The 72089-nt window shown below is 41.0% G+C and overlaps 3 protein-coding genes across 5 annotated transcripts; 2 read left to right on the top strand and 1 right to left on the bottom strand.

Annotated features, from left to right (window-relative positions):
• Positions 1-2691: 2691 nt before the first annotated feature.
• LOC147346979 (HLA class II histocompatibility antigen, DQ alpha 2 chain-like) lies at positions 2692-9732 on the top strand. 2 transcript variants are annotated; one of them, XM_086370781.1, is made up of 5 exons: positions 2692-2848; positions 6252-6500; positions 8556-8837; positions 9075-9249; positions 9421-9732. In XM_086370781.1, exons 1-4 carry the CDS (start codon positions 2767-2769, stop codon positions 9227-9229), a joined length of 768 nt encoding a protein of 255 aa, XP_086226907.1. In that variant the 5' UTR covers positions 2692-2766; the 3' UTR covers positions 9230-9249; positions 9421-9732. The 2 variants fall into 2 exon arrangements, with proteins under 2 accessions (XP_086226907.1, XP_086226908.1); XM_086370782.1 differs by lacking the exon at positions 6252-6500 and having other exon boundaries at positions 2708-2848.
• A 17317-nt stretch (positions 9733-27049) lies between these two features.
• Positions 27050-40425, bottom strand: LOC147346978 (boLa class II histocompatibility antigen, DQB*0101 beta chain-like). 2 transcript variants are annotated; one of them, XM_086370777.1, is made up of 5 exons: positions 40217-40425; positions 38251-38520; positions 30606-30887; positions 30125-30235; positions 27050-27581 (listed from the first exon to the last, which is right to left on the bottom strand). In XM_086370777.1, the coding sequence occupies exons 1-5, from the start codon at positions 40323-40325 to the stop codon at positions 27568-27570; spliced, it is 786 nt and encodes a 261-aa protein (XP_086226903.1). In that variant the 5' UTR covers positions 40326-40425; the 3' UTR covers positions 27050-27567. The 2 variants fall into 2 exon arrangements, with proteins under 2 accessions (XP_086226903.1, XP_086226904.1); XM_086370778.1 differs by having other exon boundaries at positions 27234-27502; positions 40217-40418.
• Positions 40426-58640: 18215 nt separating this feature from the next.
• On the top strand, positions 58641-64827 carry LOC147346977 (SLA class II histocompatibility antigen, DQ haplotype D alpha chain-like). Its single transcript, XM_086370783.1, is given in 5 exon segments — positions 58641-58791; positions 62947-63195; positions 63637-63915; positions 64179-64353; positions 64520-64827. Coding segments are annotated over 4 exon segments (765 nt in total). The 5' UTR covers positions 58641-58709; the 3' UTR covers positions 64334-64353; positions 64520-64827.
• Positions 64828-72089: the final 7262 nt, after the last annotated feature.

Below are 72089 nucleotides of genomic sequence, written 5' to 3'. Positions count from 1 at the left end.
CACTTTCACAGCATCATCTTTCAGGATTTGAAATAGCTCAACTGGAATTCCATCACCTCCACTAGCTTTGTTCGTAGTGATGCTTTCTAAGGTCCACTTGACTTCACATTCCAGGATGTCTGGCTCTAGGTCAGTGATCACACCATTGTGATTATCTGGGTCATGAAGATATTTTTTGTACAGTTCTTCTGTGTATTCTTGCCATCTCTTCTTAATATCTTCTGTTTCTGTTAGGTCCATACCCTTTCTGTCCTTTATCAAGCCCATCATTGCATGAAATGTTCCCTTGGTATCTCTAATTTTCTTGAAGAGATCTCTAGTCTTTCCCATTCTGTTGTTTTCCTCTATTTCTTTGCATTGATCACTGAGGAAGGCTTTCTTACCTCTTCTTGCTATTCTTTGGAACTCTGCATTCAGATGCTTATATCTTTCCTTTTCTCCTTTGCTTTTGGCTTCTCTTCTTTTCACAGCTATTTGTAAGGCCTCCCCAGACAGCCATTTTGGTTTTTTGCATTTCTTTTCCATGGGGATGGTCTTGATCCCTGTCTCCTGTACAATGTCACGAACCTCAGTCCATAAGTCATCAGGCACTCTATCTATCAGATCTAGTCCCTTAAATCTATTTCTCACTTCCACTGTATAATCATAAGGGATTTGAATTAGGTCATACCTGAATGGTCTAGTGGTTTTCCTTACTTTCTTCAATTTCAGTCTGAATTTGGCAATAAGGAGTTCTTGATCTGAGCCACAGTCAGCTCCTGGTCTTGTTTTTGTTGACTGTATAGAGCTTCTTCATCTTTGGCTGCAAAGAATATAATCAATGTGATTTCGGTGTTGACCATCTGGTGATGTCCATGTGTAGAGTCTTCTCTTGTGTTGTTGAAAGAGGGTGTTTGCTATGACCAGTGCATTTTCTTGGCAAAACTCCATTAGTCTTTTCCCTGCTTCATTCCATATTCCAAGGCCAAATTTGCCTGTTACTCCAGGTGTTTCTTGACTTCCTACTTTTGCATTTCAGTCCCCTATAATGAAAAGGACATCTTTTTTGGGTGTTAGTTCTAAAAGGTCTTGTAGGTCTTCATAGAACCGTTCAACTTCAGCTTCTTCAGTGTTACTGGTTACATTTAGCCAGGCGGCTGCAACCAGTGTATTTAGTGCGGGCGGCTGCCCCACGTCCGAGGTCAGGGGCAGAAGCCAGGAGGACCCCATGCCTGAGAGAGGGTGGCCAAGAGGAGTTACCCCACGTCCGAGGTCAGGGGCAGCGGCCGAGAGTGCCAGGCTGCAACGGTGCAGGAACGACCGAGAGGAGCTACACGACGTCCAAGGTCGGGGGCAGCGGCCTAGAGGAGCTACCCGACGTCTGAGGTCAGGGGCGGCGGCCGGGAGGACACTGCCAAAAATTACTTCAAACTCAGCAGTTTAAAAGAAAAGAAATTTTATATTTATTATCCAGCATCCTTGGTCAGAAGTGTATGTCAGGCTCTTTGTCTTACCAGACTGAAGTCACAATCTGAGATTGCAATTCACATCAAAGGGGAAAGATCCTCTCCCAAGCTTGCTAGCTGTTGGCAGAATTCATTTCTACCCACTCAGTTTTTCCCTCCATTCTGATATTCCAGACTTTCTTGTGCTATCATTTCCTTTCCATATGAAAAAGCTCCTGTAGCCATTCTTTAAGCATTGTATTGCTACCAACATTTTCTTAGTTTTCCCTTGTCTAGAAATGTCTTTATTTCCCCTTAACTCCTGAAGGATAATTTTGCCAGATATAATCCATAATTGACAATTTTTTACTTTCAGCACTTGAAAGACATTGTGTCATTTGTGTCTGGCCTTTGTGGCTTCAAGTGACTGAGCCACAGTCATCTGTCATGTAATTTGATGCTTCCTTATCGGCTCAGGTGGTAAAGAGTCTGCCTGCAATGTGGGAGACCTGAGTTTGATCCCTGGGTCGGGAAGATCCCCTGGAGAAGGAAATGGTAACCCACACCAGTATTCTTGCCTGGAAAATCCCATGGACGGAGGAGTCTGGCAGGCAACAGTCAATGGCATCGCAAAGAGTTGGACATGACTGAGTGACTTCACTTTTATCATCATGTATCACTTTTCCCTGGCTGGCTTTAAGACATTTTTCCCCTTGCATTTCACAAGCTTAATAATCCATGTCTCTTGTTGTGAAATTCTTTTGGTTTATCCTATTTGGATTTTTCTCAGATTCTTTGAAACTGTAAGATTTTTATGTCTTTATTCAAATTTGGGAATTTTTCATCCATTATTTCTTGAAGTACTTATCAACCCTAGACTCTTTTTCCTCTCTCATGATTAAAATGTTAGATCTTTTGTTATTATTTAATAAGATTCAGGGTCTTTGTTTATATTTTTGGTCTAGTTTCTGTCTATTGTTCAAATTGAGTAAATTCTATTCATCTATTCACAAGTTCACGGATTCTGTTCTCTGTCATCTCCAGTCATACACACATGTGAGAAGACTCTGATTTAACATCTTCCTTCCTTTCATATAAAAATCCCTCACATCCACTCAGAGTGGAGGCTGCATCAGAACCAGGGGATTTCCCAGTTCCTTCAGCCCCTTAGTACAAAGTCTTCAACAGGCAACTGAGGTGTCAACATAGGGGATTTTTCTGATTGGCCAAAACCTGACCCAGCCAAGTGTGGTTTGTGTGCTTTAGAGTTCCTTCTCAGATCAGCTCTCATTATTGCTCTGCAACTCAGAACAGCAACTGCCAAGACTACCCTGAGTAGAGGATGGTCCTGAACAGAGCTCTGATTCTGGGAACCCTCGCCCTGACCACCATGATGAGCCCCAGTGGAGGTGAAGACATCGTGGGTGAGTGCACAATTGAAGGATGTGGGGACTAGAGATGTGGAACAGGGAATCAGAGGAAAAATGAGATTGGCCTAGAAATAGTAGAGACTCCTAAAGTGTTCCCAATATTAAGTAAGTCTAAAAATTATAGTCATTCCTCATTCAGGAAATCGGAGTCCAGATCCACTGTCTTTGTTATCTGTGCTGTTGCAGAGTTCACCAAGGTCATTACTCAGTTTCTGATATTGGATCCAGTGAATATGTCCTGGAGAGTTCTAAGGCCTCCAAGACTAGAGATATTTCCATAAGTAGATGCTTTGTTATGAAAAGTTCGTGAACTGTTGCTCCTAAGTATCTCTGAACAACTTTTGAAACTTTTTATATATTTCTCCCAGAGTTTATTTGAGGTAAATAGTTTCATGAATTATGAATACTGTGCAGATACAAAGAAGGGTGACCTTTTCTTAGTCTCAGATCTACATACGTTTCCATGCTGAAATCTGGCACAGGTGGGGAGGGGTAAGCGGGGCCAGCTGAGTGCCTTTACACAAGACATTTTACCACACAGTCATCATTTAATCTTAGTTTGCATATGTCACCTCACAAATAATCAAATAAAATAGGTGTATAGAAATGATTTCTAAGTATTGAAGACACATAAATATCGATTATTCTTATTTTTAAATTGCTAGTATCACAAGTGTATCTTCATATTTTTATTTAACAAAGTAGAGAATATCTCTATTTTTATTTTAAAATTGAGAACTTTATGATGAAAACTTGGTGAATTAAATTATATTATTTTCAAATTGTCAACTCAAATTACTTATCTTTCAATTCTTCTAAGGAAGACCTGTAGGAGGGAAACTGATTAAGGACAAGTTAATTACATAGTCCCTTAGGCCCCTCTAGACAAAGCTATGGTTTTTCCATGTCATGTATGGATGTGAGAGTTAGACTATAAAGAAAGCTGAGTGCCGAATAATTGATACTTTTGAACTATAGTGTTGGAGAAGATTCTTGAGAGTCCCTTGGACTGCAAGGAGATCAAAACAGTCCATCCTAAGGGAAATCAGTCTTGAATATTCATTGGAAGGACTGATGCTGAAACTGAAACTCCAATACTTTGGCCACCTGAAACAAAGAACTGACTCTTTGGAAAAGACCCTGCTGCTGGGAAAGATTGAAGGCAAGAGGAGAAGGGGTTGACAGAGGATGAGATGGTTGGATGGCATCACCGACTCGATGGATATGAGTTTGAGCAAGCTGCGGGAGTTGGTGATGGACAGGCCGCCTGGCGTGCTGCAGTCCATGGAGTCACAAAGAGTCAGATGCGACTGAGCCACTGAACTGACTTAGACCCCTCTGCCTTTGCTGTCCGCCTCTTTCCACCCTCTCTTCTTATATTCCTTTATCCTCCTTTCTTTCCAGGATCTATCCCTGGCTCATACCTCTGTTGCTTCATAGACAGGAAGAGTGGGTTTGTGAAAGACCAAAGTAAAAAGCTAGATAATTCAAAAGGAAAATGAAATGGAGTTTAATCTTCAACAACTTTATTAATCATGGCAGCTCCCATTCTAATTTTTGTGGTCGTGAAGGTTTCACCTGCTTCTCCAGAGCACTTCCACATTTCCACAGCATCACACAAAAGTGCCCTTGTCAGACTCAACTTACACTTTAGGCACAATAGGCACAGTGCCAAGAGCCTGCGTTGCTTGTAGGGCCCCATAAATTTATTTTTCTTTTAAAATTAGAAGAAAAAGCTTTAGGCTTAGGGGAAATATTTTAGTTTTTAATCCAACCTAAATTATATTTTTCTTTGTACCAATATGGTTTTAAAACACATTTTTAGTATTTGTATAAAAGTAGGGACTTAACAAAAACAATAGTGCTTACAGCTCACAAATCATAATGCCCCTCTGGTCCCCACTGATTCTGACTTTCTTATGGTTCTGCTACTTTTATGTCTGTCAGATTTTCCCCAAATCTCTGTAATTCTTGAGAATATCATTTGACATTCAATACACATTTTTGAGCACACAGTTCAGCTCAGTTCAGTCACTCAGTCATGTCTGACTCTTTGCGACCCCATGGACTGCATGCCAGCATGCCAGGATTCCCTGTCCATCACCAACTCCCAGAGCTAGCTCAAACTAATGTCCATCGAGTCAGTGATGCTATCCAATCATCTTATCCTCTGTCATCCCCTTCTCCTCTTGCCTTCAATCTTTCCCAGCATCAGGGTCTTTTCCAATGAATCAGTTCTTCACATCAGGTGGCCAAAGTATTGGAGCTTCAGCTTCAGCATCAGTCCTTCCAATAAGTATTCAGGACTGATCTCCTTTAGGATGGACTGGTTGGATCTCCTTGCAGTCCAAGGGACTCTCAAGAGTCTTCTCCAACACCACAGTACAAAAGCATCAATTCTTCAGTGCTCAGCCTTCTTTATGGTCCTACTCTCACCTCCATACATGACTACTGGAAAAGCCATAGCACAGAGCAAACTAAATTTGGGAGATTCAAAGATAAAAGAGACTTACCTAGTGGCTCAGATGGTAAAGAATCTGCCTGCAATGCAATAGACCTGGGTTCGATCCCCGGGTCAGGAAGATTCCCTGGAGAAGAGAATAGCAACCCATTCCAGTATTCTTGCCTGGAGAACTCCATGTACAGAGGAGCCTGGTGGGCTACAGTTCATGAGGTCACAGAGAGTCGGAAAAGACTGAGCTACTTTCACTTTCAAAGATAAAAGATGTGCTTTCTGTCCCCTACAGGGTGCACAGATTAGTGATAGAAAGAAATGGTGCAGGAAGCAGAAGGACCATTGCTGAGAAGGACAGTGGATCCATCTGAGGCTGAAACTAAAACTGACTTAGTTCCAGTTGACCCAGTGATGAGATGTTCCTTAACAACAGCTGGCACCCCAGGACAAGTACCAGACAGAAAGGATATGTGCTCATGCTTAGTCGCTCAGTCATGTACAACTCTTTGCAAGCCCATGGACTTCAGCCTGCTAGGATCCTCCATCCATGGGGATTCTCCAGGCAAGAATACTGGAGTGGGTTGCCAGCCCTCCTCCAAGGGATCTTCCCAACCCATGGATTGAACCCAGGTCTCCCACATTGCAGGTGGATTCTTTACTGTCTGAGCCACCTGGGAAGCCCATATTACATATATATTACTGTCTGTCAAAGGAGTCAAGAAGGTGAATTGCAGAAATAAGGAGGGTTCATTGCAGGGCCTTTTAACTAAGTAAACAACTACCAACACCGAGCAGAGAGGAAGCAGGTGCTGGGAATTTTATCTAGAGAATGTGCCACAGATGAAGCCCACAGTGTTTGAAAGTCAATTTGTCCTGTCGCTTTGTTTAATAAGGTTTTTTTCTCTCTGTTTTTCCACTTTCCTGCTCCTCACCCCGAATCAGCTGACCATGTTGGCATCTATGGCATAAGCATATATCAGTCTTATGGTCCCTCTGGCCAGTACACCCATGAATTTGATGGAGATGAGCAGTTCTATGTGGACCTGGAGAAGAAGGAGACTGCCTGGCAGCTGCCCCTATTTAGCAGAATGTTAAGTTTTGACCCACAGTTAGCACTGAGAAACATAGCTATCATGAAACTTCATGTGGACTTCCTGACTAAATTCTCCAACTCTACTGCTGCTACCAATAGTACGTGTTCACCATTCTGCCCCTCTTTGTTGATCTACCACTTTATATCAGGCCTCACTCCCTTCTTCCTTAAGCATAGATACCCTTTACTACTTTATAAAACTCCTTTCCAAGGAGTCTCTAGATTTTCTCACAGTAATTGCTGAACCTCATCTTCTCCTATTTTGCAAATCATTAGGTTGGCCAAAAGGTTCCTTCAGTTTTTTAAGTAAAAATAAAAGACATTTATTTAATTTTTACCAAAAACTTTATTGAATAACATGTTCTCCATTTTGTTGCACTACCTTCTGCCATTTTTCAGGCAAACTTCATAATTCCATCTTCCCAAAGCTTTTTATTTTTGAGCAAAGAACTGTTTCAAGTGCCTTTAACAGTCTTCCAGGGAAATGATATTTTTCCATTAAAAGAGTTTTGTAAAAACTGAAATAAATGGACGTCTGAAGGTACAATGTCTGGTGAGTATGGCAGATGAATCAGAACTTCTAAGCCAAGCTGTAACAGTTTTTGCCTGGTCATCAAAGGAACATTCAGTCTTACATTATCCTGATGGAAGATTATGCATTTTCTGTTGACTAATTTTGGTGTCTTTTCCTCGAATGCTGACTTCAGTTGATCTAGTTGGGAGCACTACTTGTTGGGATTAATTCTCTGGTTTTCCAGAAGGAGCTCATAATAGAGAACTATCTTCCAATCCCATTATATACAAAACATCACCTTCTTTGGATGAAGACTGGCCTTTGGTGTGGTTGGTGATGGTTCATTTCACTTGTCCCACAACCTCTTCCATTCCACATTATTATACAGTACCCACTTTTCACTACCCATCACAATTTGTTTTAAAAACAGAATGTTTTCATTACATTTAGATAGAGAATCACTTGTGGAAATACGGTAAAGATTTTTTTTTGCTTATATGGAACCCAAACATGAAAAGCAACAAATGACATAACCAAGCTGGTGCAAATTATTTTCAAAGCTTGATTTGGATATTTCTAGTATATTGGTTATCTCTCAAATGGTATAATGTTGATTGTTCTCAATTAATATCTTGATTTGATCGCTATCAACTTCAACTGGTCTACCCAACTGTGGAACATTGTCTACTGAGAAATCTCCAGTACAAAACTTTGCAAACCACTTTTGACATGTTCAGTCAGTCACAGCACCTTCTGCATATGCTGCACAAATATTTCAGTTGTATTTTTTACCATTCTTGAAATAATCAAGCATAATACATTAAAAATGTTGCTTTTTCCCTTTCATCTTCATTATCAAAATGGCTACACAAAAATTCACCAATTTTGATAAGTTTTTTAAATGCACATTGATATGACAGCTCTTGAGAATCCCTTGGACAGTGAGAAGATCAAACCAGTAAATCCTAAAAGAAATCAACCCTGAATATTCATTTGAAGGATTGATGCTGAAGCTGAAGCTCCAATACTTTGGCCACCTGATGCAAAGACCTGACTCAGTGGAAAAGACCCTGATGCTGGGAAAGATTGAGGGCAGGAGGAGAAGGGGATGACAGAGGATGAGGTGGTGGGATGCCATCACCGACTCAATGGACATGGGTTTGAGCAAGCTCTGGGAGATGGTGAAGGACAGAGAAGCCTGGTGTGCTGCAGTCCACGGGATTGCAGAGTCACATACGACTTAGGGACTGGACAACAACAATGACAGCTGTCACGATACAATCTAACAAAATTGTTTTGAATGAGACAACTGAGCACTACTAGAACCATGGTACAGAAAAAAATCAAATGAACCTTTTGGCCAGTGCAATATATATTTCTATGATCTCTACTCCTGTAATGCAATCTTTGACTCTTTCAAAGAGAGGTCCCATAGAGTTTCTACCCCAGAAGCAGGTCCTCAAAAAAAAGAGGACAGGGATAAATCAGGGACAGTGCATACTGGCTCCCAGCAGAAGGGAAACAAGAACTCCTCCACTATCAGACTGGGAAACATTAGTGGGAGGGCTCCCCCAGGATGCAATACGAAATCACAGCAGAGCTATTCCTATTTCACATCTGTGCTGTTTCCTCACCATAGAGGTTCCTGAGGTGACTGTGTTTTCCAAGTCTCCCGTGATGCTGGGTCAGCCCAACACCCTCATCTGTCATGTGGACAACATCTTTCCCCCTGTGATCAACATCACATGGTTGAGGAACGGACACTCTGTCACAGAGGGAGTTTCTGAGACCAGTTTTCTTATCAGGAGTGATTATTCTTTCCTCAAGATCAAATATCTCGCCTTCCTCCCTTCTGATGATGACATTTATGACTGCAAAGTGGAGCACTGGGGCCTGGATGAGCCACTTCTGAAACACTGGGGTATGTACGAGTTCCACCCCTTTTGGTACCTTCTTTTCTCTGTCAGGTCCAGAATATCATGTTTGTTATCCCCTAATCTTCATGGCCTTAAACTTCTAGGGATTATAAAGATAGACCTCACTCTCTTCCCTAAGCTCCATGCCCCAAGTCTGTAGAACCAACCCCTCTTCACCCCATCCCATATACACACACAGAAACACTCTGTATTGTGACTTCCACAAAACTTCACTTTTGCAGAGCCTGAGATTCCAGCCCCTATGTCAGAGCTGACAGAGACTGTGGTCTGTACCTTGGGGTTGACCATGGGCCTCGTGGGCATTACGGTGGGCACCATCTTCATCATCCAAGGCCTGCGCTCAGGTGACCCTTCCAGACACCAGGGGCCCTTGTGAGTCACCCTCCAGAAGAGCAGGTAAGAATTCAGATGTATTAAGAACTGAAGACTGTACAGCAGGAAGGAAAGTGAGAGGAGGTTGTAGACACAAATGTGGTTGAAAAGTTGTAGAATAGGGAAAGGGCAAGATGATGGCACAGAAGCCACTTAGGACCCACAAATCTTGATCTCATGCCTGTCTTATTGCAGATGCACTGCCCATCTATGTGGATATGCCAGAAGACTGGATATGCCAGATGACCTAGAACTATTTTCGGGCCAAATTCATCATATACCTTCTCTCCTCCTACACTTCTCCTCCCATTTTTTTACTCTGGGAGTTAATATGCTATATCATCTCACATACCCTCAGAATTCTCTCCCTGACCTTCTAGTACTTTTTCTTTTTTCAATTATCACCTAATATGGGATCTCTGAGATATCCCACTCAGCAGCCTAATTCTCCAATGGCCTTTAGCTAATGTATCTATGGAAGCAATAAATCTCTTTATGTGGTCTTTACCGGTGGTTTTTTTTTTTTTTTTCTGTCTCTCATCTCAGGGCTGACTAGGACCATGCCTCTTATGCTTTCAGTTCAGTTCAGTCACTCAGTTGTGTCTGACTCCTTGTGACCCCATGAATTGCAGGACGCCAGGCCTCCCTGTCCATCATCAACTCCCGGAGTTCACCCAGACTCACGTCCATCGAGTCAGTGATGCCATCCAGCCATCTCATCCTCTGTCGTCCCTTCTCCTCCTGCCCCCAATCCTTCCCAGCATCAGAGTCTTTTCCAATAAGTCAACTCTTCGCATGAGGTGGCCAAAGTACTGGAGCTTCAGCTTTAGCATCATTCCTTCCAAAGAAATCCCAGGGCTGATCTCCTTCAGAATGGACTGGTTGGATCTCCTTGCAGTCCAAGGGACTCTCAAGAGTCTTCTCCAACACCACAGTTCAAAAGCAGCAATTCGGTTGCTTCATTTGCTATTATTTTCTCCCATTCTGAAGGCTGTCTTTTCACCTTGCTAATAGTTTCCTTTGATGTGCAGAAGCTTTTAAGTTTAATTAGGTCCCATTTGTTTATTTTTGCTTTTATTTCCAATATTCTGGGAGGTGGGTCATAGAGGATCCTGCTGTGATGTATGTCAGAGAGTGTTTTGCCTATGTTCTCCTCTAGGAGTTTTATAGTTTCTGGTCTTACGTTGAGATCTTTAATCCATTTTGAGTTTATTTTTGTATATGGTGTTAGAAAGTGTTCTAGTTTCATTCTTTTACAAGTGGTTGACCAGATTTCCCAGCACCACTTGTTAAAGAGATTGTCTTTAATCCATTGTATATTCTTGCCTCCTTTGTCAAAGATAAGGTGTCCATATGTGCATGGATTTATCTCTGGGCTTTCTATTCTGTTCCATTGATCTATATTTCTGTCTTTGTGCCAGTACCATACTGTCTTGATAACTGTGGCTTTGTAGTAGAGCCTGAAGTCAGGTAGGTTGATTCCTCCAGTTCCATTTTTCTTTCTCAAGATCGCTTTGGCTATTCGAGGTTTTTTGTATTTCCATACAAATTGTGAAAGTATTTGTTCTAGCTCTGTGAAGAATACTGTTGGTAGCTTGATAGGGATTGCATTGAATCTATAAATTGCTTTGGGTAGTATACTCATTTTCACTATATTGATTCTTCCAATCCATGAACATGGTATATTTCTCCATCTATTAGTGTCCTTTTTGATTTCTTTCACCAGTGTTTTATAGTTTTATATATATAGGTCTTTAGTTTCTTTAGAAACTAATCTCAAAAATATACAAGCAACTCCTACAGCTCAACTCCAGAAAAATAAATGACCCAATCAAAAAATGGGCCAAAGATCTAAATAGACATTTCTCCAAAGAAGACATACAGATGGCTAACAAACACATGAAAACATGCTCAACATCACTCATTATCAGAGAAATGCAAGTCAAAACCACTATGAGGTACCATTTCACACCAGTCAGAATGGCTGGGATCCAAAAGTCTACAAATAATAAATGCTGGAGAGGGTGTGGAGAAAAGGGAACCCTCTTACACTGTTGGTGGGAATGCAAACTAGTACAGCCACTATGGAGAACAGTGTGGAGATTCCTTAAAAAACTGGAAATAGAACTGCCTTATGATCCAGCAATCCCACTGCTGGGCATACACACTGAGGAAACCAGAAGGGAAAGAGACACGTGTACCCCAATGTTCATCGCAGCACTGTTTATAATAGCCAGGACATGGAAGCAACCTAGATGTCCATCAGCAGATGAATGGATAAGAAAGCTGTGGTACATATACACAATGGAGTATTACTCAGCCATTAAAAAGAATACATTTGAATCAGTTCTAATGAGGTGGATGAAACTGGAGCCTATTATACAGAGTGAAGTAAGCCAGAAGGAAAAACATAAATACAGTATACTAACGCATATATATGGAATTTAGAAAGATGGTAACGATAACCCTGTATACGAGACAGCAAAAGAGACACTGATGTATAGAACAGTCTTATGGACTCTGTGGGAGAGGGAGAGGGTGGGAAGATTTGGGAGAATGGCATTGAAACATGTGAAATGTCATGTATGAAACGAGATGCCAGTCCAGGTTCAATGCACGATGCTGGATGCTTGGGGCTGGTGCACTGGGACAACCCAGAGGGATGGTATGGGGAGGGAGGAGGGAGGAGGGTCCAGGATGGGGAACACATGTATACCTGTGGTGGATTCATTTTGATATTTGGCAAAACTAATACAATTATGTAAGGTTTAAAAATAAAATAAAATTAATTTAAAAATAAATAAATAAAAGTCAGAAAAAAAAAAAAGCAGCAATTCTTCGGTGCTCAGCTTTCTTCACAGTCCAACTCTCACATCCATACATGACCACTGGAAAAACCATAGCCTTGACTAGCCAGACCTTTGTTGGCAAAGTAACATCTCTGCTTTTCAATATACTATCTAGGTTGGTCAAAACTTTCCTTCCAAGGAGTAAGCATCTTTTAATTTCATGGCTGCAGTCACCATCTTCAGTGATTTTGGGGCCCAAAAACATAAAGTCTGACACTGTTTCCACTGTCCCCCCATCTATTTCCCATGAAGTGATGGGACCAGGTGCCATGATCTTCGTTTTCTGAATGTTGAGTTTTAAGTCAACTTTTTCACTCTCCTCCTTCACTTTCATCAAGAGGCTTTTGAGTTCCTCTTCACTTTCTGCCGTAAGGGTGGTGTCATCTGCCTATCTGAGGTTATTGATATTTCTCCCGGCAATCTTGATTCCAGCTTGTGCTTCTTCCAGCCCAGCATTTCTCATGATGTACTCTGCATATAAGTTAAATAAGCAGGGTGACAATACACAGCCTTGACATACTCCTTTCCCAATTTGGAGCCAGTCTGTTGTTCCATGTCCAGTTCTAACTGTTGCTTCCTGACCTGCATACAGATTTCTCAAGAGGCAGGTCAGGTGGTCTGGTGTTCTCATCTCTTTCAGAATTTTCCACATTTTATTGTGATCCACACAGTCAAAGGCTTTGGCATAGTCAATAAAGCAGAAATAGATGTTTTTCTGGAACTCTCTTGCTTTTTTGATGATCCAGCAGATGTTGGCAATTTGGTCTCTGGTTCCTCTGCCTTTTCTAAAACCAGCTTGAACAACTGGAAATTCACGGTTCACGTATTGCTGAAGCCTGGCTTGGAGAATTTTGAGCATTACCTTGCTAGCAAGTGAGATGAGTGCAATTGTGCGGTAGTTTGAGCATTCTTTGGCATTGCCCTTCTTTGGGATTGGAATAAAAATTGACCTTTTCCAATCCTGTGGCCACTGCTGAGTGTTGCAAATTTGCTGGCATATTGAGTGCAGCACTTTCACAGCATCATCTTTCAGGATTTGAAATAGCTCAACTGGAATTCCATCACCTCCACTAACTTTGTTTGTAGTGATACTTTCTAAGGCCCACTTGACTTCACATTCCAGGATGTCTGGCTCTAGGTGAGTGATCACACCATTGTGATTATCTGGGTCGTGAAGATCTTTTTTGTATAGTTCTTCTGTGTATTCTTGCCACCTCTTCTTAATATCTTCTGTTTCTGTTAGGTCCATACCATTTCTGTCCTTTATCGAGCCCATCTTTGCATGAAATCTTCCCTCTAATTTTCTTGAAGAGATCTCTAGTCTTTCCCATTCTGTTGTTTTCCTCTATTTCTTTGCATTGATCACTGAGGAAGGCTTTCTTATCTCTCCTTGCTATTCTTTGGAACTCTGCATTCAGATGCTTATATCTTTCCTTTTCTCCTTTGCTTTTCACTTCTCTTCTCTTCACAGCTATTTGTAAGGTCTCCCCAGACACCATTTTGGTTTTTTGCATTTCTTTTCCATGGGGATGGTCTTGATCCCTGTCTCCTGTACAATGTCATGAACCTCTGTCCATAGTTCATCAGGCACTCTATCTATCAGATCTAGTCCCTTAAATCTATTTCTCACTTCCACTGTATAATCATAAGGGATTTGATTTAGGTCATACCTGAATGGTCTAGTGGTTTTCCCTACTTTCTTCAATTTCAGTCTGAATTTGGCAATAAGGAGTTCATGGTCTGAGCCACAGTCAGCTCCTGGTCTTGTTTTTGCTGACTGTATAGAGCTTCTCCATCTTTGGCTGCAAAGAATATAACCAATGTGATTTCGGTGTTGACCATCTGGTGATGTCCATGTGTAGAGTCTTCTCTTGTGTTGTTGGAAGAGGGTGTTTGCTATGACCAGTGCCTTTTCTTGGCAAAACTATTAGTCTTTGCCCAAGGCCAAATTTGCCTGTTACTCCAGGTGTTTCTTGACTTCCTATTTTTGCTTTCCAGTCCCCTGTAATGAAAAGGACATCTTTTTGGGTGTTAGCTCTAAAAGGTCTTGTAGGTCTTCATAGAACCATTCAACTTCAGCTTCTTCAGCATTACTGGTTGGGGCATAGACTTGGATTACTGTGATATTGAATGGTTTGCCTTGGAAACAAACAGAGATCATTCTGTCATTTTTGAGATTGCATCCAAGTACTGCATTTCGGACTCTTTTGTTGACCATGATGGCTACTCCATTTCTTCTAAGGAATTCCTACCCACAGTAGTAGATATAATGGTCATCTGAGTTAAATTCACCCATTCCGGTCCATTTCAGTTCGCTGATTCCTAGAATGTTGACATTCACTCTTGCCATCTCCTGTTTGACCACTTCCACTTTGCCTTGATTCATGGACCTGACATTCCAGGTTCCTATGCAATATTGCTCTTTACAGCATCGGACCTTGCTTCTATCACCTGTCACAACCACAGCTGTGTATTGTTTTTGCTTTGGCTCCATCCCTTCATTCTTTCTGGAATTATTTCTCCACTGATCTCCAGTAGCATATTGGGCACCTACTGACCTGGGGAGTTCCTCTTTCAGTATCCTATCATTTTGCCTTTTCATACTGTTCATGAGGTTTTCAAGGCAAGAATACTGAAATGGTTTGCCATTCCTTTCTCCAGTGGACCACATTCTGTCAGACCTCTCCACAATGACCCGCCCGTCTTGGGTGGCCCCACGGGCATGGCTTAGTTTCATTGAGTTAGACAAGGCTGTGATCAGAAGGGGTGGTGGTGAGGAGATACCCCTTGTCCAAGGTTAAGGAGCGGCAGCTGCGCTTTGCTGGAGCAGCCGTGAAGAGATACCCCACGTCCAAGGTAAGAGAAACCCAAGTAAGACGGTCGGTGTTGCAAGAGGGCATCAGAGGGCAGACACACTGAAACCATAATCACAAAAAACTAGTCAATCTAATCACACTAGGACCACAGCCTTGTCTAACTCTTATGCTTTAAGCCTGTTTAATCTCATTTCCCAGATTATGTTGCAGACCCAGTAACAGAGGAGTGACCTGTATAGACTGATAACATTTTCCTATCTTGTTGTTGTTGTTTAGTCACTAAGTCATGTCCAAATCTTTGCAACTCTATGTACCATGCTCCTCTGTCCATGGAATTTCCCAGGCAGGAATACTAGGATGGGTTGCCATCTCCTTCTCCAGGGGATCTTCTCAATCCAGGAATTGAATTTGTGTCTTCTGCATTGGCAGGTGAATTCTTTACTACTGAACCACCAGAGAAGCCCATTTTGCTGTCTTAGCTGAGGTTAATATTTCTGTCTTCCTTTTGTTCCCATTCTTGGTCACTGCCACCCACCCCCCAATTTGGGCATCGGTGAAAGTAATATATACCCTTTGCCTTTGGTATAGATTTGTTCAAAATCAAAAACTATTAAGTTCTTTTGTACTGATTTTAATATTACTTTTAAAGTTATGATAGAAGAGTGTTAGGAGAAAGGAATCTTGAATCTCAAAAGTATCAAGAGTCAAAATTAGTTTCCAAAACTTTTAATTTTTAACTAATGAATAGTGATAGAAGAAGTTTTCTTCTCCCCTCCTCACACTTGAAAAGATAAGAATTATCTAGGCAGGCAAACAAATGCAAGTTTGTTAGGAAAACACTAGAATAAGACAATAAAGCAGGTATCTGAGAAGGACCAAATATTTTGTCCTTAGTTAGGGTTAGTAACAACAGGAAAAGGGATGGGGTAGAAACCACAGACATATTTAAGAACACAGGTATATTTTGCCTTATCTCTTACATGAATTCCTGCTAGAAAACCACATAGACTTCCTGACATGGCATGTGCAGGACAGTAGTGTGAATATGGCTGCAGAATGTTTCTAGGAAAATAAGCCTAAGCCTGGTTCACTGAATCTCTGTGCATTGCTGTGCACCTGAAGAACAACAAAACACCCAATATCCCCAGCCCCTGCCCCTCACCCCTCCTGGCTGAGGGAAGCATAAACCTACAAGGGAGAAATCCCAGGAGGCACAATACAGTTGGAGCAATGTAGCAGCAGCTATGGGCACTGCATCCTCCTCTACAGTCACTGCCTCTCAGTGAAACTCCATTCTCTGATTCTCCTGCATGTGTCCAAGACCTCACTCTTGGGAGTGTATGTGACTTGGCTTGAAGTCATTTTTGCCCTCGAAAATGTTATAGGCACTTGCCTCAGTCTTTCCACTCTGCAGTTAATAATTCTATATTTTGCATTGCAGATGGTATTGTGAAACAGCTATGAAATGTATGAGACTGTATCTACCCATGTCATCTGTATCAGTGAGCTTAAAATGTAAATGGGAACTAAAGACACAATATGAACACAGTAATTGATACAGCAGAGTTTGCTACATGCTGCATGCATACTAAGTTGCTTCAGTCATGTCCAACCCTTTGTGACCTGATAGACTGTAGTCTGCCAGGTTCATCTGTCCATGGGATTCTCAAGGCAAGAATACTGGAGTGTGTTGCCATGTTCTCCTTTAGGGGATCTTCCCGACCCAGGGCCTGAACCCAATACTCCTGTGTCTCCTGCATTGACAGGTGGGTTCTTTACCACTAGTGCCACCTGGGAAGCCCAGAGTTTGAAGCAAAGAAACCTAAATCCAAACCCAGGACTCAGTGCTTTATAGCTAGTATTTAAAAACACTGGCAAAGTATCTAACACGAGTCTTATTTTTTCATATCCATAAGGTGAGAATGATAATATTGATACTTTCTTTGCAGAGTTATTAACAGGATTTAAATAATCTTGTTGTGTAGGAAATCCTTTACACATAGTATACAAATATGTTTTTAAAATTGCTAGTTATAATTAATTTATTTAAAAGAATGGATTATATTACACAAAACACATTTTTGTTTCTCCGAGTCCTTTAATGACTTATGAGATTCAAACATGGAATTAAAGATGAATTTCTTTTCATATGTTATTGGAGAATTTTTTCCTCTCCAGAATGAGGGAGGCTGAGAGAATAGATAGTGTATAGTGAGTGGTCAGTGATATATCATTGGTCAAGGGGTTGTTAAAAGAACTCTCTTAGGGCAAGTTGTAATACTTTATTTTGAATTTTTACTCTCTAATAAAAGATATGTACTTTCCTTATGCTTATAAAGTTTTAGCCAAGCTATTTTATTTTATTATTTAGTTAAGCTATTTTATATGCTTTATAAAACAGATCTTTATCCATGCTTACTTTGAGAAGCAGGTGGAAGATTAAAAGCTTCCTGTGAGGTAGAAGCAAGAGAATAATTCAAAATACAGACCAAGAATTAGTAAACACAAGGAATGTGAACCAGAGGTCATCATGAAAATGTAGGTAAAAGAGCACAGAGGATTTTAGGACAGTGGAACTATTCTGCATGATACCACAGTGGTGGATCCATGTCATTATACATTTTTCCAAACCCATATAATGTATAATATCAAGAGTGAACCCTAATGTAAACTATAGACTCTAAGTGATAATGATGTGTCAATGTAGGTCCATCAATTGTAACAAATATACCACATTGTCTGTTAGGAGATGTTGATAAGAGGGGAAGTTATGCATAGTAAAGGCAGGGGATATGTGGGAAATCTCTGTATCGTCCATCTAATTTTGCTGTATACCTAAAACTGCTCTAAAATAAGTATATTTAAAATAATAATATAAAATATTATCAATCATGATCCTAAATGTATAAAATAAAAATTTTAAGCATGAAAAAAATGTAGGTTACCTAAAAATACATAAATTTGCTGAGAATTATTTTGGCAATAGAATTTCAAATGTTATGTAAATGGAATGACTCATGAGGTAAAAACCCATAATTTTGGAGACGGCATTGTATATTTATGTATGTGTGTTATAGTAATATAAAGTTATATTGAATATCACCAGTGTCCCAGAAATATACAAATGCTATCCTTCACAGACTCCTTCCCCAGGACATACTAAGAAAAGCAAATTTTTGGTAAGTGCATTTTATTAAATAGATTTATTCAAGAAGTCTTCATATAAGTTTTAAAATAGCAAGAAAGAAAGTGAAAGTCACTCAGCCATGTCTGACTCCTTGCAATCCCATAGACTGTAACCAATGGAATTCTCCAGGCCAGAATATTGGAATAGGTAGCCTTTCTCTTCTCCAGGGGATCTTCCCAACCCAGGGATTGAAGCAAAGTCTCTTGCATTGCAGGCAGATTCTTTACCAGCTGAGCCGCCAGGGAAGCCCAAGAATTCTGGAGTGGGCAGCTTATCCCTTCTCCAACAGATCTTTCCAACCCAGGAATCAAACTGGGGTCTCCTTCATTGAAGGCAGATTCTTTACCAACTGAGCTATCAAGGAAGCCCAAGTTTAAAATAGCAAAACTAAAACTAAGTCTAAAAAATAAGAGCAAATATTTAATTTTGTCAATCAAAAGTTAAAAGTGGTATCACCACATGACATTACTGTAAAAAAGCTTGTAATCAGTGCTCATGGTTTAAATTTGTCCTTTTTTTTTATTTTTGAACAATCATATGATTTATTTAAATTATTTCAGATTGCATGCATGAAGTATGACTATTGTTATTTAATATGCTTCTATTTTCAATTTACATAATTGAAAATTACATAAAATATCTCAGGTTTGTAGCTACTAATACAAAATAAGGATTTTGAAGGACTTAATTTTACAAATCAAGCACTTTACACACAGCCTGGCACAAAGTAAGCAGTCAGTGTGTGCATACTCAGTCGTGTTCAACTCTATGAGCCCTCAAGGACTATAGACCACCAGTCTCCTCTGTCCATAGGATTTTCCAAGCAAGAATACTGGAGTGGGTTGCCATTTCCTCTTCCAGGGGATCTTCCCAACCCAGGGACAGAACTCATGACTCCAGTGTCTCTGCATTGGCAGGTAGATTCTTTACCACTGAGCCACCTGGGAAACCCAAGTAAGCAGTCAACAGATGCTAAAAACTGGTGTTACTGCCATTTTCTAGAACCTAAACCACAAACCTCATGGTGAATTACATTACAGGGATGCAGCCCACAAAATCCTGCATAAGGGAAGTACAGCTGGACAAACAACTGCACTTCTTTAGCAAATAATTAGAAAAGAAAAATTGAGATCAGAGAAACTATACATTAAAATAATAAAATATATCAACTAAATGCTAGTTTTTTTCATATTCATATTCAAACAAAACAACTGTTAAAAAATTATTATGAAACAGTCAGAAATGTTGAATACTGAACATATTAAGGAATTATTTATCTGATTTTAGGTGCAGTGATGACATTATTATAGTTGTGTTTCTTTTTTTTTTTTTTTTACTTTTTTACTTTTTTTACTTTTTTACAGTTGTGTTTCTAAAAAGTCATTATATTTCATATTTTCATAATAAAATATTATGAATGAAATGATACAATTTTGAGATTATCTTCCAAATAATCCAGTTTGCATGTGAGATTAAGTAAATGGGTTTACAAAATTTCCCATGACTTGATAATTCTATTTATTTATTTTTGGGCTACACTGGATCTTCATTCGGAGAAGGCAATGGCACCCCACTCCAGTACTCTTGCCTGGAGAATCACATGGAGAGAGGAGTCTGGTAGGCTGCAGTCCATGGGGTCTCTAAGAGTCAGACACGACTGAGCAAGTTCACTTTCACTTTTCACTTTCCTGCATTGGAGAAGGAAATGGCAACCCACTCCAGTGTTCTTGCCTGGAGAATCGCAGGGACGGGGGAGCCTGGTGGGCTGCCGTCTATGGGAATTGCTTTGGGTGGGCCTTCAGTAGTTGCAGCAAGTGGGGGCTCCCCTTCATTGCAGTATTCAGGCTTCTCATTGTGGTGACTTCTCGCATTGCAGAGCACAGGCTCTAAATGCTTGGGCTTCGGTAGTTGCAGTGAGGACTCAGTGGTTGCAGCTCCCAGGCTCTAGAGCATGGGCTCAGTAGTTGTGGCACATGGGCTTTGCCTGGGCTTAATTGCTCCATGGCAAGTGGAATCTTCCTAGATCAGGGATTGAACCCATGTCCCCTGCACTGGCAGGCAGGGAAGGCATGTCCCACTGCACCACCAGGGAAGTTCCTTGATAATTTTAAAACTGGACTATTGACACAGGATACTTTTCTCCCTTACCACTGAACAGAGTTGAAATTTTCCATAATATAAAGTTTTTTTTAAATTATTTTGGGAAAGTTAAAAAAAAAAAAAGTAGGCCAAGAAGCACACTCTTTGAAGTTATATTGGCTTTTAAATTTTCCTCAGGTTTACAACACTGAGGAAATCTTGAGTATACAAATGCTAATCCAAACTATAGGAAACTCTCAGAAATGTAACCCTAAAGAATATGTACACAGTAAGGAATAATAGCAAAAGAAAGCAAAGTAACATTTCCTTTATTATTGGTGGGATTAATCCCCAAACTTTGTCAATATAATAATTAATTCAATAAATAATGCAAAAATGGCCAAGTACCAGTGTTGCAATACATACCCCATTATGTTCTCAGTGTATTAAAATAATGTGCTACTGCTGCTAAGTCACTTCAGTCATGTCCGACTCTGTGCGACCCCATAGACGGTGGCCCACCAGGCTCCCCCGTCCCTGGGATTCTCCAGGCAAGAACACTGGAGTGGGTTGCCATTTCCTTCTCCAATGCAGGAAAGTGAAAAGTGAAAGTTAAGTCACTCAGTCGTGTCCAACCCTCAGCGACCCCATGGACTGCAGCCTTCCAGGCTCCTCCATCCATGGGGTTTTCCAGGCAGGAGTACTGGAGTGGGGTGCCATTGCCTTCTCCGATTATGTAAAAACAGACAAATCCATTGTCTTCAAAGAATGTCCAGTCCACTGGGAGGAAATGTACACATATAAAATAATTCCAAGAAGGCATAATCACAAGCTCTGAAGAATTTACAATGGAAAATAAAAAGATAACACAAGAGAGTATTGCACAGACACCAGGTATAATTTGGTAGGGTTTAGGGAAAACTTTAAGAAATGTATCTTGAGATGAAATAAGATGGTGATGAACTATGGACGGAGGTCTGTGACACTGTACAGAAGACAGGGATCAAGACCATCCCCATGGAAAAGAAATGCAAAAAAGCAAAATGGCTGTCTCAGGAGGCCTTACAAATAGCTGTGAAAAGAAGAGAAGTGAAAAGCAAATGAGAAAAGGAAAGATATAAGCATCTGAATGCAGAGTTCCAAAGAATAGCAAGGAGAGATAAGAAAGCCTTCCTCAACAATCAATGCAAAGAAATAGAAGAAAAAAATAGATTGGGAAAGACTAGTGATCTCTTCAAGAAAATTAGAGATACCAAGGGAACATTTCATGCAAAGATGGCTTTGATAAAGGACAGAAACTGTATGGATCTAACAGAAGCAGAAGATATTAAGAAGAGGTGGCAAGAATACACAGAAGAACTGTACAAAAAGGATCTTCACAATCCAGATAATCACAATGGTGTGATCACTGACCTAGAGCCAGACATCCTGGAATGTGAAGTCAAGTGGGCCTTAGAAAGCATCACTACAAACAAAGCTAGTGGAGGTGATGGAATTCCAGTTGAGCTATTTCAAATCCTGAAAGATGATGCTGTGAAAGTGCTGCACTCAACATGCCAGCACATTTGAAACATTCAGCAGTGGCCACAGGACTGGAAAAGGTCAGTTTTCATTCCAATCCCAAAGAAAGGCAATGCCAAAGAATGCTCAAACTACCGCACAATTGCACTCATCTCACATGCTAGCAAGGTAATGCTCAAAATTTTCCAAGCCAGGCTTCAATAGTACGTGAACTGTGAATTTCCAGATATTCAAGCTGGTTTTAGAAAAGGCAGAAGAACCAGAGATCAAATTGCCAACATCTGCTGGATCATCAAAAAAGCAAGAGAGTTCTAGAAAAATATCTATTTCTGCTTTATTGACTATGCCAAAGCCTTTGACTGTGTGAATCACCACAAACTGTGGAAAATTCTTAAAGAGATGGGAATACCAGACCACCTGATCTGCCCTCCTGAGAAATCTGTATGCAGGTCAGGAAGCAACAGTTAGAACTGGACATGGAACAACAGGCTGGTTCCAAACTGGGAAAGGAGTACGTCCAGGCTGTAAATGGTCACCCTGCTTATTTAACTTATATGCAGAGTACATCATGAGAAACGCTGGGCTGGAAGAAGCACAAGCTGGAATCAAGATTGCCGGGAGAAATATCAATAACCTCAGATAGGCAGATGACACCACCCTTATGGCAGAAAGTGAAGAGGAACTCAAAAGCCTCTTGATGAAAGTGAAAGTGGAGAGTGAAAAGGTTGGCTTAAAGCTCAACATTCAGAAAACGAAGATCATGGCATCTGGTCCCATCACTTCATGAGAAATAGGTGGGGAAACAGTGGAAACAGTGTCAGACTTTATTTTGGGGGGCTCCAAAATCACTGTAGATGGTGACTGCAGCCATGAAATTAAAAGACGTTTACTCCTTGGAAGGAAAGTTTTGACCAATCTAAATAGCATATTCAAAAGCAGAGACGTTACTTTGCCAACAAAGGTCCATCTAGTCAAGGCTATGGTTTTTCCAGTGGTCATGTATGGATGTGAGAGTTGGACTGTGAAGAAAGCTGAGCACCAAAGAATTGCTGCTTTTGAACTGTGGTGTTGGAGAAGACTCTTGAGAGTCCCATGGACTGCAAGGAGATCCAACCAGTCCATTCTGAAGGAGATCAGTCCTGGGATTTCTTTGGAAGGAATGACGCTAAAGCTGAAACTCCAATACTCTGACCACCTCATGCAAAGAGTTGACTTATTGGAAAAGACTCTGATGCTGGGAGGGATTGAGGGCAGGAGGAGAAGGGGACGACAGAGGATGAGATGGCTGGATGGCATCACCGACTCAATGGACATGAGTTTAGGTGGACTCCGGGAGTTGGTGATGGACAGGGAGGCCTGGCGTGCTGTGGTTCATGGGGTCGCAATGAGTCAGACACGACTGAGTGACTGAACTGACTGAACTGAACTGATAGTATATGGAGAACGAGAGTAGGAGGGCAGAGCAAATGTTTGAGAAAATCTTGCAATATGAAAGAGAAGATGAGAATGAAATGAAAATTATCAGAGGCTTAGTAGAGGAAGTTCATGTAAGAACAAATAAACTTGTTTAAACTTTAAAGTCTTTCTAATTAGAAGTATTAGAAGGGTAAATTTATTGCATATATAAAAGCAATAATGATCGTTAAAATGAAAAATTAGTAGAAAACTTAGAAAATTAAATTATGACAATCTCTCTGAAATTCTTCTTAAAAAGTCAAAGTAATGTAATGTATGGTAGAAAAGATAAGACATAGGAAATAGACCCAGGAAATCTATTGTTGTTGTTACATCAAGTAACAAAGCTAGAGAGAGAAACAGAAAATTAAAGGGGAATATCACCAAAGCAAATAATAAGGGGTAATTTTTCAGATATAAAGGAATTAAGTCTTTACATGAAAGAGGACTGTCAGATATATAGCAAACTTAATGGGAAAAGAAAAAAAAAAAAACCTCTTTCCTAAATACATCATTAAAATTTTTTCAGAAGCTCAAGCTTTAACAGAAGACCATAAAATATCCTAGTGGAGGCAAAAAAAATAAAACAAACTGGCAACAGACAAAAATTCAGACTGCCAGATACTTCTATCATTAAGATAATGAGAAAAATCGGAAGGTTCTAACTGAAAATTATTTTCAATTAAAAATGTGTACTTTTTTCAAAATCCTAATAGGCATGAAGAAAGAATAAAAATACTGTTAGACATGAAAGGATATAAATTAACCTACCACTCATAATTTTACTGATGTTGATTAAAAATATGACTTAGTAAAGTGAAATTTTGGTTCAGGAAATAGAAAGGCGAGGAAACCAAGAAACAGTGGATTCAATCCAGGATGTTACTGAAAAGAGACCCTACTACCGCAACTCCACAGGAAACTCAATATACTAGACCACATAAATGATTATAAAGTGATTAAAAAAAAAAACTTGCAACTTTTAGGATTAAGCTAATAGCAAGGCCCAGAGACAGTCATTGTTACCGTAGAATGTCAATATTTTAGAAAGTGCAGACACCTTCATTTGACAAGTGGAAAAGTAAAGGAGGAGAAAGAAAGGATAGTTATGCCAATATCTTCATCTTTTAAGAAGGGGGATGAGAAACGTTGTCCATATTGAAGGGAAGAAGACGCAAAAAAAAATATATTTAAAATACAATAGAAACTGATAGAAGAATTACATCACTCATGATTTTAGAAGTTGGGCTGTTATACAGTCACAAAAATGTCCACAGTATAACCCACAAGGAGTTCTGACACTGCAAGAGCCCTCCAGAGTTGACCCAAGTTCTAGCAGGGCTCAGGACCTTTATAGTCCTGCAATGAGCAATCATTGAAGGTGAATTCCCCTGGGAAGTGGAATGAAACTGGATGAGACAGTTCTCCTCACCTTGAGTGAGTCAGTGTTAGTCACTCAGTCGTAGCCAACTCATTGTGACCCCATGGACTGTAGCCTGCCAGGCTCCTCTGTTCATGGAGTTCTCTAGAATACCGCAGTGGGTTGCCATTTCCCTCTCCAGGAGATCTTCCCGACCCAGGGATTGAACCCAGGTCTCCTGCATTGCAGGCAGTTTCTTTTACTATCTGAGCTACCAGGGAAGTTCTCCTTCCCTTAGGTAATTCCAAAGGAGAACGAACAACTGAGGGCTGTCAGACAGGAACATTCCCAACAACTGAAGGAACAAACTCTTCATTCCCAAAGGGAGGAGACTACGTGGGTCAGGACAGCATGCCCTGCAGAAGCACTGTTCTAGTCATTGGGAATACTTATATTGTCAGGTGGAAGAAAACAAACAAATAAATAAACATTTTTAAAAATTCATCACCTCTTAACTTCCATTAACTCCACTGACTTGTCTTTCAACTTGTGAACTCTGTTCCTTCAGTTAAACATTTCAGTATAGTCAGGAAGGACAAGGTGATGTTGCAGTAAGATCTTCAGTTCAGTTCAGTTCAGTTGCTCAGTCATGTCCGACTCTTTGTGACCCCATGAACCACAGCACACCAGGCCTCCCTGTCCATCACCAACTGCCGGACTCTACCCAAACCCATGTCCATTGAGTCAGTGATGCCATCCAACCATCTCATCTTAAACTGCAGTAAAAGTTTAATTTCAGTGGCTTAACTCACTAAAGGCAACTCAGTTCCACAGTCATTCAAGAGATTCAGTTTATGGTGTTTCTAATACCTTGCAACACCATCATCTCAACAATGGTTTCCAGGCTTGCAGTAGTAGGGAAAGCAGGCAGACCTTATATTCACTTTTAAGTTTCATTGGCTAGTGCCAGTCACATGACTCCAACTCAACTTCAGAGGAGGCTGGGAAATATACAGAAGCTTATGGAATATTGGTGTACACCACTGTCCTTGGCTGATATGATCGAAGGTAAGACCAAGTGCTCATGACAAGCAAATTGTTTTCTAGTATACCCATACACTTTAAGGTACTTGGCTACTAAGACTTGAGGGTTTTGTGAGTACACTTGTTTATAAAAGATGTACTTGTTATTTTTAACTAAATTCTCAGTAAAGGATTTTATTTCCCAGTGAAATCTGGAGGCCCTGGAAGGATGGAAAGAAGACTTTAACCTCTCATTAATAAGGAATCTTTGAGCACTGGGTCTGTGAGACAATGTTGCACTATAAGAATGTCATAGAATATGCCTGACCTTTCACTCCTATAATGTCTTATATTTCAACTAGAAAAGTCAGATCTTAACGTCTCCCTAAACTCTGAACCTGGTTAAATCACCAGTCCTGCCTCTTTGACCCTGTCTTTGCAGGGTCAAAATCAAAGAGCTACATATAGAGGCAAGGGTTCCCTGGACACCCAGCACAAACCCTCCCAATTTCCCCATGATGTCACTCTCTTTACTCCTATTGTGAGTGGCAATGCCTACCTTGAGGAAAGTGACAAAGTCAGCACAAAACCTCTGACTCCACTCAGCATCTTGCTCTGGAGAGTTTCAGACTATGACCTTGGGGAGCAAAAACTGGAGTCCTCACACTGCACCACATCCCTGGGTGATGACCTGTAGTACAGCCTGGGAGATAAAGGTCCCAAGAAAGCCTACTTCCTCAGGTTCAGTGTGTGGCTGAGAGAACAGGGAAAAGAGGATGCTTGCTCCTCAGTGGCATAGCCATTCATGACCTCAAAGATAAGCTCCCAGCCATTCATCTTAATGACAAATCCCAGAGACTGGGATGAAGACCATTTTTCTGGACTGGGTCAATGTCTAAGGAGTCACAGTGTATAGTGATGATGTCCTTAACACCTGGAAAGAGAGTGTCATCATGAATCAATAGGTCATTATGTTCACAGACGAGAGGAACTCCATCCTCTGAGAATTCCAGCTCAGTAATGCCATCAGGTGACCACGCAGGAGACAAGGGTTGGGATGGTTGTGAGATGGCACCCTCAATGAGGGACCCTTAAGCCAAAGGAACCTTTGCCATTCATCCTTGTGAGGTTCACAAGAACAAACTGCCCTTTATGCCACTCCACACTGAGGGGTTCTGGAGGCTGGGATGCTCCATGTGACATCTCCATGCTGGGAATTCATTTTCAGTAACAAGGATCTGGGAAATCCAATCCCTGTTTCCAGTAAGGGGGTTGGGCAAATGCCAGATTTCTGCATGCCATGCTCAAGATGATGTTGCTGAGAGATGTGCATGTTACCCAGGCTGAGCCACTCAGAACCTTTCCTAAAATGATTAAAACTCTGGTAGACACTCTAGAAATATACAATAGAGATGGGATCATACACACAAACACACAGATAAGCTGTGAGGTAATGAGAAAGATGCAGAAAATAGAGATGCAAAAAGAAGTGCAGAGAGATAGAGATGCAGATAAACATTGACAAAGATGCAGATAGAGAAAAATTGATTTTATTTCTCTTCTATCCATGCTTACATGGCACACCATGATGCTTCTAGTATCCTTCAGGGAATAACTTCTCCTTCTAGTTGCCAATTGTCTGGGTCACCTCAAAATGTGTTCCTTCATTCTGCAGTGGTTCCCTACCTCCATGCATTTAAGGAGCTTAAGAATACAGGTAACTCATAATCATGTTTAATCATGATAAAAAAATTCTATAGCCAGGCAAATGGTTTCAATGTGCTTCTCTCCCACAGTCTGCTCTGGAAAAATGGAAACAGAAAAACTCTTGGGGTCTGAGTAGATGCAGCTAGAAGAGGCTTCAGGGGTCAGTGCAAGAAGCAGCCAGATCCTTGAGGCAGGGGTCACAGGAATTGACCTGATGACTGCGTCAGAGTCACTGTAGGACCTGATCTCAGTGGAACAGGATGGCAGGCAGCTGAGAATTCTGGACAAGAACAGGCAGCTATTACAGAAGAGCAAAACCAATCCCCATCAAAGCATCCTCAGGAGTCAGTGCACGAGCCCTGTAGAAGAGAGAGTGATCACACACAGCACCCTGAGAGACTACCCTCCCTCACCTCCTCTCAGATCCCTGCAGTATCAGAGAAAGCTGAACTCTGGGGCATGTCATCAGCACCTCCCCTAACATCCTTGTAAAGCTGAATCTGCTCAAAAGGACATAGCACTCCAGCCTGACACAGATGCGTGGGAAGCTGTGGAGTAGCTGTTATTCTTCGGGAGATACAAAGATTTCAATCTTTTTAGTAAATTTAATGATAAATCACTTGCTTTCCACCACTAGTAGCTTATATCAGTCACTATAAATGTCCACAGGCAGTAGCCACCAACATGTGGCACAAAGTGGGTGCCTGCTGTCTACAACCAAGATGTGGTTCCAAGTTTCACAGAAAGATGCCACCAAAGCTGTGGTCCGGTTCTGGGGAACAACTTCAGGAGCTTCTGACAGAAACTGGGTAATCTCTTTCCCCTAACTCTTGATCCCATTGAGAGAGTTAATTCTTAGGTAGATTGATAAGGAGTCTGGGGCCCTAAGGAGGAGAAATGGGTCTGGGGCTCTCAAGGAGGAGAAAAGGACAGATGTTTTTTCCAACATTGCTTTGTCTTAGACACATAAGTCATTTTCTTTAAGCCCAGAGCTAATGATCACACAACAAAACAATTCCTCTTGCTCAAAGGGTTTGTCTTTCCTTAAATTCTGTACCAATGATTATATAACAACAATGTATCTTGCTCAAGGACATGTTCTGGCTAATCTTGTTATCTTAAGATAAGGACCATCTCATCCTCTGTCATCCCCTTCTCTTCCTGCCTTCAGTCTTTCCCAGCCTCAGTGTCGTTTCAAGTGAGTCAGCTCTTCCCATCCAGCAGGTGGCCACGGTACTGGAACTTCAGCATCAGTCCTTCCAATGAATATTCAGGATTGATTTCATTTAAGATTGACTGGTTTGATCTCCTTGCTGTCCAAGGGACTCTCAAGAGTCTTCTCCAGCACTGCAGTTCGAAAGCATCAGTTCTTCGGTTGTGGGAGTGGGTCTGGTAATACCTTTCTATTGTTAGTTCTGATCTTGTTAATTTAAGATATATGTTGTGGGAGCAGGTCTGGTAAAAGTATGTAAGGCCCTGATAAGACTAGTGAGGGAGGCATTCTCCATCCTCCTTCTGATGTCTATATCAGAAGCATTCTCTGTCCTTTTTCACTGTAATAAAACTGTCACACAAAAGCTCTTGAGTGATCAAGCCTGGTCCCTGATCCTGAGCTAAGTCTTCTTCGGACATCACAAATCTGACATCGTTCACCGTACGCTATCACCATAACGGGAAATAAGGCATGAATGAGGCCACTGTGGTCAGTCACACTCACTTTGCACCCCTTTTCTTTTTTACCTGTTCCCATAACCTCCAATGACACAGAGCAGAAATATAGCACCTGGTGCAGAGGCCCACTACAAAAGCTCCTACAAAAGGTCTCATAATGCAAACAGCCAGTGCCTCACTCACCCTAAAGGGAAATGGGATACACAACTTAATGGGAAATATATTTCCTCTATATGCATTGGCCACAATGCACTAACTGCTGTTCAGTCTCTCAGTCATGTCCAATTCTTTGTGACCCCATGGACTGCAGCACACCAGGCTTCCCTGTCCTTCACTATTTCCCAGAGTTAGCTCAAACTCATGCATGTCCATCAAATCAGTGATGCCATCCCACCATCTCATCCTCTCCAATCCTCTTCTCTTCCTGCCTTCAATCTTTCCCAGCATCAGTGTCATTTCCAGTGAGTCGGCTCTTCCCATCAGGTGGCCAAAGTACTGGAGCTTCAGCTTCAGCATCAGTCTTTTCAATGAATATTCAGGATTGATTTCATTGAAGATTGACTGGTTTGATTTCCTTGCTGTCCAGGGGACTCTCAAGAGTCCTCCAGTACCTCAGTTTGAAAGCATCAGCTCTTTAGTGCTCAGCCTTTTTTATGGTTCAGCTCTCACATCTGTACTACTGGAAAAACCATAGCTTTGACTTGACAGATCTTTGTTGGCAAAGTGATGTCTCTGCTTTTTAATATGCTATTTAGGTTTGCCATACCTTTTCTTCCAAGGAGCAAGCATCTTTGGAAGAAAGACTTGGCTGCAGTCACTGTCTGCAGTGATTTTAGAGCCCCAAAAAATAAAGAACTATATCTAGAGACAGAGGTCACTAACTGATCTAAGCTAAAATCCCCCCAAATGAATGAAACTGTTGCTAGAAGGAAAGGAAGAAATGCTCTGACCCTCTTAATGGAGGAAGCTCTTGGAAAGGTGCCCCTGAGACAAAGATGAATTATAAGGAACCCCTAAAATAAATTCAACCTGTCACCTCTGTGGCAGGGCTACCTTTCAACCAGTAAAATCAGACTCCAATGTCTCCCTAGATTGTTCCATTTCCTCCCACCACCAGTCTCACCTCTTTCCTTTCAATGTCAGGAGGAAAGAGCTACATCTAGAGACAGAAGCCTCCCTGAACAGAGGTCTCAGTCACAGCTCATCTTCCCATTTCCCCAGAGTTCCTTACCCTTCTGACTCCTGCGACGGACGATGAGGCCCAGACCAAGGAAGATCAGGCCCAGCACAAAGCCACCAACACCACTCAGCATCTTGCTCTGGGCAGATTCAGACTGAGCCCCTGGGGAGCAGAACCTGAGTGTTAGTGTTTGTCCCCACAAACCACAGTGTCCCTTTGAGTAGCCTGAAGTCCAGTCTGAGATACAGGAGGCGGAGGCACCAGGGAATCTGGTTATCCATTCTGACCACCCTCAGGGGAGGGACACACCAATAGGTCCTTGGACACAGTGGGCAGGTGGGAGAAGGAAAAAGTGGATCCTTGCTCCTCAGGGACATTTCTGTAACCCTAGACCTTAAGACTCTGGTCATCAGTCAATCCTAAAGAGCTACCAGGGCTGGGCTCTGGGACCATGATGTACAGAGTGAACACAGGAAGCTCTGTCTGCTCTGTCCTGTAGGGCCTGCAGTGAAAGGAAACCAAGTGCCCTTACGCCACTCCACCGAGATGGGGCTCTGGAGGCTGGGGTGCTCCACGTGGCAGGTGTAGACATCTCCTCGCTTGGGGGTCATTTCCAGCATCACGAGGATCTGGAATGTCCAGTCCCCATTCCTAATAAGAGGGGTGGACACAATGCCGGCTGTCTCTTCCTTGCCATTCTGGAACCACCGAACCTTGATCTGGCCTGGATAGAAATCCGTCACGGAGCAGACCAGCAGGTTGTGGTGGTTTAGAGCCTCTGTTCTGGACAGGGAGATGGTCACTGTAGGTTCCACTGAGGGAGGAACAGACAGGAAAAGACACAGTGAGATGTGAGACCACACAGCACATCTCCTCATAGGGAAGAGACCTTCCTTGGTTCTAGAGTGGAAAGATTCCTAGATTACAAGTCTTGGATTTATTGGCCACTTTATTTGCTTGAATAAACAAATTAGTCAGTTTACTTTTCAGAATCTCAAGAGATAATTCTAATCATTCTATGAGAGCTATTCTGTGTATATTAATTGATAAAAATGAAGTATTTAAAAATTATAAATTGCTATATTTACACTGTATAGGTACAGTCTGATGTTGTAAAAAACAATATTGCATAGGAATCTGGAATGCTAGATCCATGAATCAAGGTAAATTGGATGTGATGAAGCAGGAGATACAAGAGTGAACATCAACAGCTTCAGTTCAGTTCAGTTCAGTTCAGTCGCTCAGTCGTGTCCGACTCTTTACGACCCCATGAATCTCAGCACACCAGGCCTCCCTGTCCATCACCATCATCTTAGGAATCAGTAAACTATTTAAAAAGTAGGTAAGAACTGGTGAATTTAATTCAGATGATCATTATATGTCTACTACTGTGGGCAAGAATCCCTTAGAAGAAATAAAGTAGCCCTCATAGTCCACAAAATAGTCTGAAGTGCAGTACTTGGGTGTAATCTCAAAAATGACAGAATGATCATGGTTCATTTCCAAGACAAACCATTCAACGTCATAGTTACCCAAGTCTATGCGCCAACCACCAATGCCCAAGAAGCTGAAGTTGACCAGTTCTATGAAGACTCGTAAGACCTTCTAGAACTAACACTCCAAAAAAGATGTCTTATTCATCATAGGGGACTAGAATGCAAAAGTAGGAAGTCAAGAGATATGTGGAGTAACAGACAAGTTTGGCCTTGGAGTACAAAATGAAGCAGAGCAAAGGCTAACAGTTTTGCCAAGAGAACACACTGGTCATAGCAAACACCCTCTTCCAACAATACAAGAGACAACTCTACACATTGACATCACAAGATGGTCAATACTGAAATCAGATTGATTATATTCTTTGCAGCTAAGGATGGAGAAGCTGTGTACAGTCAGCAAAAACACCTGGAGCTGAAAGTGGCTCAGATAATTAGCTCCTATGGCAAAATTCAGGCTAAAATTGAAGAAAGTAGGGAAAATCACTAAACCATTTAGGTATGTGCTTAGTAGGTCAGTCATGTCCAACTCTTTGCAACCTCATGTTTGTAGTCTGCCAGGCCCTTCTGTCCATGGGGATTCTCCAGACAAGAATACTAGAGTGGGTTGCCATGCCCCCCTCCAGGGGATCTTCCCACCCCAGGGATCAAACTCAGGTCTTCTGCAATGTAGGTGGATTCTTTACCATCTGAGCCATCAAGGAAGTCCAATTCAGGTATGACATAAATCAAATACTTATGATTATACAGTGGAGGTGACAAATAGATTCAAGGGATTAGATCTGGTAGAAACAGTGCCTGAAAGAATTACAGATGAAGGTTCATAACACTGTATAGAAGGCAGTAACCAAAATCACACCAAAGAAAAAGAAATGCAAGAAAGTAAAGTGGTTATTTGAGGAGGCTTCACAAATAACTGAGAAAAGAAGAGAAAGTAGGGCAAGGGGGGAAAGGAAAGATATACCCAACTGAATGCAGAGTTCCAGAGAATAACAAGGAGAGATAAGAAGGTCTTCTTAAGTGAATAATGCAAAGAAATAAAGGTAAATAATGAACTGGGAAAGAAGAGAAAATTGGAGATAACGAGAGAACATTTCATGCAAGGATGGCACAATAAAAGACAGAAACAGTAAAGATCTAACAGAAGTAGAAGAGATTAAGAAGCAGGATGAATACACAGAAGAACTATACTTAAGAGGTCTTAATGACCCGGATAACCATGATGATGTGGTCACTCACCTAAAGCCAGACATACTGGAGTGTGAAGTCAAATGGGCCTTAGGAAGCATTACTGCAAACAAAGCTAGTGAAAGTGATGGAATTCCAGCTGAACTATTTCAAATCCTGAAAGATGATGCCGTTAAAGTGCTGCACTCAATATGCCAGTAAATTTGGAAAACTCAGCAGTGGCCACAGGACTGGAAAAGGTTAGTTTTCATTCCAATCCCAAATAAGGGCAATGCCAAAGAATGATCAGCCTACCAAATAATTGTGCTTATTTCACATGTTATCAAGGTTATGCTCAAAATCCTTCAAGCTAGGCTTTAGTAGTATGTGAACCAAGAACTGCCAGATGTTCAAGCTGGATTTGGAAAAGGCAGAGGAACTAGAGATCAAATTTTCAACATTCTCTGGATCATGGAGAAAGCAAGAGAACTCCAAAAAAAATCTACTTCTGCTTCATTGACTACACTAAAGCCTTTGACTGTGTGCGTGGATTACAACAAACTGTGGGAAATTCTTAAAGAGATGGAAAGATGGACAACCTTACCCATCTCCTGAGAAACCGGTATGCAAGTCAAGAAACAACAGTTAAAACCAGACATGGAACAACAGAGTATTTCAAAATTGGGAAAAGAGTATGACAAGGCTGTATATCATTACCCTGATTATTTAACTCCTATGCAGAGTACATCATGTGAAATGCTGGGCTGGATGAATCACAAGCTGAAATTAATATTGCTGAGAGAAATATAAACAATCTCAGATATGTAGATAATATCAGTCTAATGGCAGAAAGTGAAGAGGAACTAAAGAGCCTTTAATGAGGGTGAAAGAAGAGAGTAAAAAGCTTGCCTAAAGCTCAACATTCAGAAAACTAAGATAAAGGCATCTGGTGCCATCACTTCATGGCAAATAGATAGGGAAAGTGGCAACAGTGACAGATTTTATTTTTCTGGGCTCCAAAATCACTGCAGATGGTGACTGCAGCCATGAAATTAAAAGACTCTTACTCCTTGGAGGGAAAGCTACAACAAACCTAGACAGAGTATTAAAAAGCAGAGACTTCACTTTGCCGACAATGATTCATATAGTCAAAACTATGGTTTTTCCAGTAGTCATGTACGAATGTGAGAGTTGGACCGTAAAGAAGACTGAGAGCTAAAGAATTGAAGCTTTCGAACTGTGGTGTTGAAGAAGACTCTTGAGAGTCCCTTCAACTGCAAGGAGATCAAACAAATCAATCCTAAAGGAAATTATCCCTGAATATTCATTGGAATAACTGATGCTGAAGCTGAAGCTCTAGTACTTTGGCCACCTGATGGGCAGAGTCAACTCACTGGAAAAGATCCTGATGCTGGGAAAGATTGAAGGCAAGAGGAAAAGGGGGCAGCAAAGGATGAGATGGTTAGGCAGTATAACCAACTCAGTGGACATGAGTTTGGGCAAACTCTGAGAGACAGTGAAAGACAGGGAAGCTTGGTCTGCTGCTGCCCATGGAGCTGCAAGGAGTCAGATATGACTTAGCCACATAACAACAATTACCTTATACAGAGAACTTCCCTGGCAATTCAGTGGTAAAGAATCCACCTGCTAATGTGGATTGACACTAGTTCAATCCCTGGTTTGGGAAGACCCCTTGGAGAAGGAAATGGCAACCCACTCCAGTATTCTTGCCTGGGAAATCCCATGAACAGAGGAGCCTGGTGGGCTACAGTCCATGGGGTCACAAAAGAATCAGACAGGACTTAGAGACTAAAAGAACAACAAATTTCTATACAGGCCACTATTCACAAAAATTTTTTAATAAAAATATTAAGCCTGGACTTGTCCTCCCCGTACCACCCAGCTATTGATGGGAACCATCAGGATCAGCTCTGGTGACTCATGCTAGGATAGTGACACTGTTTCCAATTAGCCCCAGTTCTCCCCAAGAGAAAATCCAGCTGTTTTGATTCCCACCTGCTGGCTATAGTTATGTCAACACTAGTTATGTCCCCATGAATAGTAACATGGACTGAGAATTAAGAATGTATAGGCATTTCTATGTCCAATAAAAATAGAACAGTGACCATCCTTCCTACAAAGCCAAGTTTCTCAAACAGGCTATATCTATAATCCTCTGTAATACAGAATTATTACATACTTTTAATACAGAATTTGCTAGCAAGAGCACTCCTCACATGTTGCTAGTCAACAAAGCATCTCTCTCAGCTTTTAGCCTAACTTTAGTTCAGAAGCCATAATACAGAGAACTCGCCACAAAATTTTATATTATTAAATGCATAAATTTCTAACTCCACATTATACATGTACCTATATTTTATTTATTCATTGATTCATTTGTTCATTGATTCAGCAAATGAAAATTTGACAAGCACTGGGGATACAAAGACAAACAATAGACTGTAGCCTTGCATTTACAGCACTTGCAATCTAGTAACAGAGACAAAAAAAAAAAAAAAAGAAATGCTATTTCAAAATTTGCAATTTCTGAAGGAAAATAAAGGAAACCTTGAGAACAATACTGATAAAATATGCTTGTCTGTGCCTCAATTCCTTTATCCTCTAAGATTGCTACTCATGGTCAAATACAATACACCTCCTGACCTATTTCACACATCTTACCCTTTATCTCTGCATCCATTTTGCCACATATCCCTCATTCCCTAAGTATGAAACTATAGTAAATATTTCCTGTATATATTTTATTTGATAATATATCATTATGTATTCTCATTTTCCTTTTTCTCCTAATTTTCTTTTGACATTCAAATGAGTTTAACTACTAGTTGCTAACCCTACTTCATCCCCTTGCTATTTAGAATAATGGTTTTGTTCTGAAATAAAACATTATTATCACATTTATTCTCTATAGAAAATATTCTGAGAATCTTACAGAAGTTGGCCTGAGTTAGCGAGTGTGCCATGTGAACAAAAAGCATAACTGGGACTTGCTGAGGTCAGCAGACAGTCTTGTCACCCCAATAGCATGGCATTCATGACCCATCACCTGGAAAGAATCATGTTTTTAATTTGAACTTTTAACTATTTGTCAGGTTCTCCATAGTGTTTCCCTGGTGGCTCAGACAATAAAGAATCTGCCTGCAATGCAGGAGACCAGGTTTGATCCCTATATTGGGAAGATCCCCTGGAGAAGGGAATGGCTATCCACTCCAATATTCTTGCCTGGAGAATTTCATGAAGAGAGCAGCCTGGTGGGCTACAGTCCATGGGGTCACAAAGAATCAGACATGACTGAGCGACCAGCACTTTCACTTTCAGGTTCTCCTTCCTGGACTCTGACTGAAGTCACGGTCAGTTTTGAGGACTTATAAAATCTGTTCATCTCAAACAAACTGGAAATGAAAACGGAGGTCACAAGTTCAAGAAAGCAATATTAGAATAATTTTATGAAAAATAATTGTATATACTTGGTGGCATTAGGATGAAGAAGGATGGAGAGACTGCAAAGTAAGCTAAAAGTTATATAAACATGTAGAGATAATACTGGGGTCAGACTAAGGGTTAATCAGTGAGTTTTCTATCCATTGAATGTATCATTTCATCCCACCAACACTGAAAATAGGCAGGAACAGACTGATATTGCTACTTCTTGTCACAACTAGCTTTAAAGAGGCTTTGCTTCCGTTAAACTTTACATGTTGTAAAGAATATGATGACTGTTGTGTATTTGGAGTAGGCTTCAGAACAGTGAAAAACTGAAACTGTTCATTATGCATGTACGAAGCAGTGGTGTTAACTTCCAAAACACAGGATAATTGTGAAATTAAGTGACATAATATAGATAATATTTGGTAAGATAACTGTCCACAAATAGGTGCTCATCAGATGGGTGTAATTAGCTTTCAGAATATCTACCTCTGACATGGATGGTGATAATTAGGGGAAAGGGACAGGGGAGAGAGGATAGGCAAGGTTTAGGCCAAAAGATGACACCACCCTTATGGCAGAAAGCGAAGGAAAACTAAAGAGCCTCTTGATGAAAGTAAAAGAGGACAGTGAAAAAGTTGGCTTAAAGCTCAACATTCAGAAAACTAATATCATGGCATCCAGTCCCATCACTTCATGGCAAATAGATGGGGAAACAGTGGTAACAGTGGCAGACTATTTTGGGGGCCCCAAAATCACTGTAGATGGGGACTGCAGCCATGAAATTAAAAAAAAACACTTACTCCTTGGTTTTTCCAGTAGTCATGCATGGATGTGAGAGTTGGACTATAAAGAAAGCTGAGCGCCGAAGAATTGATGCTTTTGAACTGTGGTGTTGAAGAAGACTCTTGAGAATCCCTTGCACTACAGGGAGATCCAACCAGTCCATCCTACAGGAAATCAGTCCTGAATATTCACTGGAAGGACTGATGTTGAAGCTGGAAACTCCAATACTTTGGCCACCTGATTTGAAGAACTGACTCATTGGAAAAGACCTTGATACTGGGAAAGATTGAAGGCGGGTGGAGAAGGGGATGACAGAGGATGTGATGGTTGGATGGTATCACTAACTCAATGGACATGAGTTTGAGTAAACTCCAGGAGTTGGTGATGGACAGGGAGGCCTGGTGTGCTGTAGTCCATGGGGTCGCAAAGAGTCAGACATGACTGAGTGACTGAACTGAACTGAACTGAGGCCAAAAGAAACCTGAAATAATTTTTAATCAAAAATTGAATGTCATCAACTGATTTACTCCCAAACTTCAGCTCTATTATGCCATTTGTTGAGCTTTTCTAAGAAATTAAAACTCTCCCTTACATCATTCAAGTATTTTTAATTTTAGCAAGCACTTTCCCCCTCAAACTTTGCATTCACAAAATCTAAATTGTTAAGATCCAAATCACTGAGTTTACTTTAAAGGGTTAAGCAAAATAGTAAAGAGTAACTAATAAAGTCAGTTTGTAAGGCCCTACCTTTCTGTTTTCTCCTAAGCTTAAGTGGATGGGCAACCAAGTACACTTATTTATTGATTTAACAAAGGTTTATGGAGCTCATACTACCTGCCCAGGTGTCAGGTACCAGGCATACTGTGATAATAAAGACAGCCCCTTGGCTGAAAGAGATGCAGGACAAGTGATATAGTGATGTCCATTTAAGAAAGAAGGGTTGAGACAAATAATGATTTGAAACCAAAAAGTGAAAATATATTCTTTCATGCTGTAATTTATCATCATGTGTGCAGGGTGCCCTGAGCCATGGAGCAGCCCTAACCAGGCAGAGCTGTCAAACTTCAGAAAGTAAACACACTGAAGGCACGAGGCGGGGCGGATGGTGCGTAGTTGAGACAACAGCCTAGGACCAGGCCACCAGGGTGGGACCACTGTGTGGGACACCCTGCCTGGCTGTCCCCTCCATGAACCTGGGGATCCCACCCTGGTGGACCCTCACCCTCTCCCCGCTCGGAATCTGGGGTGGAGGGCCGATCCATCAGAGGGCAGGCAGGCACTCACCTTGGCGCTGCAAGGACGTGATGACCTCCAGCTGGTAATTGTGTCTGCACACCGTGTCCAGCTCCGCCCGTGTCTGCTCCAGGATATCTTTCTGGCTGTTCCAATACTCAGCCAAAGTCCGCCCTAGTTGGGTCACAGCCCGGTACTCTCCCACGTCACTGTCATAGTATGCGGTCTCCTCCTGGTTGTAGATGTATCTGGTCACGTACCGCACCCGCTCCGTGCCATTAGTGAAGTAACACTGGCCCATAAAGTGGACCACGGTATCCTCTGTGGGGAGACAGCCGCTCAGTCAGGCCTCAGCTCCATAGCTTCACAGGGCAGCCGCCAGGCAAGCAGGGCAGGAAGCTGTCCGCCTCCACCAGTTGGCCAGGCTGCTAAGTCCTGCCCAACTCTTTGTAACCCCATGGACTGTAGCCTGCCAGGCTCCTCTGTCCATGCGGATTCTCCAGTCAAGAATACTGGAGTGGGTTGCCATTCCCCTCTCCAGGGGATATTCCTGACCCAGGGATAGAACCCACGTTTCCTGCGTCTCCTGCATTGGCAGGTGAATTCTTTTCCACTGAGCCACCTGGGAAGATGGCCAGTTGGGTGACAAAAACCTGAAACCCGCCACTTAATCTCAGTTTCCTAGCCCAACCCGGCCCTGCGCCCCCTGCTCCAGCCCATGACCCTCCAGATAGCTCTTCCCCAAGCCTCCCTCCCGCTCTGAGGGCTTCCAGGACGGCCTTCCAGTAAGGGGATCTGTCACTGAGGTGGCCCTGTGACCCCTGCTGAGACTAAGAACCAAGTAAGGAGGGCAGTCTGATTAGTTTCACATGCATGTCTGTACTTAGAGGTTCTCATCAGAAATCTCATCACCGCCCCCCTAATTCATCCCCAAAATCCTGGGAACTTCAGAGACAAACGAGTATCCACATAAGCACAAGACTTCAAGGGGACAAGGAAAGAGGTGAAGAATGAAGCTTGTCCTCATCCTGACAGGCATATTCTCTTGGTCCCTGGTAAAATGCCTTTCTTCCCATGCCTGGGTTTACTCTGAGTTTCTGCCACCCCTGCACCACCTTGGTGTTAGAAGAACCAGCACCACCCCAGTCCTAAAAAGGGCAGTTTATTCATGGAAGGATTACAGACTTTCAAATTAGATTCCAATTAAACTGGAACAATTACCAGCTTAACAGAGTATCTGTATCTTAAGTATAATCGTGTAAAAAAAAAAGTCATTATACCTAAACATATGGCTTTTAGGAAGACTGAGAGAGAATTTATATAAAGATACTAATCCTGTGTCTGAAATGAATGTGCTGTCTCTCTCTTTCTCTCTCTCTCTATATATATACAAGAAGGGATATATCACTTCTTATGTTCTCCTTTACTCCTAAATCCAGTCCATCCTCAACTCAAGTCTGAGTCCCACTCAAGTCATTATTTGACCATAAATCTTGAGGTTAAGATTCTGTGGTTACCCAGGCAGCTCCACTCAAATACCAAGGTTTTACTTCCTCGAACCCTTGACTCAGAGTCAGGAATGTAAAGTTTTTTTCTTCAAATTCTGAGATACAGAGACCACTGCTGCCCCATACATCCCCAACCCAGGGTCCCATAGCATTTAGTCCAGACAAGATCTTGGGGAATCTTGAAATGACAGAAATCCTGCTGTGTCATCTTTGGAGAAATTCACATCTTTAAAAAAAATACCCGTTCTCACTTTGTCCCAGCACTTGCAGTAGATACACCCTATGTCTCCTCCTCCCTGTTATTACATTCCCAGGCTTAAACTTGTGGGAGAAGAATTGTCCTCACCTTGTCATTAGAAGTGAGAATGCAACATAGCTCTTATTCCCAAAGGGAAAGGGAAGAAATGTGTGATAAAAGACAGTATTCTGAGATCACACCCCAGCTCAAAGGTCCCTCAGAGCCTGCTCCCCAGAGTGGTGGCTCCAGGGAGCAGCTGCCCTGCACTTACGTGGCGAGTCTCTGCCCTCGGCCCCTGGGGTACTCAGCACCGCCAGTGTCACCATCACAGCTGCTGTCCAAAGGCCTCTGGGGATCCGCAGAGCCACCATCCCAGACATAATAGAGAACAAAGGAAGAAGTAATGGTAGTCAACACAGCTCAAACACAGTGGATCTGGTGAGCCCATTTCACAGAATAAAAGCCAATGAGAGCTCCCACGTATGGCAGGATTGGAGAGTCCCTAGGAAAGAAACCAATCAGCTGACAGGAACCAATCAGCTGAAGTGCCTCATCTGTTTCTGAGCAGATTTTTTTTTTTGAAGGTTCTTAATCTAATGCCTGGCACTATGCCCTCATCAAATTACACTGGATTGGGGTGAATATTTTCTCTCAGTTATAAAAGATCTGAAGATTGAATACCTTAGATGTTTAAATAACAAAAAGAAAAAAATGTATTCAAGAGTAGACATCTCTATGATATTTATTTAAAATCTATTATTCTTGAAATTAGGGTAGGGGAAAATAGGGATTATATTTCAAAGAGAAAAAAGTATTGTCACAGAACTATTCACTTCTATTATCTTAGACACTCTAAGGATCCTTACATTGTGGTGGAGAGAGCAGAATTCTTGAGGGAAATGATTTTAGCATTGATGCACTTTATGAGAGTCAACAAAATACAGAACCTGTTTGCCTCAGACTTTCTTTATAAAATGTGAATCATATTTCATGCATTTTATATCTAGACCTTCATATATACAAATTCAAGAGTAATGCTGCTGCTTAGTCGCTTCAGTCGTTCCGACTCTGTGCCACCCCATAGACGGCAGCCCACCAGGCTCCCCCGTCCCTGGGATTCTCCAGGCAAGAACACTGGAGTGGGTTGCCATTTCCTTCTCCAACGCAGGAAAGTGAAAAGTGAAAGTGAAGTTGCTGAGTCGTGTCCGACTCTTAGCAACCCCATGGACTGCAGCCTACCAGGCTCCTCTGTCCACGGGATTTTCCAGGCAAGAGTACTGGAGTAGGGTGCTATTGCCTTCTCCAGATAAACCCTGCTGCTGCTGCTGCTTAGTCGCTTCAGTCGTTCCGACTCTGTGTGACCCGGTAGACGGCAGCCCACCAGGCTCCCCAGTACCTGGGATTTTCCAGGCAAGAACACTGGAGTGGGTTGCCATTTCCTTCTCCAATGCAGGAAAGTGAAAAGTGAAAGTGAAGTCGCTTAGTTGTGTCCGACTCTTAGCGACCCCATGGACTGTAGCCCGCCAGGCTCCTCCATCTATGGGATTTTCCAAGGCAAGAGTACTGGAGTGGGGTGCCATTGCCTTCAAGAGTAATAAGACTTGTTTAATATTGCAAAATATTCTTCAGCTGCCATGTGCAACAGTTGCCAATAACAGGATAATATATGAAACAAGAAAACAAGCCAAAAAAAAAAAAATGACAACCAGGACTAGCCTGGCAGTCCAGTGATTAAGACTCTGCCCTTCTACTGCAGAAAATGTAGATTCAATCTCTGATTGGGAAACTAGAATCCTGCATGCCACGAGACATGATCAAAAAAAAATTTTTTTTTACTATTTTTTAATTGACAAACAGCTGCTGGCAAGTGATTTTTAATTACACAAGAATCGGTGGCATTTATGCTCTTTGAATGAAAATATTTGGACAGTTTTGACTTTTCTCTTAAAATCCCTTCAGTTGCTCAAATCCCCCCTGAACCATCTAATGTCAGCAAAGGCACAATCCACAAGCATTAATAGCATTCAAAGGTAGTCACCTTCAGTTTTGAGAACAGAGAGCAAAAGGTGTGGAAAAGCACCTCCTGGGGCTTGGATAGTGTTAATGATGAAACAGATGCTTAGAGTGCTGCGCCAGCCCTAAGAATCAAGTCCCCAGTGGCAGAACTATCAATGTGTTTTATTAATAAATGTATTATTTATCAGGCTCCTCTTGCCCATGACTAGGGGCAGTATCAGATGTTTACAGAGCAATTAGACAGTGCCTGGAAAACATTGATAAACAAGACAGTAAGTATCTCTCCTTCTAATCTCACTCTTTCCTAAATTTTAGGTTACTCTTTCAAAAAGAGAACAGGAACTAAAAGCAGAACATCAAAAGTTTACCAGGTAAAACAAAATAAGGAAGAGACAACAGCAAGAGGTTTCTGTTAGTGGCACATGAAGGCAGTAAGTTATTTCAATATTCTTAATTAGGTGCATAGTTCCAGAGCACCTAAGACTGGGAATCTGTCACTGGGCTTCCACCTGCAGTGGTGCACTCAGGTCCAGGGTAGCTCCAGAGCTAGGATAGTTTCCAGGGTGGATGAAAACATAAAGGAAAAACAGCAAACTCAAACCAGTAATTAGGCTGAAGGGGAAACAAAAAAAGTCAGAGAGGGATTTTGAAGGTGCCTCAGTTCCCTCAGACTACATCTCAGGGACCCTGGGATTAAACAGTGGCTTCTGGCCCTTCCCCTCCCTCTTGTCCTAAGGAGGAAATTCCCTCTGCTCTGTTTGGGGCTGTGCAGTGGAGGCTGTGTCAGACCAGGGGATTGTCTGGTCTCATGGGCCTCTTTACACAGACTTTTCTACTAGCAACAATAGTGTCAGCTTAAAATCCTTTTTCTGATTGGCTAAAACCTCATCTGCAAGGCTGTGGTTTGGACTTCTGCCCGCTGCTTCTCCCAAGCCAGGTAGCATTCTCTACATGTTGTAGAGTTCTCTGCACTGTCCTATCTTTGCTGAGTTACTCAGGGCAGTCACTGCTGCCTGGCCTGAGAAGACAGAACACAGACAAACATTCTGATTCCAGGTATTTACATGAATCACCCTGTGGAGGCAAGAAGCTTAGCATGAGGGCAGGATGTACTCCATGTGAGTAGATGCTGGAATCAAGAAACAGTCATTGATAGGGTCAGGGTCATTCTAGGAAGACTGCCTTGGTTCATCCTCTGTTCCCTCAGAGTGGGAGACAAAAGCTGTGTGCTACTTCCTGTGGAAATTTAGGGCGAAATCATCTTCCCTGGTCAGCATGCCTTGGAATCTGTACTTGGTCAGTGGGGTTAACTGTGAATCTGTACTTGGTCAGTGGGGTTAACTGTGAAATCATTAACAAAATGATTGTTTTGTCACCATAAGAGACATACAGGACCCTATTCTGCATTTAATTCAAGAAACAAAATATTAATACATTGCATATTTTGAAAGGTTCCATGACGTCCTTAATACCAGTAGCAGTATCATTAGAAATAATTCTCCAGAATATTATTTCCCTTTAATAAGAATTTATCAAGCCATCATTCCTAAGGTTTTTCAAATCCTTTTAAACCTACTCGTATATGTTCCCTACATGATCACTTAAGTAACCAGTTATTTGAATTTTTCATGATATGTATAAAGTAAGTCCTTTCTCTTTGCACAAAGTTATCTCTTTAAAATCACATTTTACAGACTCTGAAGACTCAAATTAGTAACAGAGTGACCGTGTATAAGCCATTTTAGTTCTGAAAGACTTAATTTTGCTTCATCTGTAGAAAAAAGTACACATATCACAGGACCATTTCATGAACACAGGTAAGATTTGTAAAAGTCAACTGCATTCTATGATGAGTTACATACACATTAGCTTTTAATATAATAGTAGTAGGTTCATCTTTCTTGCCTTTTCATTGTGTTTGTGGGGTTCTCAAGGCAAGATAATACTACTTTAATAGCTGAAAATGGAGAAGAACTAAAGAGCTTCTTGATGAAGGTGAAAGAGGAGAGTGAAAACACTGGCTTAAAATTCAGCTCTCAAAAAACAAAGATCATGGCATCCAGTCCCATCACTTTATGGCAAATAGATGGGGAAAAAGTGGAAACAGTCACATATTTTATTTTCTTGGGCTCCAAAATCACTGTGGACGGTGACTTCAGCCATGAAATTGGAAGAAAAGCTATGACCAACCTAGACAGCATATTTAAAAGCAGAGATATCATTTTGCCAGCAAAGGTCCATATAGTCAAAGTTATGATTTTCCCAGTAGTCATGTACAAATGTGACAGTTGACCATAAAGAAGGCCAAGTGCCACAGAATTGATGCCTTCGAATTGTGGTGCTGGAGAAGACTCTTGAGAGTTCCTTGGACAGCAAGAAAATCAAACCAGTCAATCCTTAAAGTAATCAACCCTGAATATTCATTGGAAGAACTGATGCTAAAGCTTAAGTTCCAATATTTTGGCCACCTGGTGCGAAGAGCTGATTCATTGGAAAAGATCCTGATGCTGGGAAAGATTGAAGGCAGAAGGAGAAAGGGAGTGGCAGAGGATGAGATGGTTGGATGGCATCACTGACTCAATGCACATGAGTTTAAGCTGACTCTGACAGACAGTGAAGAACAGGGAAGCCTGGTGTGCAGCAGTCCACGGGGTCGCAAAGAGTCAGACATGACTTAGCAACTGAAAAAAACAATAACATCTTTCCTGACATCATTAATGAAGAAAGTTCATCTTGCCATTTCCCATTTCTGTTCAGATGATGAAATCATCATGGTTTCCAATCCCTAATTCTTACTTCATTATGGAGAGACAGAGAGGAGGAAGCACGTTAGGTGTATTTGATCATGAATCCGCTGCATTCTCCCTCTCTGAATCACCTGACTGCCCTTGCACAGAATTGCCATTTTAATCAAAATTTCAGATCTCAGAAATTTTAGGTCCTCTTCTTTGTGGACTCACAAGTGTGGAAATCTGAGTGCAAATAGAGTCTAATACAAATTGATGAAAGTACAGAAAGTGAATGCAGCTTTGTAGGCTTCAGAGATGTTTTAACAGAGAGTTCAGGATCATATATCACATATCTTTATTTGATTTAGAGGAAGAAGGGCTGGCCACTTCTTGTTGTAACTTCTGCCAAATGTCTAAAAGCCCTGTTCTATGGCACATACTTGCATTCCTCACCCTCAATATCAGGGGTCCTCCATGTTGGATCTCTGACATACATATGCTATTTGCTTTGCACTAATTTTGTCCCCCTTCCCCAACAGACCCTGGATGATGGTTACTGTCAGTTACCAATATTTTTATACACCTCCAAAATTAAAGTCCTGAGTTCCAGAGATGAAAATACACAGATCATGCCTTCTAGGATTCCACACATTGAAGGGAAGAAACACACAGCGAAAAATAAAAGAGACAAAAGTTTGCAACAGCCACTAAAGAGGATGTCAGATACTATTGACTAAAGACAAGACTGCGGTGTTCAAAGTTCAGGGGATATTTAAAACTATAAACTGATAATGATACGCATTGGTTCAGTTATTTTCTCTTCCCTTGGAAAGGGTTGGCAACACAGACCTAGGAGGTGATGATTATTTGTGAGTTAATTCATAAATAATAATTTTTCAAGATGATGAGGATGGGGAGTTAATGGTATAGAGGTCATGACATGGCTGAAAGAAATGCTTTTCAGATGCAGCTCTCAGGGGAAATGTTGGCTCAGAAGATAGGCTATGATCATTTCAGGCAAAGACACACATCTGAGTGCAGACACAGAAGTTTGGCAAGACTGGGACTGGAAATACAGGGACCATTCACAACCTGTGGTTTTGTATCATTCAGTTCAGTTCAGTTGCTCAGTCGTGTCCGACTCTTTGCGACCCCATGAATCGCAGCACACCAGGCCTCCCTGTCCATCATCAACTCCCGGAGTTCACTCAGACTCACATCCATTGAGTCAGTGATGCCATCCAGCCATCTCATCCTCTGTCATCCCCTTCTCCTCCTGTCCCCAATCCCTCCCAGCATCAGAGTCTTTTCCAATGAGTCAACTCTTCACATGAGGTGGCCAAAATACTGGAGTTTCAGCTTTAGCATCATTAGAGGATGGGATTTGACTACCGGATGCTCTGTGAGATTTGATCATGGTACCATTGGAAGTTGCCTGGATTTTTATCAGCTTAAGAAGAAAAACAAAAGGAACTTAAAGCAGCAGAGTGCCATGACATGCTTTTTCATTCATGAAGCCACCTTGGAAGCAGTGTGAAGGAGACCTTTTCAGAGGGACTGTAGATTACTTTCTGTGATCCAGAAATGATCCAGAAAAGATCCAGGTTAATGTGATGAACCCAATCCACCAACAGCTAGTTTACAGAGGAACCAATGTACCAATGATTAATTTGGTAAATTTGCCAAGATTAATGTAGCCTAAACTCTCTTCATTTTTTTTCTGTTCCTGATGTTTACATAAATTCATACTTGGAAGTGTATTAGAGGCCAGAGAATCATAGACCTCCAAATGTCTGGGGCCCTCCTGCTCTCCCATGGGCCCTATTCTCTTGCTCCCTAGAACTCCACTCTTTCTGTCAACAAACAGCTCCAATTTCCATGAAGCTTTATATCAAATGCATTTGTAAAGACAAAATGAAAACAGGCCAATTAAACTTCACAGATAACTTCAGAAGTTGTTTTAAACGTTTTTAATATAAATTGACTTCCTTGGTGGCTCAGATGGTAAAGAATCTGCCTGCAATGAAGGAGACTTGGGTTCGATCCATGGGTCAGGAAGATACCCTGGAGAAGAAGAGAATGGCAACCCATTCTGGTATTCTTGCCTGGAAAATCCCATGGACAGAGGCACCTAGACAGCCCATGGAGTCTCAAAGAGTCAGACATGACTGAGTGACTAACACTTTCAATATAGAGTGGAAAAAACGTCATAAATAGTTTTAAAACATTTTGCTTGAATTTTGTAAATTTTATAAATTGATCCTCCAGAGAAATTAGCAAAAAAGCCCTTAAAATACCAAAATCTTGATTAAACAAAATGTAATTTTAAAAGGATTTGAGAGCCAATATAAACTGAAAACTTTCTATGTGAAAAGATGACATTATTTTAATGTTCATGTTCTATACAAGGCCAACACTTCAAGACTGGAAGAGGTGGCTATTTCAGCTAATGCATAGAAACCAATATAGAAATTCAAGCAAAATGAAGAAACAGATGAATGTTTTGCAAATGAAAGAACAAGAAAAAAAAATCTCAGAAAAAAAAAGATAATGCTTATTTAAAAAAAAAAAGAAATCCTACAAGAAATATGGAAAGACACTCTCACATCTTAAAGTACACTTTTTTAAAAAGATGCTCATAAACTTGGAAGTAAAATATATGATCATAGTAAGAACTTCAACAAAAAGATAAATATATATATATGAAAATTGAATGGAACACACAGAGCTGAAATACAATACCTAAGCTGAAAAATGCATACAAGAGGTTCAGCAGCAGAACAGATGAAGCAGAAGAAACTGTGAACTGTGAGAAAGGCCAGAGCAACTCTCCTAATCAGAGAAGCAAAAAGAGGAAAAGGAAAAAAGGGAAGACAGCTTAATGAACTTACAGGACAACCTCAGGCGGACTAACATTTGCATCTAGGAGTCCTGGAAGAGAGAAAGAGAGAATATGACAGAAACTTTATTTGAAGAAAAAATAGCTCAAAACTTCCTTAACCTAGGGAAAAAGCTGACATCCAGATCCAGAAAGCTGGTAGTTTAAATAAATCAATTCTAAGAGACTCATATCGAAACACATTATAATTAAAATGTTAAAAGTTAAAGACAAGGAAAGAATCATAGAAGCAGTAAGGGGAAAAAAAGAGAGAGAGTTATATACAAAGCAGCCCCCATAAGACAATCAGATTTTTTAGCACTAACTTTCTAGAAGTTAAGTTATCTGAAGTGCTGAAAGAAAAAAAAAAAATTCAACCAAGAATGCTTTACCTGGCCATTGTCATTCAGGATTGAAGAGTGATAAAGAGTTTTCCAGACAAGTAAGCCAAAGGATTTCATTAGAACTAAACTGGCTTTACACACAAATATATATTAAATAGGGACTTCTTTAAGTTAAAAACAATGGATGCTAACTGCTGCTACTAAGTCACTTCAGTCGTATCCAACTCTGTGCGACCCCATAGACGGCAGCCCACCAGGCTCCTCTGTCCCTGGGATTCTCCAGGCAAGAATATTGGAGTGGGTTGCCAGTTCCTTCTCCAGGATGCTAACTAGTAACAAGAAAACAAGTGTAAATTTATAAATGTAAATCTCAACGATAAAGGCAAATATACAGTAAAAGTAGTTGATTCACCACTCAAAAAGCCAGAAAGATTAAAAGATGAAGGTAGTAAAAATGATTAACTACAGCAATTAGTTGAGAAATCAGAGATGAAAAGATGTAAAATGTCACATCAAACATAAAACATGGGGGGAGGATAAAAAGATATAGCTTTAGAATACATTCAGATTTAAGTTGTTTTCAAATTTAAATAGGCTGTTATAAGTTGTTACATATAAGCTTCCTAGTAACCAAAAAGCAAAAACCTATAGAAAATATCAAAAAGATAGAAAGAAATGAATTTTGGCATACTACTAAAGAAAGTCATCAATCAAAATGGATGAAAAACAAGAGAAGAGTGAAACAGAGAAACTAAAAACAATCAGAAACAAACCATTTTTGCTGGTCACAATGATATAAAACTAGAAATCAATCACAAGAAGAAAACTGGGAGAAAAAAGTATGTATGTGGAGATTAAAAAATATGATAGTGAACAGCCAATGGGTCAATGAGGAAATCAAAAATAAAATTTTTTAAACTTTCAAATAAATGAAACTGGAAGTAAAATATACCAAAATGTATGGGATACAGCAGAAGAAGTTTTAAGAGGAAAGTTAGTTGTCATTTTTACTGCACACCTCAAGAAAAAAGAAAAATCTAAACAACCTAACTTTATATCTCAAGGAACTCGAAAAAGAATAAACAAAGCTCAAAGGTGCTAGAAAAAAAAAAAAATAACACAGATCAGAGCAGAAATAAAGAAAATAGAGACTAAAAGGCAATAGAAAGATCAACAAAACTAAAAGCTATTTCCTTGAAATAATAAACAAAACTGACAAACCTTTAGCTAGACTCAGAGAAAAAGAAAGAAATCTCAAATAAAATCAGAAAAGAAAAAGAAGTTATAATTGATACCAAGAATATAAAGGATGATAAGAGAATACTACAATTTTATGCCAATGAATAGGACAATATAGAAAAAAAGGGATAAATTCATAGAAATGGACAAACTTCCAAGCCTGAATCATGAAGGATTTAAAAATATGAAAAACTAATTAGTAATAAATAGATTAGCTCAGTAATTTAAAACCTCCCAACAAAAAAAGTCCAGGACTGGATGTCCACTGATGAATTTCACTAAACATTCAAGGAAGAATCTGTATTACTTCTATTGGAACTCTTTCAAAAAATAGAAGAGAGAACACTTCCAAAACATTTTATGAGACCACCATTACACTGATACTAAAGCTAGACAGTGCATTTTCTTGGCAAAACTCTATTAGTCTTTGCCCTGCTTCATTCTGTATTCCAAGGCCAAATTTGCCCATTACTCCAGGTGTTTCTTGACTTCCTACTTTTGCATTCCAGTTCCCTATAATGAAAAGGACATCTTTTTTGGGTGTTAGTTCTAAAAGGTCTTGTAGGTCTTCATAGAACCGTTCAACTTCAGCTTCTTCAGTGTTACTGGTTGGGGCATAGACTTGGATTACTGTGATATTGAATGATTTGCCTTGGAAACGAACAGAGATCATTCTGTCGTTTTTGAGATTGCATCCAAGTACTGCATTTCGGACTCTTTTGTTGACCATCATGGCTACTCCATTTCTTCTAAGGGATTCCTGCCCACAGTAGTAGATATAATGGTCATCAGAGTTAAATTCACCCATTCCAGTCCATTTCAGTTCGCTGATTCCTAGAATGTCGACCTTCACTCTTGCCATCTCCTGTTTGACCACTTCCACTTTGCCTTGATTCATGGACCTGACATTCCAGGTTCCTATGCAATATTGCTCTTTACAGCATCGGACCTTGCTTCTATCACCAGTCACATCCAAAGCTGGGTATAGTTTTTGCTTTGGCTCCATCCCTTCATTCTTTCTGGAGTTATTTCTCCACTGATCTCTAGTAGCATATTGGGCACCTACTCACCTGGGGAGTTCCTCTTTCGGTATCCTATAATTTTGCCTCTTCATACTGTTCATGGGGTTCTCAAGGCAAGAATACTGAAGTGGTTTGCCATTCCCTTCTCCAGTGGACCACATTCTGTCAGACCTCTCCACCATGACCCACCCATCTTGGGTGGCCCCATGGGCATGGCTTAGTTTCATTGAGTTAGACAAGGCTGTGGTCCTAGTGTGATTAGATTGACTAGTTTTCTGTGATTATGGTTTCAGTGTATCTGCCCTCGGATGCCCTCTTGCAACACCTACCGTCTTACTTGGGTTTCTCTCACCTTAGACGTGGGGTATCTCTTCACTGCTGCTCCAGCAAAGCGCGGCAGCTGCTCCTTACCTTGGACAAGGGGTATCTCCTCACCGCCGCCCCTCCAGACCTTGAACGTGGAATAGCTCCTCTAGGCCCTCCTGCGCCCACACAGCCACCGCTCCTTGGATGTGGGGTTGCTCATCCCGGCAGCCGCCCCTGGCTTCCTGCAGCGGGTAGCTCCTCCTGGCCGCCACCCCTGACCTCGGATATGGGGGTAGCTCCTCTCAGGCCGTTCCTGCGCCATCGCACAGCCTGGCACTCTTGGCCACCGCCCCTGACCTCGGAGTGGGGTAACTCCTCTTGGCCGCCACCCCTCGGGCATGAGATCCTCCCGGCTGCTGCCCCTGACCTTGGACGTGGGGTATCTCCTCTAGGGCTCTGTGCGCCGTTGCAGCCGCCTGCGCTCTGTGCGCCTTTGCAGCCACCCACGCTCTATATAGTCAACAAAAACAAGACCAGGAGCTGACTGTGGCTCAGATCAAGAACTCCTTATTGCCAAATACACACTTAAATTGAAGAAAGTAGGAAAAACCACTAGACCATTCAGGTATGACCTAAATCAAATCCCTTATGATGATACAGTGGAAGTGAGAAATAGATTTAAGGAACTAGATCTGATAGATAGAGTGCCTGATGAACTATGGACGGAGGTTCGTGACATTGTACAGGAGACAGGGATCAAGACCATCCCCATGGAAAAGAAATGCAAAAAAAGCAAAATGGCTGTCTGGGGAGGCCTTACAAATAGCTGTGAAAAGAAGAGAAGCCAAAAGCAAAGGAGAAAAGGAAAGATATAAGCATCTGAATGCAGAGTTCCAAAGAATAGCAAGAAGAGGTAAGAAAGCCTTCCTCAGTGATCAATGCAAAGAAATAGAGGAAAACAACAGAATGGGAAAGACTAGAGATCTCTTCAAGAAAATCAGAGATACCAAGGGAACATTTCATGCAAAGATGGGCTCGATAAAGAACAGAAATGGTATGGACCTAACAGAAACAGAAGATATTATGAAGAGGTGGCAGGAATACACAGAAAAACTGTACAAAAAAGATCTTCATGACCAAGATAATCACGATGGTGTGATCACTGACCTAGAGCCAGACATCCTGGAATGTGAAGTCAAGTGGGCCTTAGAAAGCATCACTACGAACAAAGCTAGTGGAGGTGATGGAATTCCAGTTGAGCTATTTCAAATCCTGAAAGATGATTCTGTGAAAGTGCTGCACTCAATCTGCCAGCAAATTTGGAACACTCAGCAGTGGCCACAGGACTGGAAAAGGTCCGTTTTCATTCCAATCCCAAAGAAGGGCAATGCCAAAGAATGCTCAAACTACCACACAATTGCACTCATCTCACACGCTAGCAAGGTAATGCTCAAAATTTTCCAAGCCAGGCTTCAGCAATACATGAACCGTGAATTTCCAGATGTTCAAGCTGGTTTTAGAAAAGGCAGAGGAACCAGAGCTCAAATTGCCAACATCTGCTGGATCATCGAAAAAGCAAGAGAGTTCCAGAAAAACATCTATTTCTGCTTTACTGACTATGCCAAACCTTTGACTGTGTGGATCACAATAACCTGTGGAAAATTCTGAAAGAGATGGGAATACCAGACCACCTGACCTGCTTCTTGAGAAACCTATATGCAGGTCAGGAAGCAACAGTTAGAATTGGACATGCAACAACAGGCTGGTTCCAAATAAGAAAAGGAGTACGTCAAAGCTGTGTATTGTCACCCTGCTTATTTAACTTATATGCAGAGTACATCATGAGAAACGCTGGGCTGGAGGAAGCACAAGCTGGAATCAAGATTGCCAGGAGAAATATCAATAACCTCAGATATGCAGATGACACTACCCTTATGGCAGAAAGTGAAGAGGAACTCAAAAGCCTCTTGATGAAAGTGAAAGTGGAGAGTGAAAAAGTTGGCTTCAAGCTCAACATTCAGAAGACGAAGATCATGGCATCCGGTCCCATCACTTCATGGGAAATAGAGGGGAAACAGTGGAAACAGTGTCAGACTTTATTTTTGGGGGCTCCAAAATCACTGCAGATGGTGATTGCAGCCATGAAATTAAAAGACTCTTACTCCTTGGAAGGAAAGTTATGACCAACCTATATAGCATATTGAAAAGCAGAGACATTACTTTGCCAACAAAGGTCCGTCTAGTGAAGGCTATGATTTTTCCAGTGGTCATGTATGGATGTGAGAGTTGGACTGTGAAGAAAACTGAGCACCGAAGAATTGATGCTTTTGAACTGTGGTGTTAGAGAAGACTCTTGAGAGGTCCTTGGACTGCAAGGAGATCCAACCAGTCCATTCTGAAGGAGATGAGCCCTGGGATTTCTTTGGAAGGACTGATGCTAAAGCTGAAGCTCCAGTACTTTGGCCACCTCATGCGAAGAGTTGACTCATTGGAAAAGACTCTGATGCTGGGAGGGATTGGGGGCAGGAGGAGAAGGGGACGACAGAGGATGAGATGGCTGGAGGGCATCACCGACTCGATGGACGTGAGTCTGAGTGAACTCCGGGAGTTGGTGATGGACAGGGAGGCCTGGCGTGCTGCAATTCATGGGGTCACGAAGAGTCGGACACAACTGAGCGACTGAACTGAACTGAACTGAAGTCTATATGGATCAAATCAAGGTTTTTATTATTTTGAAAGCACCTTATACAAAGACAATTTTGTTGAAAGTTATATTTGAATCTGGGCAGTCTGTCCTATGCTCTTGCACTGATATTACTTCAAAAAAAAATATATATATATATATTCTTCTCACTTGTGGGAAATTATTATACTGTAGATCAGCTTGAAATAGTTGTGAATCAAAAGTTACTGTATGAAGTTGAGCGAAAGGCTTTAGTTAGCATCCCAGAAAGGCTTTAGACTAGCAGCCCAGACACTCAGGACAAGAGAAATGATAACTAAGTGACCATGGGGGACTCTTTTAATCACATGCATAGCTGTTGGAGCAGAGGAAGGTGTCCTTGGTGGCAGAGAGTGGTTACTTGACCATAGAGTAACCAAATATAGAATGTTGCTTTAAAAAAAATTACAGAAGTTGTGTTTTAGTTAAGCCATTAAATACTTTCCTCTCCAGCTAATAAGGCAGCATCACTTGTCTCTGGCAGACTAAGCCACTAAGTTTGGTCTAGAAAACAACTCATTTAGAAGAGCAATAAATGTACAAAATATCAAAGTAATAAACTCTACCAGCCATTTCTAGAATCCAAAAGACAGAACAGGAGTTGAACAGAAAGTAGTTTAATAAAGAAAAAAGAAAGATACCATGTTCTGGAACAGGAGAGTTTGTCAATTTCCCAAACAAGAATTAGATTTGGAGTTATTTTAATCTAAATATCAATAAGATAGATTTTTAGTAAAATGTAAATAGCAATTAATGAGAAAAGCGGGATGAGTTTCTCTGTGCTCAGTTGTTCAGTCATGTACAGTCATGGGACTGTAACCCACCAGGCTCCTCTGTATATGGAATTTTCCAGGCAAGAATATTGGAGTGGGTTGTGGTTTTGTACTCCAGGGGACCTTCCTGACCCAGGCATCAAACCCATATCTCTTGTATCTCGTGCACTGGCAGACAGATTTCTGACCACTGTGCCATCTGGGAACCCCAAGTTTTTCTGTAGATGTGTACAGTGATTATAAAGTTAAACAATTAAAGTATGTTTGTACAGCTACAAAAAAAGACAACTGTGGAATAAAATTGACTGCACTGAATTACGTTAAGATTAATGAGATTGAGAAATTTATTTTGGTAAATTATTTTATTTATTTTATTATTGCTAAGAAGTAATTAGTCCTGTGAGAAATTTTTAAGATGGGAAACAGAAACTTTCACACTATAAGCTGTGTTCTCCACTGTTTCATGGCACGAAAGGACCCACTCCACAGCCCTGTAATCAATCCTGGTCTGTGAGGTAAAGAGCAAGTAGCTCATGGAAACTGGAAGCTAGTGGGGTATGAGAGGTCAGGAGACAAGTCTTTCGAGAGACTTTTGAGATATGCTTGATCATCATGACACCTAGAGGTGGAATGGAAATAAAAGCAGCATGGTCGTGAGGAAATTGTGGTGAGTGAAGAAATTCTAGTGAGATTTTAGGGAAAGACAATATTTGAAAAGAACTTAAAGTCATGCTTCTTGGTGTTAGAAATGCAATTCAAATTTGACATTCCTCAAGAGACTAGAATAAAGATTTGAACTGTTTTTTAATTATATCCAAGGAAATTTACTCTTGCCTATTTAAAAGAATTCTACACTGGGAACTACTTTCAAGGCAGAACAAGTTATCCTACCTTTATGTTGGATACATTCAGAAAGTAGTATATACCTAATAAAAGTAAATTTTTTAATTCAATGGAGTGAGGGAAATGTGCTAAAAATGGCATTGTGTCAATTGGCTTGTTACTTGAAAGTAAAAAGAGACTATAGGTGAACAAAAACATGGTTGGTATTAAGATGGATTAAAAGTTCAAATGTAAAATAAGAAGGAACTCAAAATATAGAAAAAATGTGTATAATTTAATATTTTTATTTTAAGTGATAAGATAATTTTAAATTTAAAAAAAGAAACTATAAAGAAAATAATGTTCAACTCTATGTTTAAAACTTTGTATTTATATGTTAAAAAGTCAAAATCTGAAAAAGAGTGGATATATGTATACATATGACTGGTTCACTTTGCTGTACAGCAAGAAACTAACAAAATATTGTGAAGTAACTACAGTCTAATAAAAATTAATTAAAAAATAGTTTCTGAGAGAAAAAAAGTCATCATAAACATGACCACAAGTTGCATGAAAAATCAGGAATTACTATGTGAAGCATATATCAATCATTAAGTTTTCTAGTTATGCTTTTTAAAAAAGTATTTAAGCCATAATGGAAAAGAATATGTGTGTGTGTGTGTATAACTGAATCACTTTGCAGTACAGTAGGAATAACACAACATTGTAACTCAACTACACTTCAATTAAATAATTCTTTTCAAAGTGCTTAAGATGGAGTATGTAAAACTTAAATGAGCAAGAGATGTTGTATTTATTTTCAGCCAGTGCCATAAATTAACTCAAACTCAGCAGTTTAAAAGAACACCCATATACTATCCAGTGTTCTTGATCAGAAGTGTTTGCCAGACTCTCTGCTTAAGGTCTCACCAGATTGAAGTCACAAACTGAGGTTGCAGGTCTCATCTAAATTGTAGGGTCCTCTCCCAAACTTGTTGGATGTTGGCAGAATTCATTCCTACCCATTCACTTGTTCCCTCTGTTCTGAAATTCCAAACTTTCTTCTGTTATCATTTTCTTTCTGTTTGGAGAACTTCCCTCCAAAAGGAAAGATTTTCTACCAACATTTTCTTAGTTTTCTTTTATCTAGAAATGTCTTTATTTCCCCTTAATTCCTGAAGGATAGTCTTGGCAGATACAGGATAATTCATGATTGACAGTTTTTTTACTTTCAGCACTTGAAAAATGTTGTGTCACATCTGTCTGGCCATTGTGGCTTCAGGTAACAAATCCATGGTCATCTGTCATGTAATTTGGTGTTCCCTTATTATAATGTATCATTTTTCTCTGACAGATTTTAAGACTTTTTTTCCATTTAATTTCAGGAGTTTAATAATTCGTATCTCTTGGTATGAATTTCTTTAGGTATAACCTATTTGAGTTTTGCTTAGATTCTTGAATCTGTAGGATTCTTATGTCTTTATCCAAATTTAGGGATTTTTCCACCATTATTTCTTTGAATACTTTTCAACACTACACCTTTTCCTTCTCTTGGACTCTGATGATTAAAATGTTAGGTATTCTGCTATTACCTCATAAGTCGCAGAGTCTCTGTTCATATTTTTTAGTCTGTTTTCTCTCTATGGCTCAAACTGAGTAAATTCTATTAATCTGTCTTCAAGTTCACTGATTCTGTTCTCTGTTGTCTCCAGTCTACTATTGAATCTTTTTGACAATTATTTTATTTATTTTTCAGTTCTGTAATTTCTACTTGGTTCTTTTTTATAACTTTTATTTCTTTACTTAAATTTTCTATTATTTTCATTTGTTTTTTAGATAATTTATAATTGCTGATCAAAGCATTTTGTGATGGATGTTTTAAATTTCCTCTCAGACACTTCCAACATCTGACCTGTCTTGGTATCAATTGAATGTTGTTTCTCATTCAAGGTTCTCTTCCTGATTCTTGGTATGACAAGAGTGACATTTTATTACATCCTGGACATTTTGGCTATTATGTTAAGAAATTCTGGATCCTGTTCAAATATGTTATTTTAGCTGGTGGTCACCCAATTCTAAAGAAATCAACCCTGAATACTCATTGGAAGGACTGATGCTGAAGCTGAAGCTCCAATATTTTGGCCACCTGATGTGAAGAGTCAACTCATTGGAAAAGACCCTCATGCTGGCAAAGATTGAAGGCAAAAGGAGAAAGGGAGGGGCAGAGGATGAGATGGCTAGATAGCATCACTGACTCAATGGACATGAATTTGAGCAAACTCCAGGAGATAGTAGAAGACAGAGGAGCCTGCAGTGCTGCAGTTCATGGGGTCACAAAGAATCAGACACGACTTAGTGACTGAACAACAATAGCAACTTGATCTTCATGGCATAGTAAGCTTCTTTTATTCAAAGCTTCACTGTCTCAAAGATGTCTACTACTTCAGGTTCTCCCTCATAATGAGTAATGTTAATTCTCTGGTGTTGATTTGTGGAAGAAATAAGCACAAGATAGTCTCAGGTAAATAATGTCCACAGGTCTGGATCACTCTAAGAGTTGAAGAATCAGTATCCAATAGATATGGATGTGTCAGTTTGGACTACATTAAGAGATCCCTTGCATGTCACAACACCTAGGGTGTGGCTGGAATTCAGGTGAACTCTGATTTTTTTTAATCAGGAGACTGATGGCAGCTGGAGTGCATTGGGGGTGGATGAGTAGGGTGAGTGGGTTCAAGAGACATGAACTTGGACAAACTTTGGGAGATGGTGAGGGACAGGAAGCCTGGTGTGCAGCCTGGTGTGCACAGATTGCCAAGAGTTGGACACAATTTGGAGACTGAACAACACTCTTCTTGATCTTGGCACTTATTCCTGGCCTAATTTTCAAGGTGTGGTTCTGAAGGCAGTTTTGTTTTAGGAGCCCCTTCACTGCTATTCTGGTCTGTTTCATTTATGTTATACCACTGGGGCTTCCATTCAGACTAAGTCTGTGTCATCTACGGTGGCAGAAAGCACTTCCAGGACCGACCAACCAGTGCTGCTGGGTGGAGGATAGGCAAAGGTATTTCTTGGCTGCCACTAACAGAATTCCCCTGGGTCATCTCAATATTTAGAGAATTCCATATGCACTATGGAAGCAAAGAGAAAGACAGTTAACCTACATATGGATGCATTGAGCTTCCCTGGTAGCTCAGCTCGTAAAGAATCCACCTGCATTGCAGGAGACTCTGGTTCGATTCCTGGGTGGGGAAGATCCCCTGAGGAAGGCATAGGCTATCCACTCCAGCATTCCTGGTCTTCCATGGTAGCTCAGCTGTAAAGAATCTGCCTGCAATATGGGAGACCTGGGTTTGATCCCTGGGTTGGGAAGATTCCCCAGAGGAGAGCATGACAATCAACTCCAGTATTCTTGTCTGGAGAATCCTCATGGACAGAGGAGACTGGTGGGCTATAGTCCACAGGATCACAAAGCGTCAGACATGACTGAGAGATTAAGCACAGCACAGCATGGAGGCAGGGGAAAGGGGAGGTGACAGGGCCTCCCAGGGAGGGGACCAACTCAAGGGAGAGTTCTGGGGAGTTGTAATCTAGAAAATCCTGTTGGAGCACGTTTACACACATGTGAAAAGACTCTGATTTAATATCCTCCCTCCTTTCATAGGAAGATCTCTCTGATCCACTCTGAATGGAGGCTGCATCAGAACCAGGGGATTTTCCAGTCCCTTTCAGGCCTCTTAGTACAAAGTCTTCATCTAGCAACTGAGGAGTCATCAAAGGGGATTTTTCTGATTGGCCGCAACCCGACCTGGCAGAGTATGGTTTGAGTGTCTTCAAAGTTCCTTCTTAACTCAGCCCTCATCATTGCTCTGCAACTCAGAACAGCCACTGCTGAGTCCACCTTGAGAAGAGGATGGTCCTGAACAGAGCTCTGATTCTGGGGGCCTTCGCCCTGACCACCATGATGAGCCCCTGTGGAGGTGAAGACATTGTGGGCGAGTGCACAGTTGAGGGATGTAGAGATTAGAATTGGGGAACAGGGATTCAGAGGGAAAATCAAGAAAGATTGGCCTAGAAATAGTAGAGACCCTCACACCTTTCTCCATATTCAGTCAGTTCTGTCGCTCAGTTGTGTCCTACACTTTGTGACCCTATGTACTGCAGCACGCCAGGCTTCCCTGTCCATCACCAACTCTCAGACCGTACTCAAATTCATGTCCATCGAGTCAGTGATGCCATCCAGCCATCTCATCCTCTGTTGTCCCCTTCTCCTCCTGCCCTCAATCTTTCCCAGCATCAGGGTCTTTTCCAATGAGTCAGCTCTTCACATCAGGTGGCCAAAGTATTGGAGCTTCAGCTTCAGCATCAGTCCTTCCAATGAATATTCAGGACTGATTTCCTTTAGGATGGACTGGTTTGATCTCCTTGCAGTCCAAGGGACTCTCGAGAGTCTTCTCAATATTAGGCAGATCTAAAAATTACAGTTGTTCCTCCTTCGGGAAACCAGAGTCCAGACACACTCTCTTTATTACCGGTACTGTTGCAAAGTTCACCAAGGTCCTCACTCAGTTTCTGATATTGGAGCCAGTGAATATGTTCTGGAGGGCTCTAGGGCAATCAGTTCATTTTTGATTGCCTCAAAGATTAGCAATGTTTTCACAAGTAGACGTCTTGTTACAAAAAATTCCATGAACTATCACTCCCAAACTTATCTGAACAACTTTGGAAGCTTTTATATATTTCTTCTAAAGTTTATCTTGGGGTGAATAGTTCCATGAATTATGAATACTGTGTGGATATGAAGAAGGTTGACCTTTTCTTAGTCTCAGATCTACATACATTTCCATGCTGGCATCTGGCACAGGATGAGCAAGCCCAGTCGAGTACCTTTATATAAAGCACTTTGCCACGCAGTCATCACTTGATCTCAGTTGCTTCATATATGTCACCTCACAAATAAAGTTGTGTAGGAATGCTTTCTAAGTAATTAAGATACACGAATGTCAAAGATTACTCTTATTTTTTAGTATTACCATTATAAGTGTAGCTTTGATTTTTTTCTTTAGCAAAGTAAAAATCTTCCTTATTTTTATTTTAAAATTGAGAACTTTATGATTAAAAAAAAACTTTCTGAATTAAATTATATTGTTTTCAAATTGTCAGTCCAAATTACCTGTTCTTCACCCCATCTATAGAAATCCTTCAAAAAGAATGGGCAAGCACAGGTTACTTATTTGGTCCCTTAGGCCCCTCTGCCTTTGCTGTCCCCCTCTTTCTACCCTCTGTTCATACATTCCTTCATCTTCCTTTCCTTCCAAGATCCATCCCTTACCCATATCTCTGTTGTTTATGGAAAAGAAGAGTGAGTTTGTAAAACCAAAGTAGAATGGCCAGATAGTCAAAGGGGAAGAGAAAAGGAGGTTACTCTAATCTTCAGCAACTTTATTAGCCGTGGCTGCTCCCATTCTAATTTTGTGTGATAGAAAGTTTCACCTGCTTCTCCAGCACACTTCCACATTTTCTTTCTTCAACATCACACCAGAGTGTCCTAGTCAAGCTCAACTTACCCATTAGGCACAGTGGGCACAGTGCTGAGGGCCTGAATGCTTATAAGGCCCCATGAAAATACTTTATCATTTTAATTAGAAAAAGTGAAAATTTATGGTAGAAGAAAATGTTTTAATTTTAATTTAGCCTGTATTATTTTTTTAATTTTATTTTATTTAACTTTACAATATTGTATTGGTTTGCCATATATCAAAATGAATCTGCCACAGGTCTTTATACCAATATGGTCACAAAATATGACCTTTAGTATTTTTATGGAGGTGGGCCTGCCTGAGAAACAGTGCTTAAGGCTCACAAGTCATAACGCTTCCCTGGTCACTGCTGATTCTGACCGTCATATAGTTCTGCTACCTCTGTGTCTTTAAGTCTTCCCCAAAGTTTCTTTGATCCTCAAGAATAGTAACTGACATTTTGTACACAATTTTGAGCACATAGCAAGCTAAGTTTTGCGGGATTCAAAAATGAAAAGACATGCTATCTGCCTCATTCGGGGTGCTAGGATTCGTCATGCTAAGAAAATGGTGTAGAAAAGCAGGAGTATTGCTGAGCAGGGCAATGGACCCAGCTGAGGCTGAAGCTATAAAAGTGATTAGTTCCAGTTGGCACAGCAGTGTGATGTGGTTCACTGTGGGCAACCCAGGACAAGGACCAGATGAAAAGGAATAATTGCATATATTCATGTTTGAAAAGGAGTCAAGAATATTCATTACAAGGATAAAGAAGTTTTGTTATAAGGCCTTTGATTATAACTGATCCAGAAAGGGGGTAAGGATGAGCAATAGACTAACTTGAAAGCAGGACATTGGAATGGAGAGATTGGAGATTAGAATGCAATTTTAAAAAATGTGTAATGAGAGAACTTTGTTAAAACAGTTGATAACTAAGTAGAAACTTCAGGAATGAGCTAGAGGTGTCCAGGAAATCTTAAAAGATCATTTCATTCCAGGAGCTAAAAACAGACCCCTGAAAAGACCAAGGAACATGAAAGGAAAATCTCATTTGGTTTCATTGACAGATGAGGTAAGATGAGGGCATAGGATATACCCATCACAGAACTGATCAGTACACAGCACTTGGTCCTTTTCTCACCTGACTCTCCCATTGCTCAACAGACTCCTTGTTGACAGAGACCATGCCTGATTGATGTTTTATTGTTTGTCTCTCCCAATGTCTGAAATCCTATTGATATTCATGAAATGAGGAAGTGGAGAAAGAGAAAATATTAAAAGACTCATATGTGTCTGGACAAAATTGTCCATACTTGGGCAGAGTCAAACTGAGTTGGTTGCCACTCTGCTTTAGCATCCTCAGAAAAGTACATTGTCCATTTGTGGAAAAGGGTTATAATTCACTCTTAGTCCTCAGAATGGGACTTTGAAATTTTTGAATCAGAAAAAGGAGAAGTTTAGTTACCTCCTTAAAGAAAAAAAAATGGTCTTCCTGATGGCTCAGATGGTAAACAAGTCACCTGCAATGCAGGAGACCTGGGTTTGATCCCTGGGTTGGGAAGATCCCCTGGAGAAGGAAATGGATACCCACTCCAGTATTTTTGCCTGGATAATCCCATGGGCAGAGGAGCTCAGCAGGCTAAAGTCCATGGGATCGCAAAGAGTCAGACAGGACTGAGTGACTTTCACATTAAAGAAAGAAATAGGGGAAGGAAATGTCAGAAATCCAAAATAAAGCTTCCATTTTTTTATTTCAGAAGGAATCAGGCATTCTTCTTTAAGAATCACTACGGTTAACAAAATGGACACCTTAGAAGCATTGTTTATTCTTTATATGCTTTATTATGTTGTCCCTGTCCTTGTCATACTGTTTCTTATACCTTATAAAAGAGGAATCTCTTTTAAAATAGTAGGATCATGTGTGGTTTTCCTTGGTTTAAAAAAAAAAAAAAGAAGGAACCCCTATGCAGAAAATGTTCTGCTCTGAGTCAGCCCTGAGGGGAAAAGAATCACAATGAATGTATTATTATCTGATGAAAAATTAAGTGAGAAAAAACTTTTGAAGAAAAGGGAAGAAAGCTAATACCAGGAAAATTCATTCATTCCCTTCTTTCTTCTCTCTTTCCATTATAATCTTTATTACAGACCTACAATGTGCCAGGCACTGAGCTGGGCAGGCAGGAAATAGCAGTAAACAAAGCCTGTGAAATCCTGCCCTTGTGAGTATATGAAAGTGAAAGTTGCTCAGTCGTGTCCGACTCTCAACCCCATGCACTGTAGTCCATGGAATTCTCCAGGCCAGCATACTGGAGTGGGTAGCCTTTCCCTTCTCCAGGGGATCTTCCCAACCCAGGGATCGAACTCAGGTCTCCTGTACTGCAGGCAGATTCTTTATCAGCCAAGCCACAAGGGACACTCAAGAATCACACGTGTTAAGTGCAAAAGCAGCCTGGGTTCTAACAGGACAGCTACCAACACTGAGGGAGAAGGAAGCAAGTGCTGCCACTTTGCTTAGAGACATTGTGCCAAAGGTGAAACCCACCATGTTTGAAAGTTAGTTTCTTCAGCTACTTTGTTTAATATGGCCTTTTCTCTCCATTTTCCACCTTCCTGCTCCTCACCCTCAATTATCAGCTGACCACATTGGCTCCTATGGCACAGAGATCTACCAATCTCATGGTCCCTCTGGCCAGTACACCCAGGAATTTGATGGAGACGAGATGTTTTATGTGGACCTGGGGAAGAAAGAGACTGTCTGGAGGCTGCCTATGTTTAGCCAGTTTGCAGGGTTTGACCCACAGGCTGCACTGAGTGAAATAGCTACAGCAAAACACAACTTGGATGTCCTGACTAAACGCTCCAACTTTACCCCTGTTATCAATGGTAAGTGTCCACCATTCTGCTTCTCTTCACTGAATCTATTCTTTCATATCAGGCTTCATGCCCTTCTTCTCTACGGAGAGATATCCTTCACCATGCTGTGAAACTTTCCCAAGTGTCCCCAGATTTCATAGTAATTATTGAACACATCCTCTCCCATCTCAAAGATCACATATTTCCATGTAATATAAGGACCCTTACTCCCATAACATATTCCTTGAATCCCTCAAGGAGGAGTCCCACAGACCTCCTCCTTAACAAGCATGCCCACAGACAGCACGGGGATAAAGCGTGGGCAGCGCATAGCATCTCCCAGCAGAAGGTAAACAAGAGCTCCTCAACTGTCAGACTGGGAAACATTGGTGGGAGGGCTCCCCTAGGAGGCACTGCAGAATCAGCGCCAAGCTTTTCCCATTTCACATCTGTGCTGTTTCCTCACCATAGAAGTTCCTGAAGTGACTGTGTTTTCCAAGTCTCCCATGGTGCTGGGCCAGCCCAATACTCTCATCTGTCACATGGACAATATCCCCCCTGTGATCAACATTACATGGCTGAAGAACGGACATGCAATCACAGAGGGTGTTTCTGAGACCCGCTTCCTCCTTAAGGATGATCATTCCTTCCTCAAGATTGGTTATCTCACCTTCCTCCCTCCTGATGATGACGTTTATGACTGTAAAGTGGAGCACTGGGGCCTGGATGAGCCACTGCTCAAACACTAGGGTATGTACGAGTTCCACCCCTTTTGGTACTCTCTCTTTTTCTACCAAGAACAAAACACTCTGAGTTTTGGTCCCTCAATCTCACAGTCCAAAGCATGTTTTCCACACTTCAAGGTTTCTAAAATTATAGAAACCTTCATTCGCTTCCCTAAGCCTGGTGCCCTAAGTTTTTGTAGCATGAACACCACACCTCCTGCCCACCCTCATGCACAGGCACATAAACCAACACTCAGTATTCTGACTTTCATAACTTCACTTTTCCAGAGCCTGAAGTTCCAGCCCCTATGTCAGAGCTGACAGAGACTGTGGTCTGTGCCCTGGGGTTGACCGTGGGCCTCGTGGGCATCGTGATGGGCACCATCTTCATCATCCAAGGCCTGCGCTCAGGTGGGGCCTCCAGACACCAGGGTCCCTTGTGAGTCGCATCCTAGAAAAGAAGGTAAGGATTCATATTTGTCAGTGCCACAGACACACTTCAGGAGAAAGCGAAGTGGGAAGAAGTTGTAGACACAAACGTGGTTGAAAAGTGGGAGAATTGGGAACCAGCATGACTGCGGCACAGAAGCTCCCTAGGACTCATCAGTCTCATGTCTTTCCTGTTGCAGGTGCTCTGCCAATCTATGAGAGCAGAAGAGTGGACGTGCTAGACGACCTAGAACTAGTTTCTGGCCAAGTTAATCATATACTCTCTCTTCCCCGACACTCTGCCCCTCCCCTCTTCTCTGGGACTTAAGATGCTGTATCATCTCAGAGCTCACATATACTTCAGAGTTCTCCCCTAATTTTCTGATATTGTTTTATGTTTTCAGTAGTTGCTACCACCAATCACTGGGGTATTCCACCCAGTTACCTACTCCCTAGTGACCCTGACCCCATATCACCATGGAAGCAATAAACTCCCCTTTAATAGAAATTTTTCCTGTCTTTCATCTCAGAGCTGATTAAGATCATGTTCTCTTATGCTTTAGACCCCTTAATTTCATTTCTCAGATCATCTTTCATGCCAAAGAACATAAGAGCAACTTGTATAAACTCATAATATTTCAGTATGTTCACTATGGTTAATATTTCTTTCTTCCTACTGTTTCCATTCTTGGCTCTTGGCACTGCCATCCACCCCTTAATTCAGGCATCAGTGAAAGTAATATATACCTTTTTTCCTTGGTTTAGATTTGTTATAGCAGAAATACAAAAACCAAGAGCGAAGTCTGTACTCATCATTTTTTTTTTTCCTTTGGCTGCACTGTCTTAGTTCTCCAACCTGGGATCAAACTCAGAACCACAGCAAAGAAAGCTGAGTGTTAACCACTGGAATGCCAAGGAATTCTCAACTCTGTACCCATTTTAATACAGCTTTTTAAAGCTATGACAGAAAAATAAGAGAAAAGAATTTTTGAACTCAAAAATAACAAAAGTCAAATTTTTGGTACCAAATGTCAAAATTTGTTTCCAATACTTTAAATTTGTGAAAAATACTTTATAACGGTAAAAGCATTATCTCCTCTCCTCACCCTTAAGGAGATAAGAATTCTCTAGATATAGAAAGAACTGAAAGTCAATTAGGAGAGGATTAGTGTAAGATAATAATGCAGATATTTGAGGACCAAAAACTTGTCCTTACTTAGGGTTAGTAACCCTAATGGGAATGGGGATGGAGTAGAAATCACAGACATACTTAGGGTCCCTAGAACACAGGTGTAGTTTGTCTCACCTGCTAGATGAATTCCTGCAGTATAAGCACACAGACTTTCCTGACATGGCCTGTGAGGAACGGTAGAGTGAATATGGCTGCAGGGTGTCTCTAGGCAGGTAAGCCTAAGGCAGGCACGCTGGATTCCTGTGCATATCTGTTTGCCCTGAAAAGAGCAAAACACCCCAATATCCCCAGCCCTCTGCCCATGACCCTCCTGGCTAAGGAAAGCATGAATCAATGAGAGAGAAATCCCAGGAGGGACAACATCATTGAGGTAATGTAGGAGCATCTATGAGTGTGATGTTCTCCTCTAGATTCACTGTCTCCAGTGGAAATCCATGTGGAGGAAGTGGATCAACAGATGGATCCTCTGGCTTTCCTGAGTGTGTCCAAAACGTCACTCTTGAGAGTGTGTGTGATGCAGTCATTGTGCCTTTGAGAATGTTTTAGGCACATTGCCTCAGACTTACCACTCTGCAATTATTGAGTCCATGCATTGCATCTTGGATGGTATTATGGAACAGCTATGAAATGTATGAGACTGTCCCTGCCCATACCTCTATCAGGGAGCTCAAAATATAATTGGAAAAAAAGACACAATATTAACACAATATCGTACAGCTTCAGTTCAGTCACTCAGTGGTGTCCGACTCCTTGCGACCCCATGAATCACAGCACGCCAGGCCTCCCTGTCCATCACCAACTCCCAGAGTTCACTCAAACTCATGTCCATCGAGTCAGTGATGCCATCCATCCATCTCATCCTCTGTCGTCCCCTTCTCCTCCTGCCCCCAATCCCTCCCAGCATCAGGGTCTTTTCTAATCAGTCAACTCTTCGCATGAGGTGGTCAAAGTACTGGAGTTTCAGCTTTAGCATCAGTCCTTCCAATGAACATCCAGGACTTGTCTCCTTTAGGATGGACTGGTTGGACCTCCTTGCAGTCCAAGGGACTCTTAAGAGTCTTCTCCAACACCACAGTTCAAAAGCATCAGTTCTTTGGTGCTCAGCTTTCTTCACAGTCCAACTCTCATATCCATACATGACCACTGGAAAAACCATAGCCTTGACTAGATGAACCTTTGTTGGCAAAGTAATATCTCTGCTTTTGAATATGCTATCTAGGTTGGTCATAACTTTCCTTCCAAGGAATAAGCGTCCTCTAATTTCATGGCTGCAATCACCATCTGCAGTGATTTTGGAGCCCAAAAAAACAAAGTTTGACACTGTTTCCACTGTTTCCCCACTTTTTCCATGAAGTGATGGGACCAGATGCCATGATATTAGTTTTCTGAATGTTGAGCTTTAAGCCAACTTTTTCACTTTCCTCTTTCACTTTCATCAAGAGGCTCTTTAGTTCCTCTTCACTTTCTCCCATAAGGGTGGTGTCATCTGCATATCTGAGGTTATTGATATTTCTCCTGGCAATCTTGATTCCAGCTTGTGCTTCTTCCAGCCCAGCGTTTCTCATGATGTACTCTGTATATAAGTTAAATAAGCAGGGTGACAATATACAGCCTTAATGTACTCCTTTTCCTATTTGGAACCAGTCTGTTGTAAAGTAATGCTCAAAATTCTCCAAGCCAGGCTTCAGCAATTCGTGAACCATGAACTTCCAGATGTTCAAGCTGGTTTTAGAAAAGGCAGAGGAACCAGAGATCAAATTGCCAACATCCTCTGGATCATGGAAAAGGCAAGAGAGTTCCAGAAAAACATCTATTTCTGCTTTATTGACTATGCCAAAGCCTTTGACTGTGTGGATCACAATAAACTGTGGAAAATTCTGAAAAAGGTGGGAATACCAGACCACCTGTGTGGGGATTTTCTTCCCTGGGACTTGGAAACGGCGAACCTGAAAGAACAACACTCGGACAGTCTCTGCAAGGACTGACAACTTTATTTCTGTAGTCAAGCCTTTTTATAGGAGCAAGGAGCAGAGAGCTTAGAGCATACGGCCAGCAGAGCACGTACAAGGCTAAGACATAATCAGTAAAAGATACTTCAAGGACCAGCACATTCTTAATGACCCATGTGTTTATCCCATGACCCATTTTTTTTCAAGCAACGTCTTTAATGTTTAATCGTTACATCTTAGTGCTGAGCATAGCCAAAGGCAGGAAATGTTTTTCAGCTATCAGTACACAATGCCTGGGTACTTTTGGCCCTTTGCCATTTCCCCGAGGACCTTCTCCTTCAAGGCTATTTTGCACTGTGCCTCCCAACAACATGACTTGCCTCTTGAGAAACCTATATGCAGGTCAGGAAGCAACAGTTAGAACTGGACATGGAGCAACAGACTGGTTCCAAATAGGAAAAGGAGTACATCAAGGCTGAATATTATCATACAGCTTAGTTTGGTGCAAAGAAACCTAAATCTGGGTTCAGGACTCAGCACTTTATACCTCAGTTCAGTTCAGTATTTATATTTTATAACCCTGGCTAAAGTATCTAACATTTCCAAGCTGTAGTTTTTTCATCCATTATATGGGGTGTTGATACATTCCTTGCAGGCCTAGTGACAGAATTCGAATAATCTTGTTACATAGGAAGTGTCTTACACACAGTATACAAATACATAAGAAAAACATTGTTAATTATAGTCACAATTAGTTTATTAAAAAGAATAGGTCAAATCATATAGAAAGCACTTTTTCTGGGCCTTTTAATGATTTAAGAGATTCCTTTTAATGACTTTTAAGTCATTAAAATGACTTTTAAGAGACTCCATATGGATGAATTTTATTAGTTGGACAATTATTTTTTCCAGAATGAGAAAAGCTGAGATTGAGTTATACTGAGAGAATAAATAGGGTCTAATTGTCAATGACCTATCATTGCTGAAGGGGTTGCTAAGAGAACTTTTAAAGAAAGTTGTAACATTTGATTTTGGATTTGTTACTCTCTAACAAAAAATATGTTCCCCTTTCCCATGGCCTATAATTTTTAATCAAGCTATGTTACATGTAAATGGATATTTATGCATGTTTACTTGGAGAAGGAGTAGGGAAGATTCAAGGAGAAAAAGCTAGCTGTGAGGGAGAAATAAGAGAATAATTGAAAATCCAGAGTAGGAATTAGTAAATGCAGGAAGTGTGAACCAGAGGTGATCAAGAGAATGTAGGTAACAGAGCACAGAGGATTTCTAGGGAACTGAAATTACTCTGATACTGTAATAGGAGATACATATCATACATTTGTCCAAACCCATAGAATACGTATCAAGAGTGAGCCCTAAAGTAAACTATGAACTTTGGGTGATAATGATGTGTCAATGTAAATTCATCTAGTGTAAAAAAAAAAATGTAGGGGATGTTGATAGTAGCATAGGATATGCTTGATGGAGCAATGGTATGTGAGAAATCTCTTTACCTTCTGCTTAACTTTGCTGTGAACCTAAAGCTGCTCTAAAATAGAATGTATTTTTTTATATTATTTATTTTTATTTTTAGCTTAGAAATTTTAAAATTGGGGTATAATCGCATTGCAATGTTGTGTTAGTATCTGCTGTACAACAAAGTGAATAAGCTATAAATTAAAAGACACTTACTCCTTGGAAGGAAAGTTATGACCAACCTAGATAGCATATTCACAAGCAGAGACATTATTTTGCCAACAAAGGTCTGTCTAGTCAAGGCTATGGTTTTTCTAGTGGTCATGTATGGATGTGAGGGTTGGACTGTGAAGAAAGCTGAGCATCAAAGAATTGATGCTTTTGAACTGTGGTGTTGGAGAAGACTCTTGAGAGTCCCTTGGACTGCAAGGAGATCCAACCAGTCCATTCTGAAGGAGATCAGCCCTGGGTGTTCTTTGGAAGGAATGATGCTAAAGCTGAAACTCCAGTACTTTGGCCACCTCATGCGAAGAATTGACTCATTGGAAAAGACCCTGATGCTGGGAGGGATTGGGGGCAGGAGGAGAAGGGGACAACAGAGGATGAGATGGCTGGGTGACATCACTGACTCGATGGACGTGAGTCTGAGTGAACTCCGGGAGTTGGTGATGGACAGGGAGGCCTGGCGTGCTGTGATTCATGGGGTGGCAAAGAGTCGGACACGACTGAGCAACTGAACTGAACTGATAAATGTATTCCCTCCCTCTTGGACTTCCCGCCCACCCCACCCATCTAGGTCATCACAGAGCACCAAGCTCAGCTCCCTGAGTTATACAGCATGTTCCCATTATCTAGTTATTTCACACATGGTAGTGAACATGTGTCAATGTTACTCTTCCGACTCATCTCCCCTCCCCCTGCCTCAGACTCCATATCCACACGTCTGTTCTCTACGTCTGTGTCTGTTTCTGCTTTGTAGGTAAGATTATCTAAATAAATTTTTTTCAGTGCCACGTATATGTGTCAATATACTATGTGTATTTTTAAGTGAAAGAAAATATCAGCAATTATTATCCTAAACATATAAAATTAAAATTTCAGTATAAAAATTATAGATCACCTGCATATGAACAAATATACTAAGGAGAATTTTGGCAATAGGATTTTGAGTAAGAAATTTTAAGTATCAATGATTCATAAGGTAAGAACTCAGCATAGCATAATAATATACTCCAGGTCTACCTATGCTGTTGCAAAAGGAAAACTTCATTCTTTTTTATGCTGAATAATATTTCATTTTATATATATATATGCACACACACCACATATTCTTTAACCATTAATCTGTTGAACACTTAGTTTGCTTCCATATCTTGGCTATCATAAGTAATGCTACTGTGAACACTGGGGAGTATATACCTTTTGGAATTAGTTGTTTTTTTTTTTCTTTCCTTCAGATATATACCCTGGAATGAATGTGCTGGATACTTTAAATGAAGTATAACCTTATAAAAATAGCAAATCACTATTCTGTACACCTTAAACTAATGTAACATTGTAAACAGCAATCAAAAAATAAATAAAATTTTAAAAAAAAACAAATAAAATCATGTGTTATATACCAAAAGTTTATGGGACTAGAAATAATTGATATCTAAAACAAAATTAGAATTAATTGGAATTTATTTTGCTATGAATGACGAATGAAGGTATAATATAATTAGCTTCAGTTCAGTCCAGTCCCTCGGTCATGTCTGACTCCTTGCGACCCCATGAATCACAGCACGCTAGGCCTCCCTGTCCATCACCAACACCTGGAGTTCACACAAATTCATGTCCATCAAGTTGGTGATGCCATCCAGCCATCTCATCCTCTGTTGTCCCCTTCTCCTCCTGCCCCCAATCCCTCCTAGCATCAGGGTCTTTTCCAATGAGTCAACTCTTCACATGAGGTGGCCAAAGTACTGGAGTTTCAGCTTTAGCATCATTCCTTCCAAAGAAATGTTCTCACAGGAAATCTCAGGATGTTCTCAGGATGTTCTCACTGGAAATCTCAGTTTCCTTTGAACTACTGAGAACCTCAGAGGCAAAGTAGTGTCAACGTAAACGCAAGAGTTCAGGGAATGACAAAAGAGGCGGAGAAAAGAAGTTTGTCCTCAACCTGAAAGAAAGTGAAATCAAATCGCTCAGTCGTGTCTGACTTTTTGCGACCCCATGGACTGCAGCCCACCATGCTCCTCCATCCATGGAATTTTCAAGGCAAGAGTACTGGAGTGGGTTGCCATTTCCTTCTCCAGGGGATCTTCCTAACCCAGGGATCGAACGAGGGTCTCCCGCATTGCGGGCACTTTACCATCTGAGCCACCAGGGAATCAGCCTGACAGGCATACATATTCTCTTTGTCCCCGGCAAAGTGTCTTCCTTACAACACCTGGGTTTACTCCTAGTTTCTGCCACCCCCACCAACACCTGTGTGGTTAGAAGGAACCAACAACTTCCCAGTCATAGAAAGGAACATCTTATTCATGGAAAGAGCACAGACTTTCAAATGAGATAAATTGGATTCCAATTAAACTGACATACATACCAGCTTGGGCAGCTTCCTTAACAGAGTATCTATATCATAAGTATAATTGTGGAAAAAGTCATTATACCTACATGTAGGGCTTTTAGGAAGATTGAGAGAGAATTTATATTAAGATATCAATCCTGTGTCTGAAGTGAATGGTTTCTCAATATTTATATCATTCCGTTCTTACATTCTCTTTGCTCCTAAATCCAGTCCATCCCCACTTAAGTCTCTGAATCCCACTCAAGTCACTGCTGCTGCTGCTGCTAAGTCGCTTCAGTCGTGTCTGACTCTCTGACACCCCATAGACAGCAGCCCACCAGGCTCTGCCATCTCTGGGGTTTTCCAGGCAAGAACACTGGAGTGGCTTGCCATTTCCTTCTCCAATGCACGAAAGTGAAAAGTGAAAGTGAAGTCACTCAGCCGTGTCCGACTCTTAGCGACCTCATGGACTGCAGCCCACCAGGCTCCTCCATCCATGGGATTTTCCAGGCAAGAATACTGGAGTGGGGTGCCATTGCCTTCTCCACTCAAGTCGCTATTTGACCATAAATTAGTGAAACTTGAGGCTAAGGTTCTGTCTG

This window comes from Bos grunniens, chromosome 23, assembly GCF_055505025.1.
Source record: "Bos grunniens cultivar Pamir isolate PY7600 chromosome 23, Bosgru_T2T1.0, whole genome shotgun sequence".
NCBI lineage: Eukaryota > Metazoa > Chordata > Mammalia > Artiodactyla > Bovidae > Bos > Bos grunniens.
This window is presented reverse-complemented; position numbering and strand designations above follow the sequence as displayed.

Coding starts and splice junctions, on each gene's coding strand:
- LOC147346979 (XM_086370781.1), top strand. CDS start 2,767: ATGGTCCTGAACAGAGCTCTGATTCTGGGAACCCTCGCCCTGACCACC. Junction 2,849..6,251: donor TGGAGGTGAAGACATCGTGG/GTGAGTGCACAA, acceptor ACCCCGAATCAG/CTGACCATGTTGGCATCTAT. Junction 8,838..9,074: donor GCCACTTCTGAAACACTGGG/GTATGTACGAGT, acceptor TCACTTTTGCAG/AGCCTGAGATTCCAGCCCCT.
- LOC147346978 (XM_086370778.1), bottom strand. CDS start 40,325: ATGTCTGGGATGGTGGCTCTGCGGATCCCCAGAGGCCTTTGGACAGCA. Junction 30,888..38,250: donor CACGTCCTTGCAGCGCCAAG/GTGAGTGCCTGC, acceptor TTCCTCCCTCAG/TGGAACCTACAGTGACCATC. Junction 30,236..30,605: donor CCCCATCTCGGTGGAGTGGC/GTAAGGGCACTT, acceptor TCTGCTCCCCAG/GGGCTCAGTCTGAATCTGCC.